General features: G+C 39.7%; 2 protein-coding genes across 7 annotated transcripts; both read right to left on the reverse strand.

Annotated features, from left to right (window-relative positions):
- Positions 1-3,353: 3,353 nt before the first annotated feature.
- Positions 3,354-13,683, reverse strand: sass6 (SAS-6 centriolar assembly protein). Of its 2 annotated transcripts, none has more exons than XR_013845005.1 (16): positions 13,477-13,683; positions 12,184-12,244; positions 11,990-12,069; positions 11,769-11,873; positions 11,249-11,417; positions 10,823-10,900; positions 10,220-10,339; positions 9,494-9,685; positions 8,738-8,932; positions 8,035-8,124; positions 6,781-6,960; positions 6,023-6,104; positions 5,431-5,540; positions 5,057-5,153; positions 4,770-4,861; positions 3,354-3,671 (listed from the first exon to the last, which is right to left on the reverse strand). XR_013845005.1 is itself a non-coding variant. In XM_080033423.1 (16 exons), exons 1-16 carry the CDS (start codon positions 13,536-13,538, stop codon positions 3,619-3,621), a joined length of 1,770 nt encoding a protein of 589 aa, XP_079889549.1. In that variant the 5' UTR covers positions 13,539-13,683; the 3' UTR covers positions 3,354-3,618. The 2 variants fall into 2 exon arrangements, 1 of the variants encoding a protein (XP_079889549.1); XM_080033423.1 differs by having other exon boundaries at positions 5,057-5,157.
- Positions 13,684-15,576: 1,893 nt separating this feature from the next.
- nfic (nuclear factor I/C) lies at positions 15,577-55,940 on the reverse strand. Of its 5 annotated transcripts, none has more exons than XR_013844987.1 (13): positions 55,826-55,940; positions 44,308-44,478; positions 43,612-43,788; positions 40,816-40,999; positions 37,868-37,942; positions 37,638-37,712; positions 36,878-37,010; positions 33,550-33,671; positions 30,378-30,491; positions 30,056-30,213; positions 29,410-29,581; positions 22,831-25,468; positions 15,577-22,787 (listed from the first exon to the last, which is right to left on the reverse strand). XR_013844987.1 is itself a non-coding variant. In XM_080032729.1 (13 exons), exons 1-13 carry the CDS (start codon positions 55,904-55,906, stop codon positions 25,448-25,450), a joined length of 1,572 nt encoding a protein of 523 aa, XP_079888855.1. In that variant the 5' UTR covers positions 55,907-55,940; the 3' UTR covers positions 17,713-25,447. The 5 variants fall into 5 exon arrangements, 4 of the variants coding, with proteins under 4 accessions (XP_079888855.1, XP_079888857.1, XP_079888854.1 ...); XM_080032729.1 differs by adding an exon at positions 27,350-27,438 and having other exon boundaries at positions 17,713-25,468; XM_080032731.1 differs by lacking the exon at positions 55,826-55,940 and adding exons at positions 27,350-27,438; positions 51,729-52,254 and having other exon boundaries at positions 17,713-25,468.
- Between the last annotated feature and the right edge of the window lie 16,149 nt (positions 55,941-72,089).

The following is a 72,089-nucleotide window of genomic DNA, read 5'->3' on the forward strand; positions in this document are numbered from 1 at the left end:
AATAAAAACATTGTAATACCTACATTGATGCTCTTAATCTGTTGTTTCTATAGGTCGACGATGGTTGAGCTGGAGTTGGACCTTCTGGAGACAACATGCCACAAAGTGAACCCCAAACACTGGAACGACTGTGAGACCCATGGAGAATCTGAGCGGGTAAATGCAAAACCACACTAATCTGTAATGAAACATCGAGGTGTCTAGTGATCTTAATGTCATCTCGGTCTCTTGTCTCTGTGTAGGAGGTGACAGCCAAGTGCCTCGTTAAGATGACGGTGAAAAGTGGTGAACCACAGGTCACAAAGTATGATTGTGACACAAAACTAGGTGGGCTTCTCCTCAGTTCTGTTACCGACCCATTCATAGTTGACTATTTGAAAATAAGTCTGGATATTTGTTTTCTTCTCTACAACCAGTGACAATGTTTATATAATAATGCATGTCTACTCAGGGGCATGTACAGCCTGGGCAAAAAATTAAAAAAGGTCACCTCCTCCGTGTTTAAGCTATGGTGCGTAACTTTTTCATATGAATGAATGTCGGTTACATTCAAGCTATCACCAAATGAGTTGACACGAAATTGGCACTACTTGTAACAGTTTATACAAGTAGTATACCTGATGAGTTATTGCCAGGGACGGCCTTGTGTTCATATGTCACGCAAAAGATCAAAACTGTTCTAACAGCTCCCAGCAAATTTAATCTGAAAGAGCAACATTTTGACAGAGGTCTTGGTCTGACATTGTCCAAAATATTTTGGAAGCCGCCAATAAAGTACTGTGATGTTTTGTCAGACCTTAAAAATGCTTAAATTCTCAACAGTCATGATTTGGAAAACTTTCCATACACTGTGGAACCGTCACATAGCAACCTCACTGATAACTCTGTTTAGTGAAAACGGACTCAGAAATGGTGATGACATGCCCCCACTGCCCAATGCTGGTCCCGCTCAACACTAATGAGGGTTTCAAGTCAGTTCATGAAGCTGTGAAAAAAGCCAACCAGGACCACAGCCACCAGCACTACTATGTCCTGCATGATGTGGGGCGGATAACAACTGGGGTAAACAAAATCTCTCACACTCATACATGATGTTCCTTCAAGGAGAATAGGTTCAACTATTGCAGCCATCATCCAACAGCAAATGTGTTCATCCCCTTTAAACACCAACCCTTTCTTTCCTAATTACAAACTCCTTTCACATTTTTCCACCTCTCTCAGTACATGTTTGCGGCAGGAATTGCCTACTATGCTGAGTTTGCCCTTGTGGAGTGTCATTGCCCAGCGGCATCCAGAATCGTTCCTGAGGCATGCAAACCCCTCTGCCCTGATAGAGCTGTAAGTACAACAACCCTTTGACATGTTTTGTGTTGAATTTTAAGTTCAAGCTGTAAAATCTAGTCGATTTAGATAAGCTGATATCGGTCGCCTCTTTTTCTTTGAAGCTGGCTTGGTGTCACAGCAGCCTAAGCCTAACCTAAGTCAGAACATTTTTGGAGAATAACACATTGATGGTACTAATTACGTGGAGAAAAAAAGTCTAAGCGATACATCCGGTGTTATTTTATATTTTTCTTATCGTCAACAAATCCCATCAAAAGTTCAAAACCATTGATTGATTGAAATGTGTTTCCAACATGTAAAGGAAAACAGAAATTGTCATCCAGAAAATAATATTACACAAAATAGAAACTAAAACGAGATACATGAATGATAAACTTGATGTTTGGGCTGACATGTCCAAAAAGGACTGGGAAGAATTCTGCCCCTTTTCCATAATAAATTGTTAAGCTCCCTCAGTCTTTATTACCACCAATGTGTTATTCTCCAAAAATGTTCTGACTTAGGTTAGGGTGGCTGGTCCCTTAATGTTGTTCCTTCTTGCTCTCATTGTCTCTCACGTCTCTGTAAAGGGTCATGCTTTCTGCGATTCATCGTATACCACTATAAACGGACTGGGTCATGTTCAGTGTGAATTCTATCATGCATTGGTAAGTCATACTCAATATGTTCACCTGATCTACTTCATGCCAAAAATCAATTAGTCGTCACACCACAAGATGAACTGCAGTTTGAGTCTTTAAAAAAAAAAAAAAAAAAAAAAAAAAATGTTTTACATTAATTAATTCTGTATAATTTATTTGAAAATGTGCAATCACATAGTTCTGCTTTGCAGAAATACATTCCAACTAACTCAGTTTTGCTTTTCAGAACACTTATTCCCTCAGAGATGGTGTGCAGGAGCCTGATTGTTTGGCCCTTCATTCTCCTCCCCATTCCCGTGTTTCTCCATCGACCCCTCATGGCCGTGTAGGACCCCCATTCCCTGCCTCTCATGGCAATGTAGGACCACCGTCTCCCATTCCTGGTGGACCCCCACTACATTCTGGTCCCAGTGGACCCTTACCACCTGGCCACGAAATGCCTCACTATATGCCCTCTTATCTCTGCCACGGAGCCCTGAAGAATTTCAACCCAGCTCTCCACCCCATTTGCCCCTGGCCTCTTCCTGAGCCCATCATTTCTTGAGATATACACACGATGACAATTTATGATTATTAATTCTAATTCAGAAGACATTCCTAACAGTTTATAATTCATGTAAGGAATGCAGCTAACATTCTTACAAAGTAAAAAACAATTCAAATAAACAATTTTTCCTGGAATATCATGTAGTTTGCATTTCATAATTGATTTAATTATTTAAGAGAAGTGTAAGTAATGTGCCACCTAAGAGTTAAATGGTAAACGGACTTGACTTATATAGCGCTTTCTAGATGATTTTCTCAGCCCCAAAGCGCTTTACATTTCTTACCACATTCACCCATTCATACAAACACTCATACACCGATGGCAGTAGCTGCCATGCAAGGCGCTCTCTGAACTATCGGGAGCAATTTGGGGTTCAATGTCTTGCCCAGGGACACTTCGACATGTGGCGGGTAATCGAACCTCTCCAGAGGCAATCTCCCTACCCACTACGCCACTGCCGCCCACAGTTACATGAAAATCGCACCCAGACCTGCAGCAGGAGCCAAAGGAGTCCGACAAATCAGAGTTCCTGCAGCTGCTCTTTGTGTTTGTCACTCTACCTCATTTGATGTGGAACATTATGATACTTCTTTAAATCGTAGCATTGGATGACCCGTAGTAAGTTAACTTCATGAACATTGAACAGTGCTAGTACTTTCATACATTTTGGTGGGTGATTCAATAATTTTCTAAATGTACAAACAGCAGATATCTCCAAATTACTGTGTACACCAATCAAGATACAAAAGCTGTTTATTAAAGACTGCACGTCATTTCTGAAATATTACAGAAAAGAACACAATATAAACACTTCGGGAGTTCAGAGATAATGTATTAGGAAAAATAGAATTTATTTAATTTGAGGACATAAATACATTCATCATTATCACTTGAATTCACCATACACAATTTTTTCACAGCATTTAATTGAACCAATGGTTAGAAGATTAAAAATTAGCACACAAATCAAAAGTATTACTTTAAAACAAGTGTATTTAACACAGCATGACAGTAATGGTTTCGTTCAGGAGCTGAAAACAAAGCTGATGGTGAAGCTCAGGGTCATTTAATAAAGCTGCCTCTTCCTCATGCAGAGAAGTAGGCAGAAGCTACAGAGGGCTTTGTTCGCTGAGGGAACTCTGAAAAAAGAAAAAGGAGAAAATCGATTGAAAACTGTCACTTACCACTTCCAACGGAAAAACACATTTTCTTTTAAATCATACAATTAATTTGTATTCTTTCCACGCTTAAAAATTAGAATTATACAACAAATACAGTAAATGTGTCTTGTTTATTCTCTAAAGAAAAGTATTTAGTGAAATGGTTACTGTGTCAGTTTAAGTCATACTTTGAATTCAATTATTTTGAATATAACGATGCTTTCACCCTGCTACACTGCTTTCAGAGTGACACTATATTGTACTGCACATGCTCCGGCAGAAAAAACTAACACAAACAAAAGGTGCTTTTCATCAGACATCAGGTTAATACTTAAATATGTTATCTGGTTACTTACTGTAACTGTATGGGAACAAACTCATTGCATACTATATCTACCTGTTCACATATGTTTGAAAATGGGCAAGGTGTGTCGCCTCGTCAGCAGGCTGCAGGATGTGACGGAAAAGGTGCTCTGCCAACACCTCAATGTTTACAGTATATTGTACAGCCTGAACCGGCAGAAGCTCGCGGATCTCTTTGTCCCTCCGGTTTGTAGACCTTTTCTTCGTTGTTGTTTAAAATGACTCTCCTCTTTCAGCCTCGGACATTTGTATTTTTCCGATTAGGCACCAACCGTGCAATGTGCAGAAGGATATTTACCTCATAGATATGCATATCCCTACACTCTGGAGGCTCCCCCGGATTAAGCACTAAGGTGCCGCCATTGTAAAGTACAGGCGAAGTCCGGGATTAATAAACACACAGGTAAACCCTAGATAAATTCCTAGTCCCAGTGCATGTGTGAAAGGGGCTTATATATACACACCTGCTCAAACACTTTTACTAATGTGATGTCTGGGCACAAGTTTATTCATATTATCACTCTGATCTACACTCATTCTTCTGCCCTGGGTCCTTCGTCTCACACACTAAACAGCTTGCTAGATTTGCATCACTAATGTTACGAAACATGATATGCTCTGCTAGAGCACTCGCTTATTACAGTAAGTTCTGTTAATGCAGAGTATTCTAAAGCTCATTGTCAGTGCAGTGCTCTAGAAGATGAGCAGCTTTACCTCTGTGAAGCAGATTAGATGGCAGACCATAGATTGGGATGCTGTCATCTCTTCTTCCAAAGTACTTAGAATCTAGACCACCAGAGTCTCCACTGAGGACAGGAGAGAAAACACAAGCTTGAAGTACAAAGTGAAAATCTATAAAAGTTTAAGCTTTAATCTGACATAATTCCGCATAAGATTTTTTTTTTGTGTGTGTGTGTGTGTGTGTGTGTGTGTTCCATCCACACCAGATTAGAATTTAGAGAGAATGTACATGGGGGGGCGATCGAGTCATCAAAACTCACGTCTGTCTGTTGGCTGACTGCACAGTTCGCTGCTCAGGAGTGACATCAGCAGCCGCCAAAGGAGAAACAGCAAGTTTTCCTGTCTGAGGATAAAACTCTGCCTAGAAAAAAACAGATATGTTTAACTGTTGCCAGTGGTAGCCTAATAGTTGAATTGTAGTTGTATTTTTTTTATGTAATATCATGTATTTCAAGTGAGGCTGTAACTATATCCCTAACATTATGATTTATAGAGGCAACATTAATTGTATCTGATAAGTTGAAGGCAGTTACATTCATTCTATATTTGATATCAAATATAATAGTACTTTCCATCCATGTTTATAATAAGTTATAAATGTTTGGCTTGGTATGGCTATAAGCATTGCTCCTACCCTCAGTCCTGTTGATGTAGATAAAACGGAAGGATTCTGCGAAGATTCAGGAGTCTGTGGCTTTCTGGTCAGCTGCTTTTCATTTAGCTGCTTGTTGAGCCAACTTATAACTGTGGTAAAATAAATATAGAGTAGAAGACAGTGGTGTTAGTGGACAGTGGTGTTAAAACACAGGAAAAATTGACAAAGGGCTTTTATTCATAATACTATAATTCATTTTAAAACCTTCTTCAAAACGCTCAGAGAATGAAATAAATTAAACACTCAGACAAGAAAGATGCACTAGACCCCGATTTTCTCAAGCACCCCCCAAAACGAAACTGATAAACCGAAATACTGCTAAAGCATTTTACTATAGGGGCATGGCTTTCATCTTCAATTAACTGGTCTCAAATCTACTGTGTCCCTGAAGGGGACTAAAGTTTTTCCCATACAAACAGCTCAAAGCAAGCACTCACCAGGATGCATTCTACCAATAGCTTTATATACATATATAAATTGAATTGTTAAGAATGTGAAACTACAATGGATCCCCTAACATGACTGTAGTTAATCCATTTATCATTGTAATGAATAAGACAGTCTTCCTCACCATTCTCATTTGTTTTTAACACCTCTCTGCTTTCATTTAGCTTCTGTACTGTCGTCTCCAACTGGTCCTTCAGTTTTGTAACCTGAAATGTACAAATGATATCGTCATCAAGTTCATATCAAATTCATTCATTAATAATAGCCTAAAAAAAAACTTTCAACCCAGTGGACTTATCCCTGTTTAATGTTGGTTTACTGGATACATCTACTAAAAAGAATAACTAACAGTATTCTGATTCATTTATGCAAAACATTTGTTTTGTTCATCCTCTTAAAATAATCAGTCCAACAGCATGGAAAAGATAAACAAATTAAATGTCTGGTTTCATGGTCCCATCATGGAACTGTTGGGGCAGCTGTGTCTTCCTCCCTCTCCGGCTGATGTGAAGAGAGTAGACTCACTGATGGACAGGCAATGGTATGGAGGGGCTGGTATGTCCCAGCCTCAAATTAAATTAATCTTGACTTGATATAAATAGCTAGTTTAAGATATATAGGTACTAACTGAAGCCAAAAACATCACATGTTTGCTACTTTGTTCAGCAGGTGGTTGATATATTGCTGACACTGTTTCCCTGACTGGTAGACTAAATAAGAATAATTAAATGTTATTTATCCGCCACTTAAAATTGAAATTTTTTGACTGTATATCCGAAGCAAAAAGTGCACAAAGGTAGTGCTGCTTTACAACATTTAAATCGATTCGTAAAGGCTTAAAGACACAGCGTTGCCTGCAGTTTCAATGATTTTAAGACAAACCTGCTCATCCTTGGTTGTGAGCTGCTGCGGAGTGCTCTGCAGATCCTTTTCAAGATTGTGTAGTTTTTCTGTTGTGTCCTGGAGAACCTTCTCCTGTGACACAGTCACAGAGTTCTTGACTTTTAGTTTTCCAACTAAGGCGCGGACCTCTACCTGCAGCTTCTTAATGATACCATTAGCCTGGATCAAAAATAAAATAAATATAACAAAAAGGAGGTGATTTACTTGACTGGGCTGGACTGTAATAAAACAGGTTAAAATGCTACACTCAGTTACCAGTTTATAACGTTATATCAAATGGTGTCTCTTATTTTGTACACCAAACTTATAACCGATTCATATTCCTCTATAATGCAATACCGCTTTAAAGCGCCACAAAATACATCCATGAAAATGATAGTACAGTTTAATCTACACCTGCCAAAACAGTTGAAATGATAAGTCAACATTAAAACCTTTAAAAAGAGCTTTGAATCTCTTTAAGGAAGGATTTATCACAGTATTGTTGTATTAATGTTAAACCCGTAACCAAATTCATGAAATGATTGCATGCGAGATGAATATTGAGTGGGCCAAACAGCCAACCAATAGTTAGGGGCCACTCACACTAGGGCCGCGGCCCCGTGCCCGAGCTCATTTGCATACTAAAGTCTAGAACGTTTGGCTAGTGTGACCACGCCATCCGTATTCCAGCACGGAACAGCCCCTTGGCCACGGCACACTTGGGAGAGGTGTGCCGTGGCCAAAGTACAGATGCTAATGAGATGACACGTGCACACGCACGGATACGCAACCTGAGCTGGCTGACGTAGTCCATTCACGACCCTTCTTCCCCACAATAATTGTAAACAATGGCGGCAAGAGGTTCACGAGTGGGTTCCGGTGCGATCGCGAAGTGGAGAGTTTGCTAGAAATTTGGACCGGCGACAGTATTCAGTCGCAGCTAAGACCCACAAAAATTCGGAGGCGTTTGGGGCAATCTACTGTGTTCTCCATTGTTGTTCTACTAATTCCAACAGCGAGTACGCTTGGTGATGACGTATGTATCGTGTTACGACGTGATGACGTATGTATAATGGCGCAATCGTGCCCGGGCCGCGGCCTTTGGGAGCAGTGTGACCACGGGCCAGTGGGAGAGTGGGGGGGGGGATCTTCCTGCAGCACGGAACAGGCAAACTTGCCTATTGTGAGTGCGCCCTTAGTGACTAAAATAACTGATTTCAAGTGCTCAGTTTTCAATGCAGCTTGACAAACCTTTATCAGCTCCTGGGAAAGTGATTTCACCGTTGCTTCAAGTTTTCTAACCTGAAGTTCTTTACTTTCAGCATTTTCTTCCACTGATTCCTACAAAACAAAAAACATAAAAACAGGTCAAAAATATATATAAACCTATTTAGACAAAGAAATCACCACTTTAAAAAAAAGATTGCTGGTGTTAATCTATACATTTCCTCCATATTTTCAAAAAGAAAAACTAAATATACAAAATAATTTTCTAAAGCCCCTGGCCAAATAGTGACTTTATTGAGGACTATTTCCAGCAGCGGGTCCATCCACATTTGGTGCTCTAGTGAGTATTTCTGGCACGAGAAAGCTCTATTCGCTAATGAGTCAAACTAAACTTCAGTTTGTTTATGGTTAATGATGGAACATGTCACCTAGGCACAGAGGAAAAAGATACAATTAAGAAACTCATGTGATCACAACTTTAAATCACACAATGCAATTAAAGCAGACAAAGGAACTATTGCTCCAGAAATAAGCTGCAAGACAATTAAGCTTACAGGAAGAAGCCCTACTCCTGTTACACCCGGGTGTATGTGTTTATACTGTTCAAGTACCTGAAGGTAAACCTGGACAGAGGCTGGGTGAAAGAAGGGCAAGAGCCAAATGTACTCCAGTAACTCAATGTCTGCAGTATGATGCCGAGGATGGATGTTGATGTGAATGTATTTACCTTTTGCTGCTGAGTGGCTTCCAGAACCTCTTTAGTGCGGCGCATGAGCTGCTCCTTATCTTTGACCTCCTGCTCCAGAACAGCCACTCTCATCTGCAGCTGGCTGACCACACGCTCCTTCTCATGGACCGCTGTGTCCAGTGTGCTGTTCTCCCTCCGGAGAGACAGGACCTGCTGCTTGGAACGCTGGCACTCCTACGCAACAGCAGGGAAATAATCCCACCACAACAGATGTAGTCATCAATAATCATTGTTAAAATAATACATAAACGTCTTTATAGGCAGGGAAAAGAAATCAGAAGCAGTGTGTTGATGTCTGTGCGGTTATTAAACAAAGGTCCCGTGTGTCATTCAGTCACGCAGCACGGATTCTATGAAATATGCACTCATGTACCAGAAATATGTTGAACATCACTGACTGTTTTCAACCAGACAGCCGCAGTGTATCCGAGATATAGAGAGCAATATGTTATGCCTATATCTGCTGCAGGTGGAGAGGGGACTCAATACTATCAAGTACTGTGGAATGCACTGATGTTCTCTGTACTTTTACTTTGCGTGACAAGAAATAATCAATGAAATTTCGATTCCTACAACAGACATCTTTATAGTAATGAATCAAATGACAATGTGAAATAAAGACACACAAAAGCCAACTTTTTACCACTAGCTCAGCACCAAACTGAAACAGGTAGAGACTAGCTGTCAATCAGTAGTCTTGGCAGTCTTTCCTCATTGTGCTCCTCATTCACTTACCTCTTCTGCACCCACTAGTTTAATCTTCAGGTCTCTGATGACAGACTCGTTCTTGTATTTCCTCTCGGTCAGCTCCCTGCAGGAGGCCTCCAGCTCTGTCAGTTTGCTCTGAAGTTGCTGGCTGCTCTTCTGATGAGCACTCTCCAGCTCCTGTCGGAGCAGCTCAGTCTGCTGCTGAAGTCTGCTCTGTAACTGAAAGAAACCACAAGACACCCAATAAACATCTCCAACAACTCCTGCAGCATAATCCGCCTCTTCACTGTTGATCCATTTGCTTAGTATATTCCAAACAAACCACTAAATACACTACATCTGGCTGAGCTGAGTGGTTGAAAAGCTGACGCTGAACTGCATTGCTGGATTTAATATGTATATGAACAAGCAGTTGAGTGTTTCAGCTTTAAATGAGTTGGAAGACGATGAACATGAGTGGATTTGAATATTTTTCTCATTGACTTACATTATAACCAAACTTTGAACCAAGTTAAATAATAGTACCCTGAATGCATGAAAGATGTGGAACATTTTAAGGTTTCGATTGAGTCTTATTGAAAGTATTAATGAAAAAACATTTGAAAATGTATTTGTGTGTGTGAGTGGGTGTTTGTGTATGCATGCCTGCTTCAGTGCTTTCCAACATTTACATCAATAAGCCTTTTTTCTTATAATCCCCTTTAATATCCTCCACATTAGAAAACGTAGTCCAGTGTAGGCGAGGACTCTCACCTCTGAAGCCTTTTCTCGTTCCGATTGTAACTCCTGGGAATGACGGCTGGACTGACAGCTAGTCTGACTCGTCCACTCTCCGCGCAGTTTGTCCAACTCTTTAGTTTTTTCGGTCAGAGTCTGTGAGTGAAATACAAATATGCACAGATAAGTACTGTTTCTGTTTTAACCACTCCAATAACAGACAGTGATCATTTAGCACAAAACTCAAGTTTGTATATATCTTTCAGCATCAAAAATTATGGTTTACTGTGTCTTAAAGCAGTCAGCATTTAACTCTAAATTAATATGGGTGATTGTTGCAGTAACTGTTGTCTACAGCTGCTTAATAGTTGAGTATATACTGAAAACAGTCAGAAGAATGGTTGGAAATTAGACCATTGCAAAAAGCAGATACATTACAAAATGCTGTCTGTTGTGGATCAAATTACGTGTATAATCCAGTTTTCTGTACACAGTATGTGGGAACTGTTCAATAATTGGGACTTTTTTTTTTTTAAGATTTTTGCTTTTGTCATTATTATGCTTTAATAGACAGCTTCCCGTTTCAAAGCTCTTGATCAAATTGTGACTCTTAACATCAACTCCAAGGACAAAACATACCTGTTGAGTATAACTGAGCTGCCTGGACAGATCATCTTCAGTCTTCTTAAGCTTGGTCTCTAGGGACTGCTTTTCTGCCTGAAAAATTGAGATGGCATTCAAATATTAATTTAGCTATACAGGTTATGTGAAAACCATAAAGGATGCTTTGATAAAATAATTACAATTAAGCTATTGCTTTTAGGCTTGTCAACTGATGCCTACATTTCCCTAAAATATCCACAGAAGGCTTGCATATCTGTTGATAAGAAGACCACTTAAGCAAACACTACAGATAAACCAGCTCTTGGCATTGTTTGGATTACATTTCCCTTTGCAGAACACCAAAAAGACATGCCTCAAGTGATCAGATGCACTTATTCATATAAAGCTTCATTCAGAATGCCAGACAATATTAGTATATGGTTATATGCAGAATGAGGTAACCTTTAAAGTGGAGAGACACACTGCCAGGTAGTCTTTAACCTCTTTGTCAGACCCTTGGGCAAGCCGTAAAGACAAGTGGTTCAGGTGTTTGAATGCGTTTGTTTCTACCACACTGAAGTTGATGGGGCCTTCAAGCAGCGAAGACTGACTGGACAAGTGCAGGAGAAACCTGTGGAAAAATGATGAACGACAGTCAAGTAAGGTGTTGTTTTACTGGAGTGCATTCAGAATGAAAGGTGTCTCTTAATATTTTCTCAAATCCATAAGATTTAACTTGATAAGGAGCAACCACATGGACGTAATGTTCTCTGCAGATATTTTCAACCAATCACAAACGAGTTATCTAAATGAACTGAACTCAGTATTATTTGCAATATTAAAAAAGGTTCATAATTTTGTATACATCTTCTTAAAATTTTTAATTATTAGGACAGAAACATATTAACACATAACGTTAAGCTCAATGTATCAAACCCAAACAGTGTGATGTTGTGTGGTGGTGGTTTGCATTTCTTTGTACCTCGCATTGTCGGACTCTTGTTCAGAATAGCATAGATTAAGCAGGTCAATAAACTTCTGGGGAAATGATGCAAAGTCTATCAGTAACCCCTGCTGGACTTTCAAACTAAAAAAAAACAATGAGAAAAAAACAACAGTGAAAGTTAGAGAAGGCTTGTTCATGCCATCCTAAATGAAAACACTGAGCATAGTGATTGAAATAGTTCTACTAATAATACTTGCCTTTGGAAATCCTCTTCTGATATAAAGAGGTTGAAGAGAAAATATGGATCTATGTCATCAGTTAGTTTTACTAGTAGATCCTAATGTAAACAAAAAACAAAATAGGTTAGACACAAGGAACAATTCCTGTCTTTAATAGGACTGACATGATGTGCAATGCAGGCCGATATTGTTTATGCCAAACTCCTACTTACCCTTTTGTGTACTGGACTTGTTGTCAACTGAAGATTAATAGTGACACGAATATTTGCTTTCCTGTGAAATTAAACCAATGAAACTGGTGAATAAATACATGGTTAAATCAAATAATATGTAATCTTAGTCAATAGAAAGTATATTATTGGCATAATCATTTCAAAGTGTCAGAGCCCCTACTATGGTTCCTGTGAAGTAAATGGTGTCAAAACAAGGACCATAATGGACTTCATCTTCACCCCTTTAATAAAACACTGGTCCGGACTGTTAGCCTACATCTATCTGTTTTACTAGTAATCTACTCTGTGTACTGCACAATACAATTAACACAAACTAGATATACCAATCTGGTTTTCGAGAACTCCACCATTTGTTTTAGATAGAGCAACTGAAGATGCCATACCAAACCTTACAGGATTTAACAGGTGTACGTACTGCTGTCGAATTTTGAGATCAATTTCCCATACATTATATTTTCATTTTGCACAACATTACACAGGTTTGACAACTTTTCCTCAGTGCCAACTCAGCAGCATGGTGTCATGGTACTCCCATCACTTTGGGATTGAGATTGAGTCAACTCAATTTAGCATAAAGCATAAAACATGACTTCTTTGATCCAGTGAAAAATAAGTTCTAGTTCAAATGTTGAATAATATGCATTTCTTAATTTGGTATTTGATTATATCATTACAGGACATTCAAACTACACAAGACAAAATAATAAACTGTTACTTAATTGTCTATGGGATATTAGTGCAAGAGACATTTGTGTATTTATTGTATTAGTTGTGTATTTGCATTGAATATGTTGCATGTATTGTTGCTTTTCCTTTGAATTTGTTTTGAACTCGACGTCATTGTAAATGAGGGTCACCCCTCAATTGGTCTCTCGAGGATAAATAAAAGCTAAATGAAAATGAAAAATTTGAAAATGATTATTTAAAAAACTAGATGCTTGCAATTACTTTCAGGTTTTCATTCGCAAAGTCAGAAATGTATTGATATAATACTATTGTCTATGTCTTAGCACTTTTGAAACATTGATTTAATTAAAGAGGCTACCAATTAAGGCCTAATTTGTATATTAATGCATTCAATGCATTTTAGATTTGTTTTTATTGCGAGTCAAAATTAGGCTACGGAAAATAGCAACATAGACTAGCTGTCGTCGATATTAGCTACACATGTGAATGAATCGAATAAATAGGCTACACATTCAAAATATATTTTGCCCAGGTTCTATAGTTGAACCATGTCACTCTTTAACTTGTATTAGTCAGGTGTCTTACCTTTCCTCACAGTCCCTGCATCTCATGTTCACCTGTAATACTTTGCTGAAAAGTTCCTCCATGGTTGTTTTTAGCTACAACAAGCGAAACGAGTATTTCACTAGGGAACTACAATGACACGTTGGTAAACCTATAAAGACACAAATATGAATACGGAGCGCGTAATACGGAGAGGCGTTGTCAAAAGTCACAGGAACCCTTCAGACTTTCCTTGTTATTCACTGTTTTTAATTTGGCGCCTTTCAGCCGCCAACGGAATCGCCCTGGAAACGGAAAGTGAATTGTCTTCTTCTACCTGAGTTTTAACGGCGGTTGGTGAAGACAAAGTCACTCAGCGCCACCTAGCGACTCAGAGAGGAATTCTAAGGTTTTTGTTTTTTTAAGTTTTTTTGATATACTAGGCTTATCTATGGTTTTTGGTTGCTCACATCAAAAGAATAAAACATAATAATAATGTAATCTTGAATAACAAGTAAACCAATGTGGAACAAACATAACAAAAATAACTATCATATGACTTTTAGACAAGTGTTTAAATTTCACGTTTGGTGGAAAGTGGATGCGGTAGCCTATGCTACCAGAGTTTACACTGCACCCTTATCTTTTTTCTTTTTATAATGCCTAATGATGATACATGACATGGGTAGCTTACAAATAGCTTTTTAAATTTGCCTCAAATGAGTGAATTAAATCACAGCAGGCGATTCCTCATTCTAAAGATGGATGGCTTAGATAGCCTACATATTGCTGACTCAGTTGTAAGTAGTTTGATTGTGTTCACATCCATAGTGTGTGAACAGTGAAGCGACTGCAGCCTCACTTTTTATATCCTCAATTTTAAGGACTGTGCAGGGGGATGACAGTCCCTAATATACAGCCAATGCAGCTAGGGAGTTTTTATGACCCAGCAGTTGGATGTTGTTGAATGGCACAGTAAGTCACCTCAACCTATAGTGCTGCAGTATAGCAGGTGTGTCACTTACAGAAAAACAGACATGTCAGATTATGTGTGGTGGTCCACTTAAATAGAAGGATTGAAAGTATATGAAAACTATAACGCTATGATTCCTGAGCAGTTCATCCATGGATATAAATACACTCAAATTAAAGAGGAACGATTGACCGCCTTCGTGGAATGGTATGGTATTGAAATACGCATGCACCACAGAGCACTTCTACGCGACACATGGTGGAGTACCTAATCACTGAAGATGGAGTATTTGTTGAGTTGTGTGTATTTGATTGTATTTTCTCCTTTTGCAGCAGCAATATTTTCTAAATGCTGGATATTTGTTGTGTTAAAATTGATGAACATTTTATTTTCATTTGCATGTGTTTTGTCTATTTTTGTTTTCTGAACTTGCAATGCATTGTGCTTTCAGGGCCACCATACTGTTTTTTCAATCGAATGAAAAAGTAAACATATTAGGATCATATATGGCATAAACATTAACTGTAGTATACATAAGACCGAGCAATGTTTTTTGAGATTCTACAAGAGGGGATTGCAACAACAAAACTTGCAGCCACCATCACTGTTTATCTTCCAGTTTGTCTTAAAGACCTACTTCACCGGTGGGAATATGAAGGTGTATTGAACTCGGAGATCTTATGTAGTATAAATGTGCAAAAAAAATTGAAATCGGATCATCCTAGCCTGAGAAAAGGCAGAAAGAGTGTTTTATGGTCTCACTGTCTAACCCTACATTTTCCTTCTTGTGACATCACAGTAAGGGTCAGGATTGCAGGACAGCTGGGCCAAGGGAAGACTGAGGAAAGAAAAACCTCATTCATTATATTATAATAGCGATTTTATAATGATGGAACGCCGGTTCCGTATGGGTGAAGTATTCCTTTAACATAACTTATTTCTAGTACCTGTAAACTGTTCCATGCATGAATCCTGTCAATCATATATGATCCTGTATTATACACCACGTTGCAGCATACTCACCTGTACCCCCACACTAATGCAACCCTACACTGTTGTAATGCTGGGCTGTTTTCAGTTCAATGGCATGGCTAAGAATGCAGGCGAGTCTACACGATCATCATGATGTGAGCAGATACGAATGAAATGAAACAAACAAACCAGTGGGCTGAGTTGTGGTATAGCTTGTTTATTAATGGTATATTTTTGCATAGGGAAACATACTCATTTCCAGTAATGAATTTATCAGCATTTGCTGATAGCAATGGCTAAATATGGTTATAATGACACACTATCAAAGATGTTAATATCCCCCACAGCAGATGAATAACATTAGGTCAGAAACAGTGGTTCAGACAGCTGTCACTCAAACCTTGGTACATTCAAACAGGAACAGAATGACCGACCTCGAACTGTCAGTCCATGACTTCAGCCTGGATAAGAAAAGATGCCTATGCCACGGTGTTGACATCATTTCCTGTTCCTGTCTAAAGACAGCCATCAGAGGAACAGTTTACATCATGCAAATAAGGTTGAAAAACACCAAAAGGAAAAAAATATTTAAAGCTCTTGTTAAAGCTGTTACACACTCCATCCAGTCCAGAGCAAAGCAGCAGCCCTTTTCACAGTGAACCTCTCAGACCAGAGTTAACACTTGAGCTCTCCGGACATGGAACATAATAAGAAGTCGTCCATTACTTGCTTATATTTTTGTGTTGTTGTGCATTATTTTCCCTTATTGGCTGTCATGTGTCAATTAAATATTAGTTTATTTAATTTGTCAAGTCAGACAAATAAAAGTGATACAGTGCTTTGCTGGACGATGAGTGATCATGGCAATACTACTGATGTTTTTTGTGTGTTCTTTAAGATGTGACCATGTTATGATAATGCACTCTGAGGTTAATGTGAAAAGGACTGTGGCCTGTGTGGATGGTAGTCATGCAATCACTGATGATAGCCAATCATGCCTATGCTCTCTCTGATGTAAGGGATATATATCTGGAAGCAAGCAAAGCAGTCCTCTACAATAATATCTGAATAGTTATGAGAAACAAAATCCTTGAAATATGGGACTGCATTAAAATGCTCTCTGAGAGACAACTCTTCCGTTCATTACTAACTGTCTTCAGCACATGGAGTCAGAAGTGTGCTGAAGCCATGTACCCGCAGAAGCAGAAAGAAATCAATATTGCATTACCGTCACAGGAAAAACTCGTAGCTCTACAAAAGTCGGATTTTCAGTAACTAAAAAAGGTTTTACAACTGCCTTAAGTCTGAAATGCATACATGGTTTTGAAGGGCTGTTCACAATACAATAAAATAAAAACTGAAACTGGCAATTCAAGTAAGAAACGTAAAGAAAATAAAAAAACACATATTGGGGTTACAAGTGTTTAGGCAACAGCAACAATAGGGTGTTGAATAACATGAACAGTTTATAGAAAAGAGCCCTCTACAAAAACATCCCCCGAAAACTTCCCCAAAACTTAACTCTTAGACAGTCGAACAGTCCCTTTGTGCCTCGCAAAGCCTTCAGCTGAAGACCTGATCGACTGTAAAGAGCAAAGAGCAGTCACCACCAATGCGGTTACAGTTAGAACTGTGTACAATACGAACTATAAAGATGTGAGGCATCTTAACAGCAGTTCAATCCAGATAACTAATTTGAATATTCTCTGCTAACATTGCTAACAGCGGTCAGAACAGTACATGGTTTGTACCACAGAGTTAAAAAAATTAAATAAAAAAAAAAAATCTAGAGGGATATGAAAACCAAAATCTATCCCAATGAAGGCTGACATTTCAGTAAATATGTAGTCAATGCATTTTAAAGATCTTGGACAATGTACTTTTCCTACAGGTCTTGTTCAGGATTTCTTACCACCTGCCTTCAGGGCAAACATTTCGCAGCTTCAACCAAGTTAGGCGAGCATTTCCAGCACAGTGTTTTTTGAACTATCAATCGGATTCACTGGTTTCTTTATTAGCATTGTAGATACTAAAAACTGCATGGGACAGACTGGCTGCAAATTAAGGAATCGAATTCCATTAAGGTAGTATTAACACTAAACCGTAAGGTACTCAAAATTCTAAGTTGTGCAAGCGCTAATTAATGCACAGTAAACTTATACAGCAGTTCCTGAATAAACAAAAAGCTGTAAAGTAGATAAATTAATCTCAAATATCTGAAAGAACTAGTATGTAATGGTTTATACTAAATAAACTGTTCCTGAATGAAACACCAAATAGAACATAATCAATAACTTAATTCTGCTTCTTTATTATGTAAATATTGGTGTGTGTGTGTGTGTGTGTGTGTGTGTGTGTGTGTGTGTGTGTGTGTGTGTGTGTGTGTGTGTGTGTGTGTGTGTGTGTGTGTGTGAATGTGTCTTTTAAGTGATGTAGTGCATTATACTGAGCTTTGACTTGTGACACTTTATTTTTTCCTAGTTAATTGGAAATATGGAACAAAGTAATGATGTATATGTTAATGGTGAACAGATGCTCAAGTAACATAGTATGTAGTTAAAAAAAAACGAGGTAGCTGAATGGAATCCAGCCATCACTTATTTTACTAGTTACACCTATGCTTTTCCAAATGTGACATGTTGTTGTATGAGGTCCGTATGCTGAGGTAAAGATAAAGCCAATAGAGGAAGTTATTATTAATTCTAACATTACTAATGCTTCGATGCTATTCAGGAAAAACTATTAAAAACTATCGATTTAGTTGCTGATTTTTTTCTTCCCTGTCTTTGGTAACTATTCACAAATTTACTAAAAAAATTACAAATACAGCTTGTATTTAGTTGTGACTTTAACATGACGGCCTTTGCTTGAGAACCCTTAATCCACTGAGCATTTATTTGCATAGTCCGTCTACACTGGCCTGGGCTGGCGATGTTATACATGTCATAAGACCTTGCAGTGTTTGAAAACAACAGGCACTGCAAAGTCCAGCATACAAAATAACTCAAATTAAACTATAGCAGTAAAATAACAGGCACTGCTTGTTGAAATCATTTGGTTGGTTATCATATTTTTTTTTTAGTTTCCATGCTGTTGGCGTGCTGGTTTATTTGAATAGAGCGAGGGGAGTGTTGTGTTTATGTGGATGATTTCCAGATATCCTGAAGATGATTATTATTAAAAACCCTCATTTGGGTTTGTACACACCTTCCCATCTCAAGATTGATTGGCAACAGTGATGAGATAGTTACTGAGAGCTGCATGGTATTTTAACCATGTTTCAGTGGGTTTGATGTAGAGACCTGGACATACTAGGTCTCGTTGCATTTTGGCTTGGTGGTGGTATTTTATTTACAATGATCAAATGTCTCTTTTTAGTACATATTATAGAATGGGATGCATTGACATTATACACTGCACAAGCTTGACACATTTTAAGCTGAGCAGGAACAGCTGACACACCTTCAGAACACAGTATTCCACTCAGCTGGCTGGTGTTAATGTGGGGGACACAATTTGGCTTTCTTTGTGCATTTTCTGTTGTTAGATTGGTAGTGATGGAGAAAAAAAACATAGAAAAAAAGGGGAATACACACTTCAAAACCTGCTTCAACACAGAATCCAACCTTTCCTGACAGCCCAGCAAAATACGACCAAACTGTGAAATTACACTGCTTTAGGCCATCTGCCTTTGAAAAGTGTAAGTCATCTTGACGGGTTAAAGTTTAGAATCTAAATCTTTATCATGACTATGTGCAGAGCTTCTTGTAGACAATATGAAGCAATAATAACAATCCGAAAGTACAATTTGCACAGTAATATTGGACAATAGCTTGAGGAGCCACAACAACCACAAAACTACAAAGGTTTTCTATTATATTTTTATCGAGCCGTGTAAGAGAGGTTATTTAAATGTATGACCATGTTTGGCTTTGGCTTCTGGCATTGAACCTGGTTGTGCAGGGTTATATTAGACTGGTTTTGGTGTCATTGTGTCCACTAACTTAAGTTTGAACTGAAGTGATCAAACTAGAGACTTCACTTGACCTTTATTCTATCCATCCTTATTATAATTCTTTATCTTAAAGTGACATCCTTTTTCTGTCTGTGAGCCAAGAGGTTCTCCCTTTCATTCCTGCAGTGCATTTGTTAATAGGCAACCAGCTGCTAATTTCAGAAACATCACAACTGAGTGAATTACAGTCAGTCCTATCCCATCTTGGGTTTATGCTGCTTAATTCTTTTAAACACATTTAACCAAAACAGCCTTTATTCTATCTTTGTAGCTTTAAGTGGCAGCCATGTGATTAATACAATCCATGTTCATCATACCTGTTGTCACAGGTAATAGTAGTCTTGATATCTTTGTTCAAAAAAGGGAGTGCCTCGTAAATCTAACAGACAATCACAACTATACTAAAAATCAATTTCATCCCAAGCTGCTGTCACTTCTTCAGTAGACAAAATGCCCTTGATGATTACCCCAGGTTCTACATATTTTTTGATCCTGCACCACTGAATAGATTTGGAACAAATATTGTGGAATTAGTTTCAGATATGCATCTTTAGAATTAGTGCCATCTTGTGGACATTCAGAAGAGTCTTAATTGTTCCAGCCAGGTCTGGTAGGGCCTCATTGTATTGCTACATGTCTCTTAAGAGTGTCGGCGGTTCCATTTTAGAAACTTAAATGTTTTTAAATAGTTTTGGTGTTGTCGACATTTAACAGTTGAAGACATTAAGCAGGTAAAATAAAATGTTGTTAATCTATCTTCAAATAAACTGCAGAAGTGATTCTGCAAATTTGACATGCATTGCTTCATATGGGTGGTGCCACATCAAACAGAAACATTTAATCAGTTGGTCATCAGTCAGAGTGTAATTTTGCACAAATCATCTCATGCAAAACCCCAATATTTCATGACAGGACTAATATTTAAAACATTAAAAAAAAACATTGTTGCCAGTTGTTGATTCAGATCTGGTCACAGATTTTTTTTAAACACTGTCTGTTATTCAAATTACACATTTAGGGGACTGTGCAGCCCTAGTGGAAGTATGCGCTCTTTGAGTGCATCTTTGTTCACCCTAACTTAACTTTACTTCCCAGATTTTCTTTCTCCAAAGACCAGTGATTAATTATCCTCCCTCACATGGCTCAACTTTACTAACAGCCCTCCCACCTTTTCCCATTTCATGGGTCTCTTACTCTGCAGCTTAGCCACAGCTATACTAAAGCGCACAAACACTTAAAAACTTAAACATTCTATACATCCTTTCCATAACTGATAAGTTCATGTTGTACATATTGTTTATACACACTGCTGTGTCAAAAAACTATAATAAAAATTCAAGAAACAACTAAAAAAATAACCTCAAAACCAAGTTTGCTAAGAATAATGTTAAGTGCATGCATCCATATAAAACTCAAACTTATCTATGGCCTTTTGTAGTATCTTGTAACATGATTAGTCACACGGTAAAAGTCATCATACAGGTAAATGGACGGTGTTCTAATGGCCAATTATAGAGCTGCTGAGCCTTGAAACAAAAACCTGAACATGTTTCCATTAGATGTGATTGAGTGGCTTGGCCACACTGGATTAAAAATGCCTGACAAAATATTCACAATATAGTAATATACTTTTCCTTTGCAATAACTTCTATCAGATGTGTAGCCAGCCATGTATTTAATACTTGAAATCAAAGCAGGATGAAGACTGGGCAGACCTGTTTGTATTTTGAACATTTAGGCAGGACTTAGCACCAAACTTCACACCAATGGGTTTTGCTTTTGCAAAGTTCAGTTTCAGATCTAAGGTAGCCATACTGTAACCGTACCCTAAAATAGTGTTTCATTTACAACACACTGTTGTCCACATTTTTGGAGAACACATCTTATTTTCAACACTGTCAATTCATCTCCGTCTACACACACCTATAAGCCTTAAACACCTCATGTTTAAACAGCAGAACCACTAAAGCAGATCAGCTCTATTAGTTCAATCAACACCTGATTATGGTAAATGATGTAATTGAAAAATAAACACTACAAGGAACAGCCCAACATTTTAGGAACTACAGTTCTTGTAGTTACCAGGACTACATATGTAAACTTGTTATCATAACCAATGTTCCATATGTATCTCACAGGATGACACACAAGGTAACTAAATAAGCTGATGAAATATGCTGTCCCTCTCACATGAGTATGACAGACAACAACAATACAGTATTTCCCAAAATGTCAGACTGTCCTTTCAATATGTATACATTTGTTGTGCCTTAAGTTCAATGAAAGAAGAGAATAAGCGCTATCCCAGCCTCTGCTGAAGCGAATGAAGGCTTTCATTAATCTTACACTCAAGCTAGCATCTGAGCTTGCAGTTAATGCACTGCCTCTGTCTAACCTAAAACTGTGTACCTGCTACACCGGTTAATGTCAAGCAATCACACATGCAGCTTTTTTTTGTCGTATTTTTTCTTTTAAGCTTCCAGCTGTACCATGAAAAGTATGATCACTTTCCCATAATGTATTATTGTTCTTTAACTAATGGCAAGGCACATAATGTGTTAATGAGATATCGTGCAAAATAGAAGTTAAACAACAGGGCTAATATTAAAATGTAAAGAAATAGACAGCCCTTCCATTCACTGCCCTCTGATATGTATGTACTACAGAGGGAGGAAAGGGAGGTGGAGGAGGAAGAGCAGGATAGAGAGGAAGAGGTATCATCAGTTTGAGCCATGCATTCATCAGGTCAGCACAGCGACCAGGGCAGCACCATGCAGTATACATCAGCTTCAAGCCAACTTTAATCAAACCTTACACCTGGCCCTACTGAAACCCAGCTCATGTCAGCACTTTCAGTAAAAAATCAGAGCCGCTAGTAGGCACTGAGTGCTGTCAACTTTAACCCCCAGGATAGGAAAAGGAAAGACACAGACACCTGTGTTCAGACCAAACGCAAAGCGAATTTTCACACATCCCGACACCACCCCCCCCAAAAAAGGAGATGCTAATTCTAGGTGAAACTAAATCATTTGGAGGCGCTTCCCTATGAGTTCAAAGATGCTAAAATGTATAAACGCAAAGACAGAAAGAAGGAAACAACTGGAAGAAATATCAAAACACACACGTGGTGGACACATACATAGGCTGTGTACAGTCAGTACACTGGCTGTTTGGCTAGCCCCATTTGCCACCTCACCAACAGGAGTCTGCAGGAGTTGCCGGAATCAGTGCGCAGAAATATTTCCAGCAAAACCTGGAATGTTGTGTCACAGATGGAAAAAACACTTTGATAACTGCTGTGAGTAACATACTCTGAATGTTGCTAATGTCAAAATGTTATCTTTTACTGCAGCAGGTTGCATCTTTGATAGTTTTTTTTTTTTTGTGATCCCACTGCTTAGTGTCCAGAATGATTCAATGTTTCCCAGAGTAAAACGTATGTATGAATCCAACACTGTTCTACTCTTCTTTCTCACGATATAGTACATTAGGTCCATTGCTCAGCCGGTGATAGTCAGAAATATTGGATTTAAACTTTGGTTTTGCCCTTTGAAAACATTTTCCTTTCCTGGCGAATAGAAGAAACCTATTGTATTAGGAAAATACTTCAGTATACCACTTGCCTACCCTTTGCAGAAGTAACACAAGTGGTGTGAAAAAGAGGTGAAAATTCACTTGGCGTTCAATCTGATCGCACTTCAACACAGACACACCAATCCATATCCCCAGGCAACAATTGTCAATAGACTGCTTTGTACGTAGTTGCAAAGCCTTGGCGATTAAAATATGGCACCGATTATAAAACATTAGTCCCTTAAAAAATGTAATTAGTTATTTACTGTTAGTGTTAGTATTAAGTGCACAAAATGTCAAAAGGCCATGGTGCACTTGGAGTTTGCATTGAATTTTACATACAAATATCGGTGGTGATATGTTCTTTAATTTGATTCTGGATTTTATTCTACTTCTCTACATTCAGATCTGTGACAAATACACATACACAGACATACCTGTTGCTATCTGGCTCTTTGTTACTACTACCACGGATAAAGATTATTATTCAATTCTATCCTTGTTAAACGTTAAAGAGTATTCTAAGCAGCAACACCTAAGCCATTAAATGCCTGTCAAAAGATTACTAACTAAATGAAGCTGTTAAAAGCCAGCCATAAGAGAATATTGCTTTGCCTCGCAAAAGCAAGTCATATTGCAAATATTGTGTCAAGGTTGGGCACAAAAAAGCAAGCTCGGGACCTTAGAAAATAGTTTTGAAATGCTTGATTTTTTGCTTGCTGCCAGTGATGAATCATCAATTGTTTGGCTTGAAACCAACCTTGGCACTGTGGCTAACCTATCCTTTCATTCATCCGTCTCCAGTTGACCCCAAACCCCAACCCAAACCCAAACCCTACTGCTCAGTCCTCCACAGATTGTTGAGGATGTGTTGGGGTTGAGCTACACAGCACAGAACCTGCCAGGGACGCCTTCTAAACCACCGCTCATAACTGGACAAGAAACCTGGATATTGTGCTCAGGTCAAGTTAGTTATGCAAATGAAATGACCTGCTGTCATCACTTGACAATTTCCAAGAAAAACACACTACAGCCTGCCAGCTTGGTAACGCGCCACATGATTGCACCTTTCTCAAAAAAGAATGTCTAACTTAAGCATAGTGCAACGCCTGCTATATGTCGTTCTAACCTACCTACGTACACATCCGAACCCCACCACTGTGTTCTCTGAGACACAAATAAAATCAACACAACATCTCCTCAAAATAGAGCAGGGATGGGAGTGGAAATGCAGGAACCATATTCCGACACAAACACACACACAATCATACACACACATACACACCATGCTACAGTTTGAAACACTTGAGTAACACAGCCAGTTTACTGATGGCTGTGTTGCCACATTAATTTGTTTTAATTGTGTGTGTTTTTTGTTGTTGTTGCCTTTTCTCAGTTCTACCGAGTCATTTGGCAGGTGCATGTCTCCTCCAAACATTGTGCCTTTGGCTGTTTGCGACTACTGTCATGACAAATTGATCAGCATCTGAAGGGGAGGAAGCAGCAGAATAATTATGTAAAAAGATGGCACTGGGCCCGTAACTCTAAACTGGTGCCCAACTGTAGCATTGTGTGTTGTGTTGGAGGAGGAATGAATATAGCTCTTATATTCCACTATCTATTATTTAGTTTTCTGATAAAAAAGCACAATCAAACAGTCTTAAAAACATGAGCTTAGCAAAGCAACTGAATGGTTTCAGGCTGATGATTGTCAATAAAAAAGACTAAGCCTCTGTCTTTTGGTGGGAAGAGCGGAGAGGGAAAAAAAAGGGCGCCGTTTCAACTCTAAAATGTCTTCAGACGTATCAATAACATATTAAAAAGTGCAAAGAAACATTACATATTAAACAACAGGATCTCTCTCTCTAGTTGTTTCAGAAAATAAGGGAGGCTTATTTGCATATATTATAAGCAGCACCTGCAGCGGAGAGGGGCATTCTGGGTGTTAGGGGGTGGGGGGGATGAGGTCTATGTCTAGCCCATACACTGGGTTTAGTGTAGTAGAGACTGAGGGTACAGGGGTAAAGGCTGACATCCGTCCCAGGGAAACAGGCCTCTTCCTGGGGACACAGTTAGGTTACAGGCTTCTTGGGGTCGGGTGTGTACAGGCTTGGTTGTGGTCTGCAGTTCATCGGGACCAACCAAAAAAACCTGTGTCCTTCCTTTACTTTAAATTGAAAATCTCACACTTCATGTCAGTTGCCATTTGTGAGAACCATTAAGTGTCACAAATAGTTCATTCTGTGGCTGCAAAAATGGCAGAGTAAAAGAAGCATAGTTCCTCCATCCACGCTGTCTCTTCTGGGTACATACACATATATAAGTATATCCCACAGTATAATTATATGTATGTATGACCGGCCGCATGTTATGCTTCTACAAAGCTGAATATATTTTTCCTCTGCCAACGTCTTGACAACATTGCTTCCTTTCCTCCAGGACAGTACTGCCATGACAATCACTTTTCCTCCAGAGTTCACTCAGTTGCCCAGATACCAAGACTGGAACAGAGACAAACACACAAATAAAAATGACTTTGAAATTAGTCCGATTTTTGAATGTATAACCTCAACCGGCATTTTCTTGATGCATGGATCAAACATTGTTAATTAACACGTTTGACATGTGTTCATATTTTGAAAAACATATATAAACATACAACAAAAGCACAATAATTGAAATATGCACGTGTGAAAATCACTAAATGAATACTTTTCCCACTTTTTGAATTTGAGTAAATAATAAGAAAGATACTGAATGTTTTATTCAGATATCCATTTTTTCGGTACATTGCAAATTTGTGCTATAGTCTAATTACCAAGCTCAGCTGCACTCACTTGTACTCTGCTTAAGTGTCTCCATTCATTTTCTTCTATTGTACTTCATTCTGGAGGCAATATAGTGCTATTCACACATGTATTTATTTTGACAGCTGTAGTTCAACTTTGCAGAATCAGTATATTTATACAAAATATTTAAAAAAACTGATACAAAAAATAAATGATCATGATGTATTTTTTTTCAGGATTACACCACCCAGCAGTACATAAAGTAGTTCAAATTAACCCCTCCCTAACCAACTGCAACATTTGGGATGCTTACACATTAATGCAAAAATAGCTATGTTTCATCAATGTAATATTCATTATTGTTAAATGAGCCATCCTGTGTCATTTAACTTTTGCAACTTAAAGTCTATTTTAACGCTAATACTTTTGTGCTCTTACTTGTCTAAAGCTTTGAAAGCAGGACTTTACCTTGTATTGCTACTTTTTCTTAATGTGCCGCAATTAGAAACCAAGATGTTTAAGACCCTACAGAATAACACATGTTCCATTTGCTTTGTTGTCAGATCGATTTGTCGGATTTTGACCCATTTCACTAATCAAAAAAATTCATAATTGAAACTGATGGATTCCATTCAATTAGATGAAATATCCCTAACAACCTAGTTGTCATGTACACAAACTGCTAAGAACTCATCTCACCATGTTTTTGGTTGTGACAAACATTAGAAATACGCAGAGACAGACAGACAGAGGGAGGGAGGGAGGGAGGTGGAGAGGGGGGCTGGGGGAGAGAGAACTTCTGGCTCAGCAGTATTAGCTGAACAGTTTCTGGAGCAGAGGCACTGCAATGCAGCAGCAACACAATCCAAGCTTAACACAGAAGGCCCAGCGCTCCTCTTTATGAAAACATATGTTCTATAGTGTAGATATGTTTCTAAATTCATATTGATGCACACACCCACCTGCCTCTTTATCTACCACCGTCATTGTTTGCCTACTGTAGCAACTTCTAATATGTTTTGGAATTAAGCTGCCAATCAATGATATTCTGTCCAAATCAATCCGCCAACCAATGTTTTATTGGACATTGGGTTGGTTATAGGTTTTGTTTGAAAGATTATATCAAATTTGATACTTGTCCGGATTTACACCACAGAGCAATAACCTTCTATTGAAAGCTATTCTACTAATACTAGAGAGTCGGACGAAAGACACAACATACTCTACTATGAATGAGTTAAGATATTACACTTTTTGAAGAAGGAAATTATAAATAAAGAGCAACTTACAAGGTCTAGTCTAGTTAAATCGTATTGAGTCATATTAATTAAGCCAAAGGGAGAGACACAATTTGACTGAGATGCTTTGAGCACCACAAACAATGTATTCTTCACCTTTCTTGTATTTGAGTGACAGAGGTTTCAGAGGTGGATATATTGAAACCTTGTCTTTAAAAAAAGTAATTTTCTGCAAATATTTGCATGGCTAGATACCACTGTGAAGGCTCTTAATCCTCCAATAATCAGGGTTTTTGTATGGTCAACTGAACCCCCCCTAAATTCAGCTTGACAATGTCAAATGAACCATACTAACCTGGGCTTGGTAGAGTCCACCTGGGTCTCGTGGGGTGACTCCAACGAAGGAGGTGCGATTGGCAGGGGGGGTCCCAGGGGCCGAGTATGCTGAGGGTGTTTGTGTTAACATCATCAGTCTCATAATGTCTATAATAATTCATAACTCTTCTAACTTGTAAAGTTGCATGAGGCAGTACTAAAAAATATATGTATAAGCTTATGTTAATCTTTCACTCGGTCAGTGGTTGTTTTATTATTAAGTGACACCAAATAGTCAACCATAAGAGGCAACAGATTTGATGTTGGTGGGTTTATCTTTGACTGGACAGAGTACTGGACCTCTTTTTCTTTTTTATATATTTGTCTATTACAGTTATTTTTATATACAGATGGGTGACAAATTGAAGGACAAACCAACATAAATAGTCTCAGTAAGGTGTTGAGCACCAAGAGCTGTCAGAACAGCTTCAATGTTCCTTGTTGGCATTGGTTCTCCAAGTCTCTGGACTCTACAGGGATGAAACATCATTCTTCGAAAATATATTGCCACATTTGCTGTTTGATGATGGTGCCGGGAGAGGACTGTCTAACACTATGGTCCAACATCTCACTCAGAACTGGATAGAGATGTTTCGTAGGATAAAGGTGATCACTTAGAGCAACTCTGCATTGATTTGCAGTGACTCTTCCCTCTAAGGGGACAAGTGGTCAGTAAAATGTCCCCCCACAGCATAACAGAGCCCCTGGATCCCCTCGCAATAAGGGCCAAGCATTCAGGCCTGTACCATTCTCTTGGTGTACATGTCAGACATGCACTTGCCCACTTGTGGAGAATATGATCAAGGGTGACTCATATGACCCTATCACTTGTATCCACATCCATGAAGACCAGTGCCTATTGTTTATGCACCACTGAACTTTCAAATGTAGGAGGAAGAGTGTATCCTCTGTTTTTCCTTATATATCGCACTAATGCACAAGCATCACGCTTATCAAATGAGCGCCGTCAACAACAAATTCAAACCCTGTTTACTGATGTCTTTCCCATAGATGTAAATGCAGAGTTCACTGCAGTCACTGTTCCTAACAAAACACTTGCCAGTTGAACTGTCTTTGTTTTTCCACTTATTTCAGGTTTTTTCCTTAAATCTGTCACCCATCTGTATATGGAAGATTACAGAAAGAATAAAGGATGCAGTTCGCTCAGCCAGGTGAACCAAAAACTCAAACAGCTACTAAATGGAGTTTGAGCTGGGCTTTCAGATTCATAAAGTTTGTTCAACTAAATACATGGTGAGATACTGTAAGTTGGAGTGGTTTGTAAATACATTTTTGTTCAGGATATTTTAATGTGATTGCAACCTGTACTCAGTTTTAATAGACGTCCTTTTATCAGATGTTTAATAGATGTTTTAAAAGGTATAGGATCTTATTTAATCTTTTTCTTTAATGATTTTGTTTGACTGCCTTTCCTTTACTAATTTAAGTGGTCGTAAAGATTAGAATATTGTCATTGTTATGAATAATAATACTTATCTCATGCAAAGTCTGACTGTAGAAGAATTCAACTTTGATCATTAGTTATTTTCTCAATTTGATGAACTTATGATGAACATGATCTGGGTTGTGGTTCTCTGTTTGCACTTATTTCTTAGAATGATTACAACAACAACAATAATAAATATTTCAAACATATTGCATGAATAAAGAAGGTGATACACACAACTTAGTTGTATACAATTGTATATTACTCTGTGATGTCAGAAGTTTAATAAAACCCAGACTATTGCGCATGTGGTGCATTTCTGTAACCCTTTCTCCAATAAGGAATCAAGTTAATTTGGGATTTCTCAAACTGTCAGACTGGAGCATTTCTACCAGGAAACCTTATTGTGTTATCGTTCTTCTGCACTTCTTTCTCAACCTTTTTTCTGTATTTGCTCACACAAATTTAGGACTATAAATGGTAGCATATTAATACCCATTATAAGGTTATGTACTGTATATATACACACTGCAGATGTCATGCCACACATCAGTACCATCAAATGGAAGTAAGTTAGCATTTTGACCACTTACTTGGTGATGTGGGGGAGTTTGCTCCCCCATCAGAGGAAGTGGTAGTGGCCTTTGACTCTGCAGATAGTGTCGGCCTGGGGAGGGAGGATGGGGGAGGGGCCAGTCCAGGAGGGGCCAACATCTGAGAGGTGATGTAGTGACTGGGCACCTTAACCTGGTTGCTGCCGTTCAGCTGGAAAAATACGAAAGACAGGCAATTAATGATATACTCATATTCAACGAGCGCTACAATACTGCTAAACTATTAACAATAAAGTAAGTCAGTTTAGTCTTATAGTATAGATGCCAGTGATAGCAGCAGAGGAAACCTGAAAGTGCAGAAATTCTAATGTCGCCTCAACAGTCAAAGCAATTATTAGATGCTGCAGATACATGAGTGTGCAAAGGTAGTAACAGATGCCGTTTCTTTGCCCTAACCACTACTCTCCATTGCCCTGACTGTTGAGTTGAACAAGCAGCAGGGGTTACATGTTATCACTCACACACTAGTAGTCTCGCTTTCTCTACTCTCCTCCCTGCTCTTTCAGGTACCGAACTCTGTGACCAAATGGTTTATTGTGAATCGGTATTCTGTACACAGAAATACTGACGTAATTCGGGTATCGAACCCTAGGAATGGAACAGTATTTTGACAGGTTGTACTCACCGAGCTGGGGGTTTGATTGGCAGGATCGCAGGCCAATGAGACCAGATCTTTTAGGGGGTCCTGGGACAAGTGAGGAGGATAGCGGATCGCTCCATGGGGGAAGTAAGAGGAAGACGGGAAATGAAGAGACGAGGAGGGGTGGGGACTCCGAGACATGCCTGGACAGACGGAGAGACGAGACAGAAAGGGAGAGAAGAAACAATGAGGGAAACCACAATTGGTTCTTACTGTAATTGTGTGTGTGTGTGTGTGTGTGTGTGTGTGTGTGTGTGTGCGTGCGTGTGTGTGTGCGTGCGTGCTTGCGTGTGTGTGTCTCACTGACCACTGTGAACAGCTATGACTGGCCGGTGGTGCTGAGTGAAGGAGCCCATTCTTGGCGAGTCTTCCTGGGGAGAGGGACTGTCTAGCTCGGCCTTCTTCACAGGAGGAGACATACCTAAAATACACAAACACACACACATATTTATGGGTGCAGGCAACATTGAATCAAAAAAATAACCTGGTTTATATTTAAAACTAAGCGAGCCGGGTACTAACACATAAAACACAAACCTCCTACATAAAAGTTGCAAGCCTACCCACTATACCACTGGGTCAACAACACCATACTGCGGTACCATCTTAGGACAGCTGAAAGCAGGTCAACTATGGTTGCGTTCCGAATCGCATACTCTTTCTTTTTTCTATTCTACATACTACATCCGACGATAAAAAGAATCTAGTTAGGATGCAGTAGGCATACTATTGGGACATACTTTACTCTCTTATTTCATCATAACATTGCGCCTTGATCTTGCCTCTTGCTTTTATATCCGGCGCATCCCCGTTTGTTTTCATATGGAGGCTTCGTCGATGTGACGTCACTTCACGTGCGCACTGGATTGTGGGTCAGAATCGCCCAAATAGGATGCAGTTTTCAACACTAACAATCTTGGCCGCATGAAGTAGGACATCCGGGTACTTCTAACCATCCTAAATCTGGCCACAAGAATCGGGACATCCTAAATCTTTTTTCTACATACTATATAGTAGAAAGTATGCGATTCGGAACGCAACCTATGTCTACACAATATATACAGTCAGGTGTGCATTGCACTGCATTATATTGCCCCAGTTTGTGAAGTGCACCAGTGGGAAAACTCCCGTGACTACAGAAAACTAGTGTGCCCTTTCTCTGAGACGCTGTGAAAATGGAAAGTAAGGATGGAGGACTGTTTTTTTTTATATATTTTTTTAACTCTCAACTGACTTTTAAATCTCGGTAAGAATGACGGTAATCTGCAATAATGAGCTCTTGCTGATACCTTTAACAATTTAAAAAGAACTTCCCATGGAACATACTGTATGCACTAAACAAAGAACATTGTCATTGTGCTGTATTTGCCCTTGACAGTGGTGCTGATGCATTGTGGGCCCACTTTTCTTAGGGTTTCCAAACAGCTCCATCCTCTCTTGGTCCTGCACTGAGAAATGATCTTATACAGTAATATAGGGACCGGCAGGGAGGAGGCTGTGGTGGTTGCAGAGGATGTTTGAAACAATGGAGAAGCTGCAGTGTCCGCTGAGGATGTCAGAATTCAGGGTGAAGGCTGCAGTGGCTGCAGCAGGGGTCTTGCTGGGAAGCTGTAGAAGCCCTCTTATAAGGACTGATGGGCCAATCACGGGAAGGTTTGGATACATGCCCCTCAAAAACATCTGGGTTAAGGCCAAATGCTTATGGATCAGAATCCAGACAGCATGTTGCTATCCTTACAAGACATGGGACATCATAAATGGTCATTGTCTTGGCGTGATTCATTGAGACTTCACCATTTTCTTCAATGGATTATGTACTTTTAGCTCAGAAAAATGTATTGATCTCAAAGGAGTCATTTGTAGAAGAGCACACAGTACAAGTAAGTGAACACAGAGATATAACAGAAAAACTACATGGAAAAAACAGTGACAACAATTGCACCAACAATTACAACTCACCACGTCCCAGCATCCTTAGTCAAGGCACTGGTGTGTAAGCTGGGTTTGTCAGGCTAGGGTTACACTCTCATCTATGGACTGACCTTAGTATGTTTGGCAACGTGTTCGAGGAGCAAGAGAAAATAATTTTATAATAATTTTTTTTTAATCTTTCCTGAACCAATTCCACTACCACCAGATATACCAGGTGGTCTAAGGTGCACAAATAAATGACTGTACCTATTGCATAGGAAAACTAAGAAGGGCAGGATGACCTTTCCCAGTGCTTGCACTGCATATGCTACTGAAACCAAGGCAATTCTCTAAGCGGAAGTTCATTGATCCAACCTGCTTCACTCCACAGTCCGGCAACTGCCCGGGTGTATGGACGGTGGTAACACCTGTCTCATCCATACGTATAACATACATCGCATCCATCACATTGTTATTGCTCAACAACATCCCTAAGTTTCTTGAAACATCTCTCTACATGTGTATAATTAAACCTTAAACAGTATCTGGGGCCAAGCTTGTTGCGTCTTAACATCTCATGGACAAGTTAGGATGCCTCTTCATGCAGCCTGAGAATCAATCAGGAAATACCATGTTGTTCTTATGCAGTGACTGGGGGTGTTTGATGTTTTACTTCCGTTTAGGTTGATATGCAAACTTTCTGATATAGAAGCAGCTAAAGTACATGTGTAAGTTACCTTTTCCTACTTTAGTCTAACTTGCTAACCTGTCAGATGCTTAGTACCTCACGTGGAGTGAGTCCAAAATACAAGAATGCAGCCTCAGTCAAAGACACCCTCTTGCTGTGCATGGAAGACTTTTTGACTGCTGTGATGGCCAACACAGGGCAGCTGTCTTGATTCATGTTCTTTGAGGTTGTGGACATTTCTCACAGTCAAATGGCATAAATAGTATTCTTTGGCTGCATACCTTACTGTCTTTCCCTGCCTCATTTCATTAGATACAGATTTTAGTTTGTGTTTGAGCACACTCATACTTGCCAACATTAGGCCGGGTAAAAGAGGGAGATTTCCAGGTCATCGTCAAATGGCCTTCCCTCAACGCCCTGACACCATCTAACCCTACACCGCAGTACAAGGACGTGAAAATAAATGACTTTTAATTAGACTTAGATTCATAGCTCATAGTAAAATACAGTCTAAGGGACGGAATATATTGTTGTTTTGTACAAAAAAACAAAAGCATGAGCTGTCGATTGAATTTGATAAAAACTAACTAAAGCAAACTCTCTGAATTGAACTGTGTATTCTGTCTGTAAAGTGAGACATTTGTCACACCACACCACAAAGTAAAATTTCCAATAATGTTATGTTATTATTTGTGTGCTTCATACTATACATAGAATCAGCATAAAAAAGATAGGTATCTACTTCTAATATCAATTGTGTGAGCTGTAAATTGTCGATTAATATCCTATTAAGGATAACATATTTTTAACATGTGTTTTTTTTATTTCCTTTTCCAAATGCTACTGTTACAATTGTCTAGTCTTCTTCTGATTCTTTTACCTCCTTCCATGTCATCAGTCCAGTTCCTGGAGCTGCTGGCAGGAGAGGAAGGTGAGTGGTAATACTCCCCTCCTGGACTGTCAGCCTCTTCCTCCATAGAGCCAGACTTATGACGCTTACTCCTGCAGACACAAACACATGTATACACATTTAGGATTATGGTTTCATTGTGCAGCACTCCCAACATGGCTCGGTGTATGTGTGTGTGTTTTACTTTGCATTTTATTGCATGTTTTTTCATGTTCTTGACGAGATGTTAGAATGAAAATTGTTTCATCTAATGGGCTCGTGTTCACCAGTTTATGTCATGTAACAGACTGTTCGGGGCCGGAACAACCTTTCGCTGCCAACCTATGTAGACTTGCCTACTCAGGGGACTATGTTTTTGAGCTGGAAGCAACAAACTTAATGGTAAAAGAGACTGTGTGCTGTGAGCACTATTAACAAATGCCCATATCCTTTAGAGCGCATTATTAACATCAAAAGTTCCCCCAAATCCTGTAACTTTACAGTATGCACCGGGCCTGATTTTATACTAAGTGCTAAATAAACAGCAGACAGTTAAATTAGAGCTTTCAGTCAGACTGGCAAACAACTAGTATTTCACCGTAACAAGTCCCACCAGGATGCAGCATACACTGGACCTGTGTTACGGCAACAACCCTATTGTATTTCATTCAAAACCCCACCCTCCTCTTGGTCGTCCAGGCCACAACATCCTCCTGTAACTGCCAAAATACAGGTCGCAACTGAAACGAAGTAGACCTATAACAGACAGAAATCCTAGTTTGGAATAAAGAGTCCATTGAAACACCAAGTGGGTGTTTTGAATTGACTGACTGGGATTTATTCTTTAATGACTGTAGCGGTGATCTTAAGTTACATAGCGACATAGTGACCTTTTTATTTCATACTGTGAGAACACTGTCATTCACACAAAACTACCCACAACTATTCATCCAAACAACAAGAAATGGGTCAACAAGGACACGACAATCTGCCTGATTCAATATAAAGAGGCTCAGGATGAGGGAATTGAAGAATGAGTTCAGAAGGAAGGCCATATTATCATAGATCAACTCTTGCCAGACCCAGGCGAATCCCACCAAACTCTCACCATAGATGAACAGTTGGTGACTGACCACCATCCTGAACAGAGTCAACAGCCTGTGGCAGGATGCTCAAAGACTCATTTAGTGCCTTCTGGACTCTGGCCGGGATCCAAGACAGTGGAAAGAATGAAATATAATCCCAATCCCTAAAATGGAGTAAAGTATGAAAGTCTCCCCCTTTTAGATACCGAGGCATGACACATGGATTCAGCACATCCCCATACTAGGATTGTATTCATGGACTTCTCTTCTGCCTTTACCACAGTGCACATAAATGCCTTTAAGCACAGTTTCAGGTCAAACTGACAATTTGGACCAATATGAGGTCCTGCAGCAGTGAAATAATGACTATTTTAAAGTATAAATAGTGTGGCCCTAGTGGCCCACCTGACTGGCGTCAATGTTCTGTCTGAATACTATCAGGCTGTAGATAACTTAGTGCAGGCATTTCGGAAGAGCAGTTATTTTTTTAACTTAGCCACTTTCGCTTTACCTCTAAACACTGCTTCCTGAATATTTGTTTTCAGTAAAGGTCATAACAGTAGCTATACAATCAAGTCTTAGTGTCTTTCAAGAAACTCTACAATGGGTACCGGGCATTCACTACCCTTCAACGGTTGTACTGTGCCTCTTGATCAGGATTCATTGCCATACACGTTATGTAGTTAGAATATACCTGTGTATGGTTTTATCAGACTGTCTACCATATAAAGCAGGAAAGAGCTGTTAACTCTTTTGAATGCAAGCCACAACAGTAGCAGAAGACATGAATGTAACTGTACCAAAGCACAAGCACAGTTCTTGACAACTAAAAAGCACAGTTTCACCTGATCCTCTGCTGCAGCTCTCCTCTCCTTTCACCAACGGTTAAAGTTAACAAACCAAAAACCTTACATAACAGGCAAGGAGACATCAGCACAGCCCCGAGCATGTTTAGGGCCTAGATATTGAGTTATAATCACATGTTTCAATAAATATATACAGTACAAATACAGTAAATCACATTTTAAATTATTCCTATGCGCATGCTATTCAGGATAATCTGAGTCAGCGTCTTTCCATCTCCTCTCACTGCGTGCACATTGCATTTGCAGGCCGGACTGAGAGACAGTTACTTTGGTGACAGATGATGTGTGAAACTTTCCAGTAATTTCAGTCCTACCTCACATATCTACCACACCCACATAGTCTTTATAATGTCATTACAAAGGTGCTATAATGCTGTTTGTATTATGTCGAATGGAGCTGCATTAACTACACAGCAGCAATTACCAGCCAGTGTTCTACAAATGTGTGAGATTTACCTCCCCCACCTTGCAGCAGACCAACCACAAAGTGTTATGAGAGTTAGAGAACAATGACAAACTGAGCATATTGTGTCTTCTGGCAATTTCTAGCCGTGATTAAAGTAAGTGCTAGATACTTCAACATTATTTTTTTTAAATACACAAGATGTTATATTAGTTTAATTAAATTTAATATTATTTCATTTGAATATGAACAATAAACATAATATAGTAGTCGATTAAGGTTACAGTAGTTACACATTCTGTTAAAAGATTTCAGTTAATGCAATTCATTTTAATTCTGAAATGGAATGATGGTAAAGGTCAATGCAAGGTCGCCAATGCAGATGTCTAGCAATTTGTCTGTCTGTCTGTCTGTCTGTCTGTCTGTCTGTCTGTCTGTCTGTCTGTCTGTCTGTCTGTCTGTCTGTCTGTCTGTCTGTCTGTCTGTCTGTCTGTCTGTCTGTCTGTCTGTCTGTCTGTCTGTCTGTCTGTCTGTCTGTCTGTCTGTCTGTCTGTCTGTCTGTCTGTCTGTGTGTGTGTGTGTGTGTGTGTGTGTGTGTGTGTGTGTGTGTGTGTGTGTGTGTGTGTGTGTGTGTGTGTGTGTGTGTGTGTGTGTGTGTGTGTGTGTGTGTGTGTGTGTGTGTGTGTGTGTGTGTGTGTGTGTGTGTGTGTGTGTGTGTGTGTGTGTGTGTGTGTGTGTGTGTGTGTGTGTGTGTGTGTGTGTGTGTGTGTGTGTGTGTGTGTGTGTGTGTGTGTGTGTGTGTGTGTGTGTGTGTGTGTGTGTGTGTGTGTGTGTGTGTGTGTGTGTGTGTAGTTACCCGCTGGATGAGGTGCTGGCCAGCGATCGTCTGAGGCTGACTGGCTGGTTAACAGACTGGTGTGTGTGTGTGTGTGTGTGTGTGTGTGTGTGTGTGTGTGTGTAGTTACCCGCTGGATGAGGTGCTGGCCAGCGATCGTCTGAGGCTGACTGGCTGGTTAACAGACTGGTTGAGGTCGTAGGCCAGATGACCCTGGAGCTCCCCCATAGAGAAACTAGGGCCCACTCCTGTGACTACTGGAGCTACACACACAGGGGGAATACACACAATGGTTACGAACACATAATGCTCTTATAATATATTTATATATTTGTATTACATTCTCTTTCTTTAAATTTTGTAGTATTAACTGATAGCTCATATACTTCAAATCTGTCTGACAGCAGCCAATGACAGACAACATGATACCTCAGACTATCACACTGAGATGTCAATATCCTGCTAAAAGTCAACAAAAAACTGCAGCCAACATGCAAAACACTCATACATAAAGACACTAGTACTTTTCTTAAACATTTATAAATGGCATTACATTTTGTGAAGGTGTAGATGTACTTTAAATGCCATGCTTTCAAACAGCCAATTGTAACAATGGTGTAGTCACAATATCAACCTATTTTCATTGAGGTGGGTGGAGTTGTGCAAAATATATGTGTTAACGCGTAATACATGGCAATTTTGGTAGTCCTCCTGGCATCAAATTGCACTTTTATTTCCACCTTGTATTTTCACACAGAAGTCCAAAGAGCAGTTTCCATCCAATGCACTTCTGTCAATGCACATACAGTATTTCATTCACATGGGCAACTCTCTCTCTCTCTGGTAGTGAAGTTGGGTAAGGGCTTAGGCTGATTATAAAGTGGACTTACTTCTTGAGACATGGACCAGCTCAGTGACACTGAAAACTCCTGATGTCACAAAAGTGTCCTGAAACTCTGGACCATCTGTAGAAAGACAACAGCAGTGAGACACTAATGATGTGTGCGAGGCTAAGAAGAGCACTAAGAATTAGTTCATGTCAATCAATTAGGATTTTTAGAATAATTTGTAAAAAAGAATGTAAGAACATCCCTCCATAATGGAAGATCCTTTACATTACCAATGGTGGCGGTTCGACTGTCCTCCTGATCAGAGCCAACTCCTGTATGACTGGGACTTCTGCTCTGTTCTGCCTCTGGATGGAGAGAGGGGGAGAAAGAGAGAGAGAGCGAGAGAGAGAGAGAGAGAGAGAGAGAGAGAGAGAAATAAAGAAAAATAGGAAATTTAGTTTATTTTTGCTGAGATCAGCAGGGGTGTCTGCATATCGCTATCGTTCAACTTGTGCGTGAAATATGTTATAATGTGTGTGTGCTGTGATAAAAAAAGATTGAGTAGATGTGAACCAAATCAAATGTTCACCATTACATTACTAGTGTGTTGTCGCCAACCAAGTTGACAACAGCAGGAAACTTCCTTTTGTAAATCCAGCATGGGTGCAAAATGTCATGAGATGAGCACAATTTACTGTTTTCCACCACTGAAATACCAAATTACAGTAAGTAGTGCAAGTGTTGAGGGAATGTGCATGACTAGTCTTTCAAGCACAGAGCCAATCAATTCCTTGGTTCAGTAGGGTCTCATATCTTCTCCAATTAGACATTGGTCATATGAGCTGGAGTTGTGGCTGTGCAAGGTTACTCTGCTTTTTCCCATTTGATATGGAATCTTGGCAAAACCAGAGCGAAAAATGTTAAGCAGTTTTTGCAAGTGATCATTAGGTAAGCTAGTAAATGAATGTATGACTTGAGGTCAGCTTGTATTTATCTATAAGGCAGCTCAGACAGATGGACAAATATGATTTCAAACACATTGAGGGTAAATACTGTCCCTTTGTGCTTTATAGAGGAAAAAGTGGACAAAGTTTAGCTTGGGAGATATACTTGACAAACAGTATAGTGTGTGTTGCTGTTACATCTGTGTCTACAACCACAATATTAAAACCAGTCTTGCCACTGTGAAGAATATGTGAGTCAGAGTTTGCCCTTAATAGATCCTGCAGCAAATCTCCTAAGTTTCCCTAGCTGGCTGTTGTTGATCATGTTTATTCTGCACTCAATTGAATTGTAATTTACTGTTGCAGAGGCCTGGTGTCACTGGTGTCTCTGCTGCGTCATTGAAGTGAATGAGACTCTTGCAGCTCCTGAAGGAAGCCACAATATAGAAAACAGATGTGAACACTGTGTTCTCTTTCAGTTGTTTTTGGACTCCATTTGTAGTTGCATTGAACATATGCATACAAATGGTTTCAATGAACTCAGTTTTTAGAAGTTTTCAGACAATTTCCGTGTCACTCAGGGAAGTGCTTTAAAAATCTTCTAGAATAACTTGCCATGACAATGAGTAACTTGAAATGGACTGTCTAGATAATTATGGATCCAAGGGGATGATTCCCAATGGATTTTGAAACAATTTCAATTCTGATTCATCGTTGCTTTGGTTTGCATCACCCTGGCTTGACGATCCTTCTCCACAAAAAATGAATCATTAAATAAATATTCAACTTCCTTTATGCACCACCTTCAGGCCAAAATACTTCATAATCAAATACAGACCATGGCAACCCAGGCAACCGTGTCCCTTTTAAAACTCAAGATTACATTCTACTAAAAGGTTTTGATTGAAGAAATTAAATAGCCTTATGGGTTTTGTTCACTGGAAAGTTGGAAACATCTTTTTCAGTTCAAGAAGTGCAAAACAAATTGACTGCACATAAAGTGTAGGATGGTGGGTGTCGAAAACACAGCCTTTACACGTGTGGTGAAATTATATTTTGAATGAGACCAACAAGGTAGATGTTCTACTCAAAGCAGGTATAATCATTATTAATAAATAATAATGTTATAATGTTTGTCTAGTTTAGCCTGTAGTTTCAGCAGCAGTAACAGCAGATAATGTGTCTGCAGTTTGGCCCAGTGCAAAAAGGAGAGCACAAACCACTAGAGCATATCAACAAAACAGTCTGCTGGCATTTCTGTTGGGAACTGAACCAAGCTCTGTTTATTACACCACTCAACATGAAAACCCAGCCAGAGCCTGAAACTCAAACTAAAGTAGTCTACCAAATGGGAAAGACAGAGAAATGATAAATCATTGTAATTAATACAGAATATAAGTATATAATCTATCTATAAAGCAAAAAATCTCTGTCTGTCTGTCTGTGTTCCTGCTTTAGTGTTAAAGATCACACGTACATTATTTTCACTGTTATAGAGTTAATGTAGGCCTATAGTTAAACACTTCCGCGACAGTGACGCTAATTTCAGTTAGCGTGTCAATAGCGTTTTCCATTTAAACTAGCACGGTCTCGGATAGCTCTTAAGTGAGTTTCGTGAATGTTAACATGATCGCTTCCACAAAATGTTTTAAATCCGTTAGAAACTAACACCTAAACGAGCTTAAGAGTATGTAAAATGCAAAAAAACACATATTAAAGAAAGAACATACAGTAAGTCACATTGACGAGCGATGTGACAGCAATTTCAATGACTGTGTGACACTGCCTATGTGTAGGCTACATCTGTTTCTGTGTCCCACTTTGATATATGGGTTACATTTAAGCATGCATAAGCTACCTGCTTCCTACCGGCCACTGCACTAGTACATCTAAATCTAACCTTTTTTACATGAGGAGAGTGTCTCCCCACTTCACTAGTCAAAACTGGGACTCAATAAAATAAGATACTAAGAATAATAATGAGTCTGACCAAGGCATACAAAAAAAATCTACATTTTCTCCTGTATGGGAAAGCGTGAATTATATGATTACAAGTAGCCTATAACAGGTATGAAAAATGGGGCTATAGAAATAGCAAAGCTATACAAAAAATGGTATACATGTGCCAAAACCATGCAAGGGTTCCACACTGTAGAGATGATCTTGTAAGTTATATCTCCACCTGCGTCAATTCCTAACGTCACCTGTGTCTGCCACATCCCTTTTCATCCACAATCATAATACCAACACAGAAAGAACATCTAACATAGCAATACTGTTGGTCAACTACATACCTCTCTCTTGTACATAGTAAGCGAGGTAGAGGTCAAGCTCTTTGACAGAGACAGAGATGTGTCGAGGCTGAACACAGAGGATTGGATTGGAGCAATGTCCTCCCTTCACCAGCCGCTCGCCATCCGTGCTTTCCAACGGGATTCCTTTAAAAAGGATGACCATCACCAGGTCCAACCGCCACACCTGTGAAAAGAAAAAGCACCCTCATTATTGACAAAAAACAAGTGGCCGTGGAAGCTATTGGTCTTCTAATCAGTGCACATGACGCTGCTTCTATGTTTTTGCAAGTTTTTAATACATTTAGTGTGTAATTTTGACCAAAAATCTGAATGTTCTAAATGAACAGTGGGTACAACTGTCAAATGAATGAACCAGGCACAGGCAACTGTTCTGTGGAGATATCAAAATATAAAGGTAAGGCTTTATATTAAGTAGACACACATCAGCATTAATTGATGCTTAGCTAATGCTCAGTTCATCCTGAGTTAATGCAGGACTCATGTAAAGGCCCGGACACACCGGCCCGATAATCGCCGTCGTAGAGTCTTGAGGGGGCGGGGACACGAATCTGTTTGGTGTGTGCCGTGAAATCGGTCGTCGTAGATGTCGTCGGGCTTCTTTTGAGCCAGTCTTTCAGTTGGAGCAATTTGATTTGTGGAGGGCTAGCGAATCAGTGAAGCCCGGAAGTGAGGCGGGTAGCACAAACAGCTAACAACAGTTAGCCATTGTTTTAATGTGTTTGTTTGTTTGGTTCAGCGAGTACTCACATGCATCAAGCCTTGTTGACTGCTCGACACCATGCTCGACACTCTGCTAAAAATGGTGCTCTTTATGGTCCATAAATATAAATACGTATTTCTATCTATGTTTATGGTCTAGAGAGCCGTCCCATCATTTCCGGCTTCCGTATTTTTTCGGGCCACAATACAGATTAGCACCGCCTGCTGTTATGGAGACATTACGTCCCGCGCAAGCGCAGAGCGTACGGAAAGTCAGCAGTCGGCTTGGTGTGTTCTTTGCACTTTTTTGGCCGCGACGGGAAGACTGGAGCTGCCTGAATCAGCAAACTCCATTTTCGGGTAACTAACCATTAATTGACATGGTTTTCCATGCTAACATATTAAAGTGAAATCATGCTCTTAAACCATTAATGTATGGGACTTCAAATTCACGGTTTTCAGTGATGGTAATTAATTAATAGTATTAATACATTTTAAGAAACATGTCTGAGTTAATCTGTAATAGATATATTAGGTAAGCAATTATCATTAAAGACTCTTTAAGACTGACTTCTGATTAGTTACTGATGGAGTAACCATTCATTCATGGCAGAGTCCTCCATGAGTCTTACATGAGTCCTACATTAACTCAGGATGAACTGAGCATTAGTTAAGCATCAATTAATGCTGATGAGTGTCTACTTAATATAAAGCCTTACCAATATAAAAATAAACACGAGGCAAATCAGGTGATATTGTATCCTGATATGGGTAAAACTAAATGTCAGAACAACGTGTGATGGAGAGGACACTCAGAAGGGAATGTTGCCAAAGCAGCTGTGTCAAACTGGGCAGAGTTAAATATCAAAACATTCATAAACATTGATTAATAGTTCCAAGTACTCTGCTCACCATACCCGTAAGGTTCTGAAAACAAAGCCCTTTATGTCTAAAACTCTGGAAGTATGAACAATACATTGAATAACAGCTTACAGTAAGTAGAGCTGCCCCCAATCCACTTTCTTTTCAGTTCCAATTGGGTTTTGATACTGATTTCAATACCAGAGCTCTTTTTTATATTATTATTATCACAGTTACTATTATTACAGTTGTTGTTTGTATTATGTGTTATCTTATGTGATGCTGTATTATACCACACAGCACTTCTTATTAAATTAGCAAAAATCATAGGAAAAAATCTAATTTAAATCCAAAGCAGTGTATTTGAACTGTTTTGAACTTTTTCATTATGAGTTCCAAAGTATAACAGAATGTAAGACTGCAATGGCATAATAATGAATTCCTTTATACTTCAAAGTGAATATTTAAAATAAAAAGTGAAAACAAAAACAAACAATAAAATATCTACACTACTAAAAAAGAACATCAAATGACAACAATGAAAAACAACAATGGCTGCTTCTTAAGTGTCCATCTTAAAACAGGACAAATCAAGTCAGGCTGTATGTTAATGCAGCAGCAAAAACTGTAAAGAAACAACAGCTTCATTGAAGTCCAAGAGAACATGGTGAAAGGGACCTGGATTAACCTGATCTGACTCTGGAATATGGATCGGTACGTGGATCGATGGCATAAATCCAATATCCCATAAGTGATTTTCGTATATTGGCATCCGATACCGATATTGGAACGGATCGGTCCAAACTCTACTTGTAAGCTAATATTATGTGACAGATTTTACTCAACCGTGGCCCTGCTTTCCTTTCAGATGCAGAATAAGATGTTCAATGATAAATGTCCTCTGCTTATATTGCTTATGTAGGACCTACTCTTATGACCTATGACACAACCATCTCACACTCTCAATCTCACAACAGAATGCACACATTTAATTCAAAACTGGGGTTAGAAAACACCCCAAAAGAAAACGATAAAAAAAAACTGCATGCTTGAGGTTTATTTACATTTGTGTGTTGACCATATATCATACAATCTTTGTTAAGAGGCTCTGAAATAGTCAACATTTACTTACAGTGTTACCTTGAACGGCTGATGCAAAAATAATTGTGGATTAGAACTCAGAATGGGAAATATCAGTATCAGAGTTTATCTCACCTTGTCAGCCTGACGGAGGCAGTCTATGCGTCTCATTTTGCCTTTCTGGTCAGGGTTGGACAGGATGCAGCACGCCGCTTTCTTCCCCGTGATTGACAAGACAAAGTCTTCTCTGCATTCAGGTCTAATGTCCTTTCTTAGCTTTGCCAGAAGACGACTGGCCCACTTCTGTTTCACCTTGGAAAAGAACGATATTGTAAAGGGAGTTGCGTCTATTAATATATACAAAATCACAGTCTGTACTAGCATATTAACTAAAGATTGAAGACCAAATATTGTCATTGTAAAAAAGTGTAAAGTATATTAATATCTTAAAAATGGTTCCACTAGAAATAAAAGGTCTTAATTTTTAGTTAATTTTAAGGTGCTACAAGGAACTTTTAATTATTTCTGAAAGTCAAATTTTTCCTCTGATGATGATAAACTACATGTAACAGCAAATGAGACCATCAGTAAAAAGAATGACAGTTTTATATAGTTTGTCTTAATGCCTATGTCATGTGTACGCTCACCCAGGAACAACAGCTGGAGTAGACACTACCGCTTTTGTCCAAAGGGGGTGCAATAATGAACACAAACTGAAAATTCCTCAGAGCACCTTAATAAATTATTATATCTTCATTTCAATGTATTTGTTTGTAAAACTACAGAATTTTTTTTTATCTAACTATCCAACACTCAACTTATTCATCCCACCTCTGCCTTCTCCCCCAGCAGTTCATCTTTGACCGCTCTCTCTTCTTCTTTGGTCATCCTTTTCTCATGTTTTTTGAAGTACTTCCTTTTCCTTGCCTGGAGGTTGAACCATGTGTAGGCAAAGGCACGGACCTGGGGCAGCAGAGCCTCAATGAATGGATGAAACTCATCCTACATGACAGACAGAAAGATTAACGTAAAAACACGCACAACACACACAATTACCAAAACAACTTAAAACAGAACTTTTGGCAGCAATACAGCAGCGCCTAGTTTTCACTCTTGGTGTTTATGGAATCTGTTGGATTAGATAATCCTAAATCCTTAACACGGACAGACAATGTCTACCCATTCTGGGCACATAATAACATTTTCTATGTTGATAAACATACTGATATTATGTGAAAAAGTGGGGGCGGGACCTGATAAGCCTTTGGCTTCTCCTGCCACCCTTCGGACGATAACACAAAGTAATATGTGTGAATATGCAAAGAGAAAATTGTGTATTGTGTGTAATTGTCCGGAAGAATAATTAATTAATTAATTAATTAATTAATAAATAAATAAATAAATAAATAAATAAATAAATAAATAAATAAATAAATAAATAAATAAATAAATAAATAAATAAATAAATAAAGGAGAGAAAAAGAGGCAATCAAATTAGATAATCTACTGTAACATGCTGTTTACAGCAGATATGTTTCAGGTTTTAGTTTACCCATCTGACAGTACATATACACCCCAGTAGTAATCAATACATTTTTCATTTGCTCTTTATGGACAGAACAGAAAGTCAAACGATATGTTTAGGCTTCAGGTCTATTCTTATGTATGCATGTAACAGAACTCAAGCTTTGACCCAATATCCACTTATTCATTTGTTTCAGTTGTTTGAGATCATATAACAAAGTCGTAATTGGTGGATGAGGTTTGCTTAGATGTCATGGAACTGTAGATGTTTTAACTTTCCATAATTTTGAGCATTTTTTTGTGAACTTCTTTAGTAATAAAACATAATGGAAAGTGAACAAACTCCATCCACTGATGAAGAAGATGATGTTGAAAGCTTTAGAATAAGCTAGTGGACCTTGGGATAAGATTATTTTGATAACCTACTGGTTCCAAGGTCAAGAATATATTTTCATACTAGACTATTAAGTACGAAAATATTATAGGGGAGAACGGGGGAATGTGAGCCATCGGGTAATGTGAGACACCCCCTGTATCTAGGCTATGGAACACATTTTTGGTCATGTGCGATATATGTTTTCAAGCCCCTCTCATTTCCCCTTGGCCATAAAAGAGAGGACCTCATGGTGATGTTGTAAGCATGTTTTTTTCACAAAAAATTTTTTTTTGCATTTAAAAGTAAATCTTCTTGCTGTCAACTTAATCGATTGTTGTGCCAAAGCAAATTGATTCAGGTAGAAACACTTATATCATACATGTTGATGAACTACCAACATATGAAACCATGTGATGATGATAACTGAAGATGATTTGCTGAGAGAGGTAGTTTTTTCTCAAATTGTGGCAGTGAGGTAAAGTGAGACAAATGCTGTGGGGTAAAGTGAGACAATGTCTGTGCCCTCTTTTAATGAATCCATTATATTTGAGGTAGCAAGGAGACTAGTTTGAATAAGACAAAAGACAATGTGGGCTGGACGTGGGGGTTGATGGTTGAAGGGGTGTCAGCAAGGGCATGGGTTGGCACGTATGTATGTGGGGGACAGGAGAGTGACCTTTAACACCAATAGACTCTAAGTAATATGTTGTTATTCAATGAATGATCCCAATAAAACAAATGCAGAAAAATATTAATCAAAGACTCAAAAGATGGAAAATGACAGCTGGGTCTAGTCCTGTGTTCTGAGTTCCAGGCTGTTCTAGGTGATTCTGATTGTTCTTTGCTCTGACCCCCAGACAATAGCTGGCTCGGGTCCTGTGTTATTTATTATATGGTGTATTTGATCAGAGTTACTTTCAAGTGTTTAGAAAATGTTTTTCTAAATTGACCAAACCCCATGATTCTGTTACTCGTCTGACATTAGTTTTGGAATATTTGTTTTTCAAGCTAGCTGTCAGGATTGTAACTGTTACAACATTTGTTGTTATGGTAGTTTCAGAGTGGAAAAAGTAAGTGGATCAGTTTACCCCCTTGATTTCTCTGGTCTATCTCAGTTTACCCCACATCTGGGGTAAACTGAGACACAAAACTACTTTTTTTAAAACAATCATATTTTCACTGCCCTTTGTCATGAATAAATTCTGCTAATGCCCTTTTCTAGTAAACATCCTGAATTAATGGGAAATGTGTAAATTTGACTGATAAATAATTTTAGCTCCCTTAGAGGGAAAAAAGTGTCTCACATTACCCCCGTTCTCCCCTATATATATTCTGTAAATATATTTCACTGAAGATCATTATGATTGGTATCTATAAACAGTGGCTAATACACTATGAGAGAAAAAATTGAGGACCGTCTCACAGACAATGACCCGCTGCAGGTGTGGCAGGGAATCCAGCACATCAACTATACAATGGAAGCAAACCTGCCGCTGTAAACAACGACTCTGAGGAAGTAAACTGATTTGTTGCCATCTGAAATAAAAAGGCCCGACATGAATACACTGCCTCCACCCACATAGTCACAAGAACGTGAAGTGAGACGGGTGCTCTACTGGGTTAACCTTAGAACGGCTGGTGGTGCAGTGCACAGGAGAGGTGCTGTGTGCTGACCAGCTGTCTGGGGGTCTTTCACTATGATCTTTAATCTTTACCCCACACAAACCATCCTCCCACCCAGCTTTAAGTCAGCCATTATAACCCCTCTCCCTTAAAGCCCAACCGCTGACAGTCTTAACAGCTACACACTAATCGCACTCACATCAGTAGTCGTGAAGTGTTTTGAGGGAATGGTCTCACAGCACATTAAACCAAGCCTCACCCCTGCACTTTTGACCACCATCAGCATGCTTACTGAACAAATAGGTCCATGGAAGATTACATTACTATCTCTTCAAACTTAGGGTGTATTCACACGTGCCGTGTTTAGTTCGGTTGAAACAAACTCAGATGCACTTCCGCCTTCGGTGCGCATCTTTCAGGCAGTCGTGAATACAGCAATCGCACTCGGGGGCGGACCAAACAAGCGCTCCGAGACCCAGCTGAAGAGGTGGTCTCGGTGCGCTTCCACACGCACTCTGCTGCAGTTCGTTTGTGGTGTGAATTTGTCCGGACTCGATCCGACGCAAATGCAGAAGGCACTGTGCCTTTTCTTTCTTTTCTTTTTTAATAAATTGCCTTCAGCTACACATTATGGGAAAGTGTTGTTGTCGCCATTGTTAGGACAATAAGTTGTGGTTTGACCAGGAGCCCAGAACAATATATTACATTTGATCGAGAGGACGCGTAAACATGCTGAATGTGTTCAGCGATCAGATGAAGGAGAGGGGAGCGTCTCACACACAGTGCCAACAGGTTCACGCTGCGCAAGAAGTGTATGTTTTTATTTTGCTTCCCATGTACGGGACCGTCAATAGTATCCCCGTGTCAGTTTGGAGCTGAACTGCGCCAAACTGACACCCAGCTGATACACAGCTTAAAGCTGGGGTGGAGGATTTGGGGAGAAAATGCCAGTTGGGATAGAGATTCGAATCCAAATACCTCAACCGCTCCACTTGTTCTCTTTGGTCCCTCCCTGACACGCTCTACACCAACAAAGTCATGCCAAAGTGAATGGACAGTCCCAACAGCCAATTAGAACAGAGAATCGGAGCCTCGCTCTGATTGGTCAAAGTGTCAGCTCATGTTAGCTTTGACCAATCAGAAATCATATACACCAGCTTTGATCAGCCGAGTGTCAGCTTGAGCCTATTCTTCTCACGAGCCGCACGTGCAGCAGCAAAAATACAGTAAAAAAGATGTTTCACATCGTAGGCTACAAGCCACATAACGTGTCATTGTCAAAGGGCTACATATTATAACCATATGAAACAACAATAATTTTATGTTTTTCTTCTTTATTTATAGGCTAGATGTAGGCCTTTTTTTATTATTTTTAACCCCATATTATATCAATTATATATTTCGCAGTTTTTACTTTGTGCTTCCTGCTTCTCTCCACCCCAATGAATGAATGACCTCAGATCACGTGTGGTTTTGCTTCGTAATGCTGGTTCACTTGCAAAAGGGGCAATATGAAAGTGGACCACACCAAACAAAAAAAATCTAAACTCTATTTGGTCTGGACCAAAGCAAGTGAACTAGTGGACTTTCCCAGTGTGAATACACCATTAGAACACCAGGGGAGCTATGTAAAGATGCTCTTCATAGACAATTGGAATTATGGTAGCAATGGACTTCACTTTTTATATGATCATCAGGTATAATAACCAATATTTATGAATGAACCCATGTCTTACCATACTGGAGAACCTTTCTAAACTTAGTGTGATAAACTACTGTCTGCCCTAACCCAGTCTTCAGTCAGTCTAGCTCATGTCAGGATCAATGGGACATCTTGTCCACCATGGCGCTCATCTTTTCACTTGTTTTTATTGAGTCATTCCCTGTTTTACTTTGTTATTCACTTCTTGTTTCACAGTCTTCCCTTCCTGCCCTTGTGTGTTAACCGCCTGTGGAATTATAAACCTCTGCCCTGATTAGTTTCACCTGTTCCACATTATCTTCCCTTTCCAGTGTCCTTAGTCAGTGTGCTCCTTTCTCCTCTGAACCAGCTTGTCTTTGTACTTCTGTGTCAAGTGTTTCAGTGATTTCTCTTATTCCTGCATTCCAAATCACATACTTTTTCTTTTTTACTATACTGAATACTGCAGCTGCCCTTAAAAAGCTTGTAGTTTGCATTAAGCCCGCATACATTTGGGACACATTATTTTAATATAGCGTGGCGCCTTGAACTTGACACTGTTGCTTATTGATGTCACATCTTTGTTGTTTTTTTTCTTTGCGATGGGACGTCACTTCCACGACACAAAGGAGTGTGGGTAATTTCTTCATAGTTTGAGAGGGCGTTTACACAGCAACTTTTTTTAACATAAGACGTAAAAGTATTTTGCCAACGACTATGGCTGGATTAGAGCTATAATGCGTAACTTCTGTCACCCCCAAAACGAATTCTGAGTAATTACAACAACCAGGTTTTTTTCTTAGCTGTAAAATCAACAACTGAAAAAAAATTGTGGGCACTTCTTGGGATTTTTCTGAGCTCCTGGGCCAGGGTCGGGGGTTGACACCAGTTTTGAAACGCTGCCATGCTGAGTAATACAGAGAGAGTTATGTGGCGCTGATAGGCTCAATCAACTTTGTATCCACTAATTTGGCAATAACTTGAATGTAACCGACATTCATATATATGAAAAAGTTATGCACTATAGCCTTTACTTATAAGGGGACCGTGGCTAGCATAACATGTCTGATGGGCCCATTGAAAAGGCCATCACCCCTGCCCTTAATTACCTGGCAGCAATTTCAATGGTGTATTATGTACACAGTGGCAGCTTTAATTTATTGCTTATTTTTGGGGCGACCTTGGCTCAGTTGGTAGAGCGGGTTGGCCAATGATCCAAGGGTTGGCGGTTCGATTCCCGCCCTGCCACCTGTGTCATGGTTGTTGTGTCCTTGGGCAAGACACTTCACCCACCTTGCCTCGTGTGAATGTGTATGACTACTGTATGCTTGAGGTGGTGGCCGGAGGGGCCGTTGGCGCGGAATGGCAGCCACGCTTCCGTCAGTCTGCCCCAGGGCAGCTGTGGCTACTATCGTAGTTTACCACCACCGGTATGACTGTGTGTGAATGAATGGAACCTGGAACCCTGTAAAGCGCTTTGAGTGCCTAGGCAATAAAGCGCTATATAAATCCTATCCATTATTATTATTATTTTCATAAAATACTGTTTAGCTGTGCTTTTCAGTTATCTTACAGACAGCTGTCATTCACAACCAATGTCCTTTTGAGCAAGAGGACATTGGTCAGTTTTTGGGCAGCCTCAGAAAAGAAGAAAACTTGAGAGCAGTGAGAAAATGAAAACCAGATGTTATAAGTATACAGTAAGACAAGAGATGAGTCAATTTTTCTTGGTATAATAACGGCTGCTGCTGGGAACATTTTGCTGCCCACAAAAAAAAACACACACAAAGGAAAACAATATTCCTGACACCCGGGAAGTCTGAGAAGAGAAGAAGACACGGAAAAGGAATATATAGAACCAGAGGAGAGGAGGAGCGAAGGTTGGAGAGGATAAGTTAAGACCAGAGGATAAAATGAGAGCAGAGGAGAGAAAATGCCCCTGCTGCTGCCCACCCAAGTTTACTTGTAAATGTAGAATGTCATGTCCATAATATCTGGACTTTCTTTATAACACAATGCATCGTTTACTGTTTATGATCTTGGTTGTTGTTGCTGTACTTTAATAATCCCAAAATAAACAAAAGATAAACATTAGCACCAATGGACATTGCAAAAATGTAAATATTTACATAGAAAAGTTCACCCCAATTGTTAGTGAATTTTCAAATTATTTAGAGCTGCGGGAAATGAGTTTCCAAATCTTGATCTACAAATAAAGTGAAATCAAACCGTGATTACACAGTTTTGACATAGGGCTACACTTCAAAGCAACAAGATTAGATCAAACCCGGCTCACTTTAGCTCATTTTGTACTTTCTGTGAACTGTTTCAAAGTACCTAAGAAATCTGCATTAAATCACCACAAACCAATTCACATGTGCAGAGGTGTGAAAACCTGGATATTGTTAAGGCCCCTGAAGCTCTGGGGTCTTGGGACAGTTGCCTACTTTGCCAGGCTAGAGATCTATACTTGGTAGAGGCACTAGCATGCAGGAGAAATTCAAGCTGTAGCAATGGTAGCCTACTACTAGCAATACCAGCAAAAAAAAAACAGTTATAGTAAGCTAAATACTAGCAGCACTGCAACACTAATACAAGAGTGCAAATAGCAGTATCAGTATTTATATAATAATAGCACTACTGATGCATAGTCAGCATTTTATCGCATACTGTAAGGAACTTGCACAGTGGAAAAAAAACTCCCCATATAAAGAATAAAGCACAGACACATTCATACTGTAGGCAGACAGACAGGCGGACTATAGGCTACTGTAACAAAGATAGTGCAGTGTTTTACACACTCCTTTCAGCATGTTCCAGCTAATTAGGCCTTCCACATGTTAATTCAAGTCCCTGACTGTTTAACAGGCCTGGTGCAGCCAGTGTTCTTCAGCTCTACCTGCTACCTGATAAGAATGCCCCATTCTTTCATACACACTCAACATAATCAAATCAGCACTGTGACGTGGATAATTAACTACACAATGAATAGCTTCATGTCTAGGCTACGAGTTATGAGAGGTACAGAGAAGCAAAGTGCAGTTTTACCTGAGACAGAGACAGAGTAGAAAACATCATTTTGATGAGGAGGAGCTGGATCAGACCAGGCTCTGCGTTAACATAAACATCCCCAGGCTTACAGTTTTTATTTCCATAGCGTTGTCATTTGTTTTTGTATGCTCCTTTTCCTTGACGATTCCGTTGAGCAGCGGAAGGCTACCTCCTCGCTATAGAAAACGCTGCATTTCCTAGGCTTTTCAACTTGTTTCTTTTTTTATTTTCAAAGAATCCAGACAGGCTATACGAGAGCCTCAGTCGCCTCGGATGACTCCGCCGCGCTAACTCCAGAAATGATGACACGCCAAAAAAGTAGTTGAGGCCCAGGAAAAATGCCCCGCGGAGGGAAAAACACACAGAAAGTTCGGAATAATCATTCTTGGGAGGAGAACATGGCCGGAGGTGTAACGGAGCACGGGAGCCTGTGTCATTTTAGAGAGGGAAGGAGATGAGGGGGCGAAGAATAAAAGAAAGAGGGCCTGAAATGACGTTATGAATTCAGCCCATCCCAAACGACGAGGCTTAAAGCCGCAGCAGCTGCTCTCTCTGCCTCCACACACTCCACGGTTCACCTCAGGATCAGGCTCATTTATGCTCCAATTCCGTGCGTAAATAGAGACGTACGTTTACAACGTTATATCCGTCACTTCCATGCGTCCTTTATGTTGGAATGGACCTTAAGCAAATCAAGGACATGTCAAACAGACTCGCACGGACCTCCGGTACTTCTCTATTGCTGCCGTCAGCCTGCCGTCTAGCTGACATTCTTCCCCGTGCGATCCCCGCTCATGCTGCTCTGTTGTAGTTGTCTGTCCCTGTGCCCCGGCCGTATAAATGTGTATGTAATTTCGTACCAACTCTCACAAACCTCTCCTCAAAAGTTAAGACCTTTTCGTATTAGGCTATGTCTTTCGTTTGTGTTTGTAAACAAATGTACAGTAAGTGAAAGTGAACTGTTGGCTATGCGCCCCCCGTGATCTTCGGTAGTAATGCGCCGTTCTGTCCGTTTGGTACGCATCCGCAAGCTTGCAGGATACGTGCAGAAATACGGACGTAATGTACGCAGAGTACGGACAGAAGGCTCCGTCCGTATGCGTATCTAACGTAGAGCATAAATGAGCCTTTACAGTCACTCACTGTGCACTGCCTAGCCTACTATCGTCTGCCTTGGCATCATACAGCCATGAAAAACATATTGGATTTCAACTGTGTCAATACAGGCGCACTTTACAAAGTGTAGCACTTCAAACTAAAAGTGTGGGGAGACATTGAAGCCTAGCCTACCTATCACCAGTGAACACAGAAAGTCTCCACAGGAGGACTTAAGGAGTTTTTGAAAAATCAACAAGATCCATCTTGCGTTTTACAAGAGGCTACATCTCAAAAACAGAGCAGGATCTAATTTCCACCTTAAGAGTTAAGACACTGGTTGTTACCACAGTTACCACAGTGTTATCCATACAGTGGATGGCTGATGTGCTCCTAAAAACAGTGGAGGATAATAATCAAACTATTGGCCCACCTAGTCATATTTAGGCCTACTTTGCTAATTAATACTTTTACTCCATTACAATTCAGAGGAAACTATTGTAGGCCTACAACATTGTTTATTAGCAGGCTAAAAATAGCCAATAAAAACAAATCAAGATTTTGCATACAGAAACCTGATCATTTTATAAAATATGAGGCTATTTTTATAGATTAAACGACTCAACAGTGTGTACAATATTCAAATGAGCTGTATCCTGATCAACTAAAACACTAACACGCTATATACATCAATGTATCAGTAGTAGCCTAATATAAAGCTTATTTTTCTGCCCTGAATAGCCTACTTTTTTAAAGTAAAATCTGAATACTTCCTCCACCACTTTTAAAAACAGATATTTTGTTTATAAAGCACATTCAAACATTACAATTTCCCCCATTGCAATAAAATAGTCCAAACAGTAGGAAGTCCAAAGACTTAAATATAATTATAAGATAGCCTAATTGAAACTATTGAATAAACAAAAACAACAACAAAAAACTCTGGTGTAATAAATGATGGGGGTTTGATCTCATTAACAAAACTAACAATGATTATTAAAAAAAAATTCAGAGGATGCATCTGATATGTCACTAAAATTACGGACAGACCCAATAAATACAGGATCTATAATTCATATGCTGACCTCACTATGCAGAATGAATCATTTCCTATTATAAAGGCTAAATTATATTGACTGATATTGTCGTCTACATGAGAGCATTTAGGTGCTTAAGGTGGAGCTAATTGGAAAACTTTCCATGCTGTTGGCAAATGTCATCTTTATGACATGCTGTCTTTAAAACCCTGCTGTTAATCCACATAGTTTCATTAACTGACCATTGCAAATAATCCAACCACTGGCTTTTTATAGGCTAACTGGCTGTGTGGGGGGAGTCTTTAACTCATTACTCTCCTACTGTCATTTTTTTTAAAGCTATAGGCTTTTTTTATATTTTTTTTATATGGTCCTTTCACTGTAGCAGCATAGAATAGCAAAACAAACACTGTCACATCAAGACATCTTGAGCAGGTTAATTTCATGTCATCCTTGTGATGCAACCTGTGTTCAGGACAGATATGCCCACAGCAATCAATTAAATAGGCTACAGTCTGAGTCTATTCTCACATTTAATCTGTCCACTGCCGTTGATGGGGATGGACTGGAGGGACAACTTTTGACTAGGCTAGTTATTTCTCCTCTAGCCAATATTGGCATCTGAGCTGTTGGCAAGTGCAAAAGAGTCTTCGGTCTCAATGGGATATACCTGTATAAATAAAGGTTAAAAAAAAAAAAAAAAAAGTGGCTCTCTTCCCAATTTGAATTTTCCAGTGAATATTTCCAACGGGACTGCGGGTAGCCTACAGGAGGGCTGCCTCTGCCAGATGCAGCTCTGTTTTTATCCTAGCGGCTCTCTGCTCCAGCTTTATGCTGGGACAGGAGGCCCTCTGTCGGCCTGTCACACTAACTCAGCCCGCTGGCTCTAACTGCGGCCATTTTCTGCTGACTAACACACACACGCACACACACAACAAGAGACGGAGGTTTAGGTGGGGGGGGGGAGGAGGGGGGAGAGAGACTTCAACTTGGCCTTCCGCCGTCCCGCGTGACGAACGGAACTGGGGCAGACGGGGCCTGCCCTGAGCGCTCTTCCTCAACCCCCCCCCAACAGCACAGTTTACACCCGCGACTGCACGCGCTCATATTCACACACCAGGGCATGTTGTCCACTTCCTCAGGCACCGCCAGGGGTCGGAACCCACATTTGCTGCTCGCATTGAGCCTGTGTATTAATGCCAGTACGCCCCGTTCTTTGGCACGGAGGTGACGTCGGTCCAAACTTCATTCAAAAACTGTAAGATTCTTAAGCTGACTTGCTTAATGTCAGGCATACGTATCGTCTCGTGTGGGACACAGAGTCACATTGGTAGTGATGGTCTTTAAAAAAATTCGGCGTAGATATTATACTCAAAAAAGCTTTGTATCAACTCAAAATTAAGTTTTATAATCGTTTCGGGCTGCTGGCTTCCGCCCAGCTGAGTGGGTTTGACGGGAGACACAAATTGGGAGAACAGGCGAAGCATTTCTAAAAGTATAGCCTACTGTCTATGTTATTAAAGCATGTCGTGATTTGCGTATCCTGTGTGTGCCGAATTTAAGACTGAATACTGACAATTCAAAACTGTTTTAAAGTTGCTTTTGGTCTGGTGTGTAGATCTGCCACCGGGTAGGGGATAGGCTATTTTATTCGTCTTAAATTTGAATGAAATTTAGTGACAGATCATCCAATCCATAGGCACACGTCACCTTGTCAGACTCAGTATGGTGTTTGAAAGCTGCTACAAACATACACGCAGAAGATTAGAATAAAGAGGCTTGCTGACATTTAAGACATGAGTGCAACTACCGCCGCTTTCTGCTCCACTTTCAGCTGCGTAGGTAATATAACTCAGTCAACTCCTCGCATTGCGTATTTTTCTTTTTTGAAAACAGGGAACAGCACACCAATAGGAAGGGACACTCTACTACATTATTGTGCCGGAACAGGTTTTGTCCTACCATTTCGAAGCTGAGCCGCCACCGGGGGAAGTTAAAGCTGATCTCAACGCCTGCCCATCTTGCGCCGTCGCTCGTTATCATTCCATATTCATTTCCATCATCGTGCGCGTGCCAGGTGGAGTAAATCCGCGGTGGTGCTCGAGACCAGAAACGTCCCGCGTCAAGCTCCGGACTCAACGGCTGTAACAAACCCCCTTCCTCCCTCCCACCCCCTCGGTAGGCTGCGGCAGAATAGACTAGTGCTACTGTACACTCACCTATATTTCTCCTTTTGAGCTTTCTCTCACTCTGCTCTGCTGTCCTCCTATTCCAGTTCCGTTATTTGTTCTCCACTTTGTCCTTAGGCTACTGCCTCTTTTCATTTACTCCTCTATCACTTTCTTTCCTCTTTCCTTTTGAATTGTTTATTTTATTTTTATTTTATTTATTAGCTTAGCCTATTATAAATTCAAATTAACATAATCCATTCCGATCTACCTGGTAATTCTAAAGCATTAGCCTTTGTCGATTTGCTGATCGCTTAAATATCTCAAGATAAAAAATGTGGACATGATTAAATTTCTGACCAGTACCTCCCTTGCCCTGGAAGAAAATAAGCATCATTTCAACGACCTCGAGCCGCTGAGAGATTCAGTGAACACCAGAAACCACACCACACCGACCAACACTGCTAAAAGCAGGTGAAATGGAACAGGTCAAAGGTCATCCACCAAGGGTCAGTGGACTGCTGGAGAAAAAAATCAAGGAGGATGTTCACATCTGACATTGGCGAGCACACACAGACAGACACACAGGAGGAAGAGGGGTCGTCTACTGTTATTATATATTCCTCTCAGTATAGGTAGGCTATATACTGTATACTGTAGGCCTACTGCATAGTAATTTTTGATATGCTTGTTTTCACTGTGTACACTCCCAAAAAGGGGAAAACTTTCATAGCTTGAAAAAATAATAACACTGTCACACAAAATACAGTTACTTGATATTTGGAAGATGTCAGACGAACCTCAATAATTATATTTATATAGGACTATCCCTGAGTTCCAAATTCCATACTCTTTATTTTTTCTTTTCTAGCCTATATACTACATCTGACCATACAAATAATCTAGTTAGGATGCAGTATGCTACAATTGGGACGTACTTTTACTTATTTATTTCATCATAACATTGCGCCTTCATCTTGCCTCTTGCTTCTATATCCGTTGCATCCCCGGTTGTTTTCATACAGAGGCTCCGTCGATGTAACGTCACTTTAGGTGGGTTCAGAATCGCCCAAATAGCGTGCTGTTTTCAACACTAAAAATCTTGTCCGGATCTAGTAGACATCCAGGTATTTCGAAGCATAGTAAATAGACCACAAGAATTGGGACATCCTAAATCTTTTTTCAACCATACTAAATCGTAGATGGGTATTGGAACACAGGTTATAATGCATTCTATGTAAAATATGTTAGCTACATTGTTGCAAATGAGCACCATGCTAGTGAGCATCATGGAATTATTAATAGAGCTGGATACAGTGCTAATGCCTTGCTTCCCAATAGCCAAAAAGCATTCTCCCCAAAGGCCAACATTAGAAAAGAGGCATCATAATAACTGTTGACAGGACACATTCAATTGCAAACGGTTGTGTCCTTTAATCACCTGAATTCTTATTCCAGGAGGGTTTTATATTCATGAAATGTCCTAATGCCTATAGGAAAGCTATTTTTATGAATATGATATCATTCCAATGTAGTGCCTGCAGTGCGGGAAATGCGGGGCAGGGCCAGAGGGAGTAACTCTAATGCTGTAACGACCCCTGCCTTTTCCTTTAAACCTGTCTGTTGGTTTCGTTTGGATGCATGGTGGGCGTGGCCAGGGATCGCCATTGCCAACTGGTAACACCTGGGCCCGTTGTTCCCAGTCCGAAGGATCTTGGGGGTTGCCTGCTTGCATGTCGCCTTTCAAATCGGCTGGTTTACAGTGCATAAAAACCCACCGCAAGCTGCATGAAGACTAGGGTTCAGTTTTAGTTAGATATTTGGTTAGGTAGCTAGTGGGGAAACTCCTTGAGGCTAGTTTCGCCTCGTGTCCATTTTTGGGATGGTCAACACTGTACATTCTGTTGGGTTCATTGGTTGTGTCAGCAGAGACAATTACTTTTGTTGCAAATGGAGAATGAGAGGAGTAAACGAATAGAATTCGAAACTGAGAGGGAAAAACTCAGACAGGGAACTGAGAAATTGGATCTTGAGCAGAAAAAATTAGAGTTGCTAAAAGAGGGTGTCTTCTCAGCAACAGTCTGATCAGGGTAGGTTCGTTCTCGAAAGTAGTTTGTCTCATGCCTATGTTTGATGAGAGAAATCCTGAAATTCTTTAAGTTATTTGAACAGGTGGCTGATTTGAGAGGTTGGCTGGATTCAGAGCGCACCTTGTTGCTCCAGTGCGTGCTAATTGGGAAGGCCCAGGCCGCTTATTATGCGCCGAGTGCATCCGACAGCTTGAGCTATCTGAAAGTCAAAAATGCTGTCCTGAAAGCCTATGAGTTGGTCCCTGAGGCATACCGCCAGCGTTTTCGGTCATCGAAACTAGGAGATAAACAACCTAATGTTGAATTTGCTCGGGATTTGTCGTGCAACTTTAATCGTTGGTGTTCTGCTGCTGGAGTGACCTCATTTAAGGGTCTTTGTGACTTGATCGTTTTGGAACAATTTAAGGAATCCATCCCAGAGCATGTTGCAACTAGCCTGGAAATCCAGACCCTGATATCTTGAACGATAGAGGGTCTGGCCACGATCAATAGTAATTTCCAACTCAAGGGGCGGCTCCTACTCGTGCATTTCAAATGCCACTGCACGCAGTTGGATAGCACTACAACCAATCAGAGCGATGCACAAGGTGACGTAAGCCCCTTTCGTTTAGCGAACAGCTGTTAAACTGTTAAATTAAACGTTTGCCGTTGTCGGTCGGCAAAACAGAACATTCCACTTACTTGCTAATGAAAGATTTGAGTGCCGTCTTCCAAATCGTTAAGGGTCGAGACCAAAGCAGTCTCACAACATATCCGCAGCCATCTTTGATGTTTACTATCACGGCTTCGACGTTGCATGCACGTCACTGTCGTCATCCGGTTACGTCCTCCCCATAGTACCATATAAAGGGCTCTGGCGCGCCCATATTAGATAGAACCAATTGAAACCATAGCCAGATTTCTGGTCTTCTTGATAAAGCTTCAACGGAGCGTGTCCAGACCAACACGCACAGCAAATTTAATTTGCCAGAGCCTAGTGGCAGGTCTGGGAATGCCAGGCTATGTTGCAATATATTTGAGTGAGAAAAAAAGTTACTAATGTCCTGGAAGCAGCAGCTTTGGCTGACAATTATGTGTTGACTCACAAACGTTATTTTGTAGATGAGCGCACCTGGGATGTCAGGGCGAAGGCTGAACACCAGTATGACAGTGGGCCAGCATCAAATTTGGCTAGAGGCAGATTCCTTAAGTCTGATTCTTCGCAGGCTTGTCGTTATTGTCATGGACTGGGTCATTGGAAGGGTGAGTGCCCTGTCCTCAAGTCAAAAGCCAGATATGTTAGATCTGGCTCTCAAGGTAAACTTCACCCTGCTCCTGTGTTGTCCTTCTCCAGTGTATCTCAGGATGGGAAGCCTCGTTCTGTGTTGCTAAAATCTGACAGCTCTGACCACCTTTTAAACCTTTTATCACTGAGGGGTTTGTGTCGTGTGGCAGCCCAGAGAAGGTGCCAGTTAAAATGTTACGTCGCACAGGTTCGACCCATTCTTTTGTGTCAGCATCTGCTTTACCATTTTCGCCAGAGTCTAATACAGGGGACAGTTTTATGCTGAGAGAAATGGACATGCGTGTGGTGCCTGTACCTGTTCACAAGTTGATGCTTGACTCTAAGTTTGTTCAGGGGAAGGTTGGTGTAGGGGTGCTGCCAGCGCTGCATGTTAAAGGGGTGAGTTTCATCCTGGGTAATGATCTGGCTGGTAGCAAAATTTGGCCAGATGACGTGCAAATGTCTCCAGGGGTTTCTTCGATGCCGTCTCTCTCAATGGAGCTAGTTAAAAACACTAGTTAAACACTGTTCATTTGGTGGGTGCTGGGTCAGATGCCAGGGTACATGCTGTGGCAGAGCATGGAAGAGAGGATGCCCTGGATTTGACAAATCGTGTTTTGAATTATGTCTGGCACTAATGGGCTGGGGACTAGGTGAATTCTTCCACGCTCAATAGAGTTAACTCTTATTTTGGGGGGGTTTATCCATGCCTTTCTGTTTTCGCCTGATTTTATTACATTTTACATAATGAAATGTCTGACGGTGTTGACTTACAGTAAATTGGTCCCACCACTTAGAATCCTTATAAAACATGAATGTGTTGTAGAAAAACTGTTTATATTGATATGAGAGATTATTGAGTGTTGCTTTTGATGTAAAAAGCTATTTTTAATCATTAAAGTACATTTTTAATAGGTTTTATTGCAAATGAAAGATTGAAACCTTCTCTGAGGATGCACTTTTGGACGTTGTGAGAAGATAACAAGTGTCATACATTTGACATAATGATACAATTAAATTTAAGGGGATAATTGTGCTCCAGACATTCTATTCTTAATCCCAAATAACATCTACAATTTTAGATATTTTTAGTTTTAAACATAACAGCAGTTACATATGGAAGATGGCCTTTTGTCCACGTTCTCAAGAATCACTGATGTATGATTACAGCCCCCATACCCTGTACTGCAACAAGAGTGCAATCTCCTGTATTTACATTGCTTTTCCTGTTGGCAGTGTACTGTCACATAAAAGTGATGCCATTACTTTAGCTTGAATTCCACATAATAACATAATGATTGTAATGGAGTACAAGAGTCGCACATCACTGAGAACGGGTCACTTCAGTCTTTATTATATCATTTTGAATATTGGCAACAGTTCACTGGCTTCTCCTACTGACCCTTCATCAGAGATCAAATGCAAATTGAATTCAGCAGTGCACATTTAAGTGCCTGTGCTTCTTTTGTGAACATTTTAATCACATTTTGAAATGACATTTGTCTCCGATGTTGTTAATCAGCAACTTCAAACTGCCACTAAAATTCAACATATCAATCATGTGACACCCATGTGAGTAAGGAAGTGGCTCTTTTAATTTTGTAGCCAAAACCTAGCTCAGCCTTTTGTTCCCTAGCATATTAAAATATGTTTTGGCATATTAAAATAAATGTTTAACTACACAGAAATTAAAAGAAAATCACTTCCATGTGTAATCTACAGGCCTAAATGTAATCTAAGTGTATTATATCTGAGACAGATATTAGGATAAACTTATTGACAGCTCCTCTATTATTTGTGGTACTAGAATGAATTAAAACAAGAAATAACATCGATCCAAATATATCCAACTGCAATATTGGATAATAAGTAATATTTATCAATTATAATTTACTGCTGAATGTTTCAATTTCAAAATGTATGTTTGTATGTTGAATGAACAGCATTTTAATAGTTGTGTGTGTGTGTGTGTAGGTGTACATGACCTGATTTGATCTTCACGTATAACTAACCACTGGATCAACCAGGCATTATAATCAGTATGCAGTGTGTGTGTGTCCTAGAACAAAAGAGGGGGCAGTGTTGCTGACTCAGGCTCCTTCAATCTGCATAGTGACTCCCCTTCGAGGCCTGCATGTTCACTCATACACGGACAGACACACTCATTGCCCGGGGCTCATTCTGCAAACAGGAGTGGAAAAGGTGGTTGCTGAGGAATAGGAATAATAGTAACACAAAGCAGAGGGGAAAGCTGACCTTTGCGTTATTACCAGAGCACTTTCAGTTTCCTACAGTCAGCAGAGAGGATGAGATGTTTCAACCTGTTTAAGGGTGGCTTGCTCTGCATGACTGCATGCGTAGGTGAACAGGTACAGGTGGGGAGCACTGAAACTAATGTCGAAAATAAGTTTATTTTTTTTTAATTTAATATTAACAATAATAGGATATGTTTATTCAACTGCTGTTTTAGAGGTCAAGAGTTTCACCAGCTTTCAATCTCCAATATGAACCCCTATAAAGGGTGCTTTAGTGCTGCTCTTCAAGTAAACAATAACACTTGCAACTTCTAGGTGCAGATGCTGGAAATAAACAATGGCCAAAAAAAGGCCACTCTCCCCACAGCACAAAGCAGGCCCAGACTATCAAATCAGGCCATTTTACTCCTTAGAAACTGACAGATTTGGATCATTTTCTATGAATTTCAGCTGACTCCGCGTGAAAAGTTTGGCAGTATAGTGTCCCAGAATAACTGAGTGATATCAGTGTGTACTGCCACCAGGCTTGTGTTTTTTGGTTTATGTTTTTGCTGCTAGAGGGCAGCCTTTCACTACATACAGCTTTGTATTGGCTGTGCGCTCTTGCCTAACATCCTGGAGCTGTGATAAAGGGGAGATGGAGCGGAGGGAGTTGAGGAGTATGGCAGAGCTGTGTCTCTCTAAGCATCCAGAGGACAGATGTTGGTGCAGTAATTATCTGTTTTAAGACCGATCAGCTGGGCTTATAGAGCACCCTCTTTCTGCTGGATTCACACATCACCACAGTACTAGGCTTTGATGAGTCTTTCTGTGCCAACTAAATCAGTAATGATCCAAACAGCTGGATGTCCTTTTCACCAGTCAAAGTTAAATCAACAGAAGGGTGACTGAGAGCACGCACCAAAAGAAAAAAAGTGTGAAAAATGTTTGGTACTATTTGTTATTTAAACTACAACCTTTAACTTGATACAAGAAAACATTGTTTCCCTGACATGATACAATGTATCCGTAGGAACCCACAAGCCTTCCACACACATGTGGTTCGTCATTTCCTTTCAAAATTACCCATGTCAGCATTTTCTGTCCCGATGTCCCAATCAGCAGGATGACATCGATTGTCAGTGTCTTCAAAAACTGTTAAGAATGACAAACTCATATGGTGTGCCAAGATTTGGTTCTGTCCAGACACAACAGATACATGGTAGAACCTGTACGTTGTATATACTGTCTGTATGCATATACTTTACAGAATCATCCACTCCATGTCCACCACTGCTGGCTAGGCAAACTTTACCTCAACTTATTAGAAGCTGACTTAAAGTGCTGAGTAAAATACACTGTTGGTGTTGTGAGTGCTCTTAAGACATGCAAGCTGAAAGCCTTTCTGCAGAAATAGGAGCTGTTGAGAGGATTAAGAAGGGATGGTCAGAGTCCCGAGAACACATTTATTCCTGTCAATCTTTAGATCCTCTTTGACATTTACAGATTAGCTGCACATACGTCAAGAAGAAGACATTTGTGAAACACTCCGGATTCTCCATCATCGTTGATTACATTTTTCGCTCCTTTCGTGTTATAACTAGAACAGGGAAACCTGATCACATCAGTCAAGGATGTAACTACACTGGTATGTCACTTTCAGAACAGCTGTTTTGTTACTTTTTACCACTGTCCTTCTTTATATGCTTACAACTTAATCTGATAAATTGGGCTTCATCCACTCCCAACAAACAACCTGCTTAATAGTTATCTCAAAGTTTCATTACACAATGAAAATCAACTTGCAGAGGCTGATCAATATGAAGCAAATACATATCTCAAATAACCTGGTAATTTATTTTTATTTTTTTGGCTTTTTTTTTTGTTATGCTTTTATTGATAGTGTAGAGACAGAGTTGAAATGAGGCAGAGAGGGGAGCGACATGCAGAGAACGACCGCGGACCGGAATCGAACCCTGGTCCGCTGCTGGCCGAGGCCCATGGGGGGGACGCCCTACCAACTGAGCAAAGGGCGCCCCCATAACCTGGTAATTCTTCACAGTAAATTATGAATTCCTCCAGTGGGTAATGTTGTGATTGGCCATAAGAGCAAAAAGGATCAAAAACGTTTTTGCAGTTTGGAGTAAGCACGCCAAGGTTCCTGCTGTGCGACTGGTTTTAAGGCCCTCACTGGTGATTTTTATTTAATTTTTTTACACAATTTCACAATTTTAATTAATTGGTGAAAATTGTACAAATGTTTTTGTGGTACATTCCAATCTCCACACTAAGTCAACTGTGTCCATATATCCTATCAGTATACTACAACAAGTAGTACAACAACATCTTAAGAATAAAATCATTTGTTTAGTGATTATTGTTTGGTTGTTTGTTTGTTTGTTTGTTTGCTTTTTGAAGTGAAAAATAGGAACTTTCCCAAATAACGGTCCTTTAAAGCCAATAATAATATATATCTGATGGACCACAGGCAAAGCATTCAAATCCTACTCATCTGACCCCTGTCCAGTAAAATACAAAGGTTCTGAAAAAGGAATAATGCAACATGTATCAGATTCATAAATAAACTTTGCCTGTCTGTCTTTGAGCTTCTCTCACTGTTTTCCCCGTCTTTCAGTTCCTCATTCTCTCCAGATGTTTCCCGCTCTCCCCCTCTCTGTGACCCCCCCCCCCCCCTTTTTTCCTCCCTCATTATAAAGACCATTTCTGACTGCTGCCCTCCTACACATCACTTGCCACCCAGTCAGTTGTTTGAGCCCAAATGCAATGTGATTGGTGTTGGGTGAAGATATTGGGACTTGTGTGAGAAACATGTGCAATCAGTGTAAACAAGCCAAGTCAATCCAGATGATCTAAACCGCTTTACTTATAGGTCCCCTAAAACACCACTAACAATCCCTTATTGCGTTGGGAAACTGTGTGCACAATTACAATTGACAAAAAGGTCAACGTTGAAGCAGAAAATGGGACTGAGTTTCTTGTTTTCATAAGTTGGCCAAACTGTTGTACCCTATATCTGATCATCTGTCTGCTCATGTTTCTTGCCCCATCCGGACCTCAATTTAGGGCTGTCACTTTATTCCCAGAATGTACGTCACTTGGGGAGCACATTGTCATTATTACTGATTCAAATGGATGAAGAAGTCAAACTCACCATCCACCACGTCTTGGCACTGACATCATAACACAGTTGCCACTTCACCGAGCTGTCTGCCTCGCTGCAGCCTCCTGGCATTGCCGACATCGCCATGACAACAGAGGGGAGCCGTCGAAATGTCAAACAACCATGGCTTTGGAGAAGAAGAAAAAAAAAACAGGATTTGTGGTAAGCAAATATACGGTGTCGTGTATTTGCCGCTTTTTCTCAGTATTTCCCAGACTTATTCCAGTTTGTTGGATAGAAATCTGTTACTGTCCTGTGAGAGTTCAATTCCAGTCCCTGTAGATCCCACTTGTAGTTTGTCTGTGTAGACGAGACAGAGTGCTCCTTGGATTTGATGTCCGGTTTCAGAAATTCAGAAACATGTTATTCACTCAGAGATTTTGACCACAGAGCCTGCACAACTTAAAAACACACCTATAACTATAGTTGACAGATCTAGCACCGCTTCTCCTCTCAGTCCTGCTGGACTACTGTTGAATAAAACCACTACAAGGTAGAACAATTCACTAGTTCCAGTCCTATATGTTACATTTAAATGTTCCACTTTCACTCACACACACACACACACACACACACACACACACGCAACTCTTTCTTCGTACACTGAGCCTCTTACCTGCCAATCTAAGCTATGGTCCTTGTTGTGTCTTCCACAGCTTCAAGTAAATCCTCTGCACCCCACAAACACATTTTTGCTGTAAAACATTTCATACAGCAGCTAAATAAAAGTTCAAAGTTACTTGGATGGATTTATTTCCATTCAAGTAAAACTCATTATACTGGTTCGATTAATTATGTATTCTCTGATCGTCCCTTCATATGGCTCTATACCACTGTCTATAGTTCTCTGTGCATCCTGAATAGATTCCAGTGTTGTTTGACCAGCCCTTTGCAGCACCTGCCCAAGTTCAACAGTATCTATCCATAAGACAGCCCACTTAAGATATTCCAATCAAGTTCCAGTCTTCTCTGCTTTATTTGAAAACTAGAAAAAAGTAACGACCAAACAGTCCCGCCAGCTACCCCCTTTCTTGATTTCACTGAGTGGGCCGTCACTCTAAAGGGGCGGATTAGGAACTAGCAGCCATGTGGGCACACACACGCATAGATCAAATGCTTCTTACCAGCTGTCTAAACACACACACATATACAACATGTTGTTTCAAATGAGTTTTATCGTATATGGTTAGAACAGTTTTTTATCATGACACGGTCTGTCTGTGTGTTTGTCCACTGTGACTCAGTGCCCATTTTAAAATAATGGCATTGACCTTTCTCTGTTTGTCTCTCCCTGGCTCCCGCTTTCCATCTTCCTCAACACTCTGAATAAAATGGGTTCTGCCAGGGACCTCAGATGTCTTTATCGGCGACAGAGGACCCTTCCAGTTTAAGTTCTTCTTTGTGATTTTCACATCACAAAGATGTTGTGGTTTGGTCAACCTCGGCTGGGTCGTCTGGGGAAAATGTTGAGACCCAAAACACCCAAAGATCTGAAGTTCATTTACTGTTAAGGTCCACATACTCACTGTTTCTGGGGGTTTTCAGATGCATCCCAAAGTCTTCATCAGCCAATGGAGTTTGTTTAGTTGTCATCGAAATGGTTACGTTGTCATCACATGAAAACTATGTGACATCTGGACAAATTCATTCTCTGATGAAGACAGTGAGATATGGATGAAAACACCAGAACATGCTAGTAAGTGAACCATGGGTCTGGCTTCATTATTTAAAAAAAAGCCAGGGTAGTAGTAATTTAATTCAGTGCTCACTGTCCATGGTCACCTGCTGTTAATTTTCCCAAGACCACGCTTATCAGCCACCATCTAAAACCAGGCCAATTCCAGGGTTTTATTGTAAGGTGTCTTTGGCTTTAAATATCTACATATATGTTGAATCAATTTTCAGATCAGAGTGAAGTCGATAGACATCAATGTCTGGATTAGGATACATGTTAGCATTAGACATATTATTAAAAAATCCTGTGTGGGAATGAAAATATAATGAACGTCTTTACATAATCTTGGAGAGGTGAAAGCGAACAAAACGTTCAGACTATTTTGAACAGTCAAGCTGTAGAGGTGCTCATTTTTAATTTGGATTTTGTTTGTTGCTTACTATGTGGAGGTGAAAGGACCATTGGAAAGAACATCTCTACATCTCTCTTAACCAATATGTTGTGTGTCTAAATCTGACCAAACCATAACCATAGTAGTGGCAGAGTCGAAAATATCCTATAAGGTCATATAAACGTTTTTCTAGAAGCAAATTATATCATATTGCAGGCAAAAGAGGCATCAAATGTAGTAAAAGAACATTGATTTGAGTTATTTAACTATTGAACAAAGAATAGTCAGATCTTAATTAGTAGTTTGTAAATCAAACAATTAACAGTGCCGACACCCTCAGCAGAGAACCCTGGCGAAGGCGGACCAGTTGTTTTTCAGGGTGTGGTTACAGTGTGGTCAGGTTAGTGTCTATGTCAGCCCACAGAGCTAGAGCCTTATTGCTGAGGACTTGAGGTCACTGGATCAGACCAACCACAACCTACTCTGGAGAAGGTCAGGACTCCTCCACCAAATGTCACACTGCTGTTTTAGGCTTGCCTTTGACTGCCATCATTATTTATGGTAACAATCATTGTTGTTTTCAATGGATTTTCTTACATTATATTTACTTGCTGCAGGACATGAGAGGAGAGGACAGGATTGAAACTCAAACATAAGGGTCCAGCAATGTGAAACGGCCCACCTCCCACCAAACACATAAACCAAAACGAGTGGTAATTAGTAGTCCAATCAATCAACTCCTGGGGTCACCCCCTCAGTTAATTAGCCAATTAACCTCCCTCAAATGTGTAAACATCCAACCAATCAAGCTTAAACAAAACAGCTCTAAGCCAATAAGAGTGTTGGTCCAGATAACAACAGGACATAAAGAGAGAATATTACAGGGCAGAATATGTACACACACATACACACACACACACACACACACACACACACAGAAACCCACATGTGCACACACACAGACACACACACACACACACACACACACACACACACACACACACACTCTGATCTCTGAACAGACCTCACAGTTACTGAATTACAGAACAGAAAAGTCCTGGCTCCTCCCAGTGGCTTCCAAAATCGTCTGTACTTTTTATGTCAATGCACAATCTTTATTTGATACTGCTGGGCTCTCAGCCATCACAAAAACTGCCTGCATGTATTTCTTAAGAGTTTATTGGAACAGCTTGATTTGGTGTAATAAGCTAACTCGGGGTACCTCCAGGGATATCCAAATTCAATTTAAGACTTTTTAATACCTTTTTAATGTCACTTAAAATGAAATGTAATGCCAACGTCAATGCCATACTGGCAAAAGTAGGAAGAATATAATGGAAATTCTGATGCCTTTTAATAATGAACCTTTATTATAAGCTCCTTTACATACTCAGATGTATATACTGTTATAATAGATTTTATAAGTTTGTGTATACTCTAAATAAGAAGATAAAAAATGTCTTATTTGTCACATAACGACCCCTATACAAGTATTTATGTTATCCTACAAAAGGGCTATCAAAGAATTTCAGACCTTTGTAAAGGAAGTTTAATACTTTGTCGGTGAAATTCAATACCTCCAAGGAGAATATTATATATTATATTAATTCAATGCCTTTTTAATGTTTTTAAGACCCTGCAGGTACCCTGTTACTGGACTTGTGCATGGTTCAGTATGAGACTGAAAATTGTCTTTGCACTTTCTGTAACATTATTATTAACTATCATGACTGTATGAGTCATGAGAGTCATGTCTAGATCAGTCTGTTGAGTTGCCCCTAGGCAAGTATTTATTGTTGGCTCATTCTATTAATCTTATTTTATTAACATGTTTCAACCTCCAAACAGAGCCTAGCTGCACACAATGTGGCAGTTGTCAGTCAAGATGTTCATCCGTATACAGGAAGTCATGTGACTTTAACAACCAGACATTTTATTTATTATTTATTTATCTTTAAATAGTCATTTACACTGAACAATGAATAGAAAAAGAAAGTCACTGATTAACATTCATATTACATATTCACCTAGTAGTAGTAACACTCCTAATTGTTTGCTTAAACCAATGGGCTTCACATATCTTAACTATACAAATAAGCTATGTGGCCAGATGTAGTTATAGCTAACTTCAGAGCTAAACCCTGTCACTATCCAATTTGCACCCCATGCAGGGCACAAATAAAGCCAACAGCATTCACTATCAAGGTAACACAAATTAAAATATATTTTCTATATATTTTTAAGTATATTTATTCATTACAAGCTATCATCAATGTAGTGACTATAGTACCACTGAGTGTAGCCAATCAACTACACGTGTGTATGCACATTTCAATTTAGCAGGAATAGTGGGCCGGAACAACTGCAACAAATATACCATCAATGTGTTGTTTAAGGTCTTATAGTATATGGACCTGAACACTCAGGTGAATTTGAGTCACAACTCTTTGATATGATACTGTGACAGGTAAATACTAGAGCTGTGTAACTTGAGCAGAATGAGTGCTCTACAGGGGTTTAACCTGTGTTATGGGCCCCTCTGGTGGTAACAGAACATAATAGCAGTCAGTTCTTTAATGCAAAGGACAGCACCATAGATGGTAAATAATAGGGACAGCACTTATGCTTGCAGCGAACATAATATTCAAAATCAAGACTCCACGTTTTTTAAGGATGCACCTTAATACAAATATTCTAGTCTTGTCACTATAGACACGTTGTAGATTATTCAGTCAGTCCGATTTGGAGTCCACTAGATTTTAATAATTTCGTATCTGGGTTTGAACAATGGTTGGCATATTAATGTATCTGTATTTAGGGTGCAGAGGTAGAGGTCAGTAAGTTACATTTAAAAAAGGACTGTGTCTTTCATGCATACACAGTTTTGTATTTAATTAGTATTTTTCTGTGTTTTGGAATAAAGGCAATTAGCCATTTTATTTTTATTTTTCCATTTCGGTCTCTAAAAGAAGGGGGAAAAACAATGATCAACAGAGAAAAAGACAGACAAGCCAATCAACTCCGCTCAGGTCACTTCATATTTAATATAAGAAACGCACCAGACATTGTTAATAATGACCGTCATAAACACAGCCTTTTTCACACCAAATATGAATTTCTTTCATCCATATTCCTTCAGTGCAAAGAAAAGCGATGCACCTGTCGGACTTGACAGCAGGTGACTTTGATTTGTTGGTGGTGTGGTGATTTTTTTAGTTGGGTTTCTATAGACTTGTCTGTTTAGTTTCATCTCCATCCATCTCTAAAGGCTTTTCATAAACCAATCCCTCTTCATCAACCCTGCAACAGAAGACGACAAAAACAACAAGCATACAGGTTAGTTCTTTACTTTGCACCTGTTTTGACTGCATTTATCAGGGAGTTAAAGTATACTGCAGAATGCATGAAACAATGTTATGATGATATGATATAATGCTGTGACGGCAACAAACATCACAATGGGAATTTAGAGACCATTATTACTGTATCTAAATGTGTGTGTGTGTATCTGACCTGTTCTTCCCGAAAAGTCTGCGGATGATGAGGAGGACAAAGACGATGAAGAGGAAACCGACTACAGCTGCCAGACCCACCAACCAGGGCTGAAGAGTCCCCGACTGAGATCCTGCTGCTGCTCGCGTTCCAGAATGATCGCCTGAGCAAGCACGCACACACACACACACACACACACACACACACACACACACACACACACACACACAAACACACATTTGTTGTGTATGACCATCAAAGTCCAGTAAAAATTGGATTTTGTTGATAAATGATATGACTGCTGCCCTTTATACTGACTTACTGTGTAATAAATAGGAACTGATAGTGTTATAATGACAATTTATCTCAGAGGAAATCATATCCTCACGGCCATATCTGCTATGAGTGCACGTATTTTGTTTTTTGAACCATGTTAAGACAAACATTAGTCACGTTGTGATGGAAAGTGAGCTCCTCTGAATCTGATCCTATATATTTGAACTTCACCTTGGGCTCCTTTTATCCTGAGCTGAGATATGACTGAAGTTGAAAGAGTAGAACATATCATGGTATTTTGATGAGTTTACAAGACCGAAAAAAGAGTCAAAATATTAAGGGAAAAAGTTGTTCAATTGGATAGAAGCAATATTGTAATGTTAGGACACAAAATCAGACCATTTTGGGAACAAATGTGACAATGTTTTGAGACCTATAATATTACAACTTTTTCACAGCATAGTTCGATAACAAGAGGACAGCACAAGTTATTTGGATCACATAATAAAGACAATAGAGATCAGGAGGAGTTTGATTCGAGCGCAGAATAGAAATGTTTTACCTTTGTCAGCTGAGCAGCTTGTGGCAGACAGCAGCACACACAACACAAGAAAAGACAGATTCATCCTGAAAATAAAAGACCAAGTGGATTCAACACAGTACACCAAGACTGGACCTTCAGCTCATACACACTTAGGCCTTCTATAACTTTGGTCAAAGTTCACGGTGCAAAGGCCATAACAATCTGGGTGTGTGTAGGCCTATCTGCTGTGTTACTCATCTGCAGTTAGTTCAGCTACTACATGTAGGCTAAAATACTTGAAGACAAAAAGCTCTCAAGCTTGGATTGTCTCATTTTCTGTCTAAATGCGGAGTAAGCTAACCCAGAAAGAATTCCAAGGCATAGGAGAAAAACAAAAGGTGGATTTCAAACAAGCACACTAGGGAACATTTTCTTACACCCCTGGCCACCACAAGAGTTGTACGGTCTGGGGTAAGATGGTTGAAATGCATATTGTTTCAGAGCTATTACAATGAGCAGGATAGGCTATGTAAACGTATAAATGGTAAAGTTTAACGGTCGTCAATTTCTTCTTTAACTTACTTTGCAGCACAGAGATGGAAATATTTTCATAAATAACACTTATCAAAGATGGGCATGGCTTTTTCCATTACATTTACATTTTTTTTCTTTCACACTCCACACTAGTTTTTTCTTTCACACTCCACACCAGCTGGTGGCGGTAATGCACAAATTCTTTGTTTTCCAACCGTCAAAAATAACTCCAAACGAAGAAGAAGTGTGGGTGTGGAGGACTTTCATCAGGGCCGTGTCTGAACTGCCATACTAGCGTCCTACATCCTACATACTCATGCATACTCTCTACTCAAAGATCGATTGTGTATGCGAGCTGCGTCTAAAACGTTCTCAGTTGAAGTATACTCAAGCAATGA

The sequence above is a fragment of the Ammodytes marinus genome, assembly GCF_949987685.1.
Source record: "Ammodytes marinus genome assembly, chromosome: 8".
Lineage (NCBI taxonomy): Eukaryota > Metazoa > Chordata > Actinopteri > Uranoscopiformes > Ammodytidae > Ammodytes > Ammodytes marinus.

Excerpts from the sequence above, each read along its gene's own strand:
- sass6 (XM_080033423.1), bottom strand. The coding sequence starts at position 13,538 with ATGGAGGAACTTTTCAGCAAAGTATTACAGGTGAACATGAGATGCAGG. Across the intron at positions 12,070-12,183 it reads CAAGTCCAGTACACAAAAGG|GATCTACTAGTAAAACTAAC; the intron begins GTAAGTAGGAGT and ends TGTTTACATTAG. Across the intron at positions 11,874-11,989 it reads TCAGAAGAGGATTTCCAAAG|TTTGAAAGTCCAGCAGGGGT; the intron begins GCAAGTATTATT and ends GTTTTTTTTTAG.
- nfic (XM_080032728.1), bottom strand. The coding sequence starts at position 55,906 with ATGATAACGAGCGACGGCGCAAGATGGGCAGGCGTTGAGATCAGCTTT. Across the intron at positions 37,713-37,867 it reads CAGTCGAACCGCCACCATTG|ATGGTCCAGAGTTTCAGGAC; the intron begins GTAATGTAAAGG and ends GTCTTTCTACAG. Across the intron at positions 30,492-33,549 it reads GACTGATGACATGGAAGGAG|GTATGTCTCCTCCTGTGAAG; the intron begins GTAAAAGAATCA and ends TGTGTATTTTAG.